The 72,089-nt window shown below is 42.3% G+C and overlaps 1 protein-coding gene across 1 annotated transcript; it reads left to right on the top strand.

Moving 5' to 3' along the window:
• Nucleotides 1-16,975: 16,975 nt before the first annotated feature.
• Nucleotides 16,976-70,372, top strand: erf (Ets2 repressor factor). Its single transcript, XM_083982143.1, has 5 exons — nt 16,976-17,859; nt 49,282-49,516; nt 61,738-61,850; nt 67,571-68,523; nt 69,608-70,372. Exons 1-5 carry the CDS (start codon nt 17,838-17,840, stop codon nt 70,313-70,315), a joined length of 2,031 nt encoding a protein of 676 aa, XP_083838269.1. The 5' UTR covers nt 16,976-17,837; the 3' UTR covers nt 70,316-70,372.
• Nucleotides 70,373-72,089: the final 1,717 nt, after the last annotated feature.

Genomic DNA, 72,089 nt, shown 5'->3' with positions numbered 1-72,089 from the left:
TTCTAACTTTAGCCTCTTGCTTTTTAACTTAACCCTTAGGCTGCGTTAAAGACAACTCAGAACTCAGGTTTTTCCGACCTTCTTCTTGAAAAAGGGCAATCGAACACCGCCTCAAGTCGGAGCTCCACAAAAAAATCTACCCCAACTTCTCAGAGAATCAGTTGTCTGATGTCCCACAACAATCTGCACCAGCGCAGAACCACAATCACTGTCAACGGTAAAACATCAAATGCATTTTAATGCCAAAATACATTAAAACATGTTGTAGAAGACAGTAAATTCATGTTGCTAATTCTCTTCGATTTTAAATGATCTGTTTCATTTTAAAAGTCGGAAATTGGAGTTTTCAACTTAATCCTGATATTATAGTTTCAGTAAAGCAAAGTTAGTTTTTAACTTGAGCCTGAAGTTACTAAGTTTTAGGCTAGCTAATAGTGTTAGCTTTCATTTAATTACCAAAATAAAATGTCTTATTTCATTGAATTTTAGCAAACACTTCTTGACATTCACACTATGTTTTGGAGCTAGCTACATCTTGTCCAAAGATTGTAAAGTGGATTACTAGTCTAATGTTTTCCCAAAATTTGCACAAACATGTTAAATTATTTTCATACTAATGTGCTCTTTTGCCCTCTAGTGGCTGGAAATGTATGTATTCGCCTTTAAAGAAGGAATGCGGCTCCTTTGAACAATGTAGTTGGTGAACCAGTTTTATTTTTTACTCGTGACACGTCCCCGAAGGCCGTGCATGTGACGTGACCAAGCTCGACAAGTTCAAACGTCCCAAGTCCCAAGTCATTCTGGGAAACGTAGTAGTAGTAGGACGTAAAGGGATAGCACAAACAAGCAGGCAGCATAACTGTCCTTTAACATAGACGCACGCAGAGTGTTTCTATATCGACGGCGTTGACGGAGCAGTCTGGGTATTCGGGGAGTGTGACATGGGAGGAAGCGGCGCGCGGCGGTGCCAATTGGAATAGGAAGAGGGAGTTCCTCCACAGACAGACAGAGCAGACTGTTAACACATACACACCGAGCTCTATATAGACCGACACCGTTCCACACATACCTTACACTGTCTGTCTGACTGACTGACTGACTGACTGACTGCAGGCAGGCCCAACCTCCACCTCCCTTCAACCCTCCCGCTTGACTTTCCCCCTTCTCCCTTCTCCCCCCTTCTTTCCATCTTGCCAACTCACACTTCTTTCCTTCACTCATTTATCCCTCTTGTCTTCGCCTCTCGGGTTTCCCTTACTCATGTTCTTCTCCTTCTTCCTCGCTCTCTCTCTCTTTCTTTCTCTCTCCATTACAGACTTGGCACAAGGCCGCAAATAGGTCAAATATAACTCTCACATTCCTCTCTGCAGTCACTCTTCCTCTCCAAGGACTGACTGCGGCCTCACACTATCTCCCTCCACATTAAAGGATTTACTGAATGTGATTCCTCCGTCTCTTTTGACTTATCCTAATTAAATGCTCACTTTTTTCTTTTTCTTTTTCTTTTTTACAGTAATCTATTTTTTATTTCCAACTTCCCACAACTTGCCCATGCAGCGCTTCTCTCTCTCTTTCCTGTAACAGTTCATTATGCAAAGCAACAGTCTGCAGTGTTTTTTTTTTCCCGTGTATTAATGATAAAACTATTGAGCGAGCACAATATAAAATTCAAGTGGCAATCACTTTGTAAGTTAGGACGAGGGTGCGTGGGACAGATTCATATGCACAAAGTGAGATGAGTGTACGCTGCTGATTTCGAGTGCGGTCGTATTTTTTCATGAAGGGCCCCGTTCACTCACGGTTAACACACACAAAAACACATTCTCTCACCTGTAAACCAGGTGCTTCACACTGCACCTGCGACAAGTGCTGTGATAAGACTGATGCACAAGTTCAAATACGACAAAGTGCGGTGACGATTTATAATAAAAACACACTATTAACCATTAGTTTAGCATTAGTGATACTAAAGGGATAGTTCAACATTTTGTCAAATTGGCCCATTGCCATAACCCCTATAGTCATAGCAGTAGGTTCGTTACCTTTAATTGTCGGTGCAAGCTGTTTTTAGAACGGCGGAGCAGAGCCACGAGCTGCTCAGAGCTACGCTACGGAGGCTCATTATGGGATTTCTTGGTTTCCCCCATCAAACTCATCAAATACACAATCCAACAACTCCACAACGCTCTGGTGGACAAGTTGTGAGCTGCACATTCACCACGCTATGAGATAATAACACAACGTTACCACACAGAGTTGTTTTAGAGGGAAATTCATGCAAAACAGCTGATGCACGTTGCCTTCAGGGACAGTTTTTCATCAAACAGTCTCTGCATTTCCCTCTAAAACAACTCTGTGTGGTAACGTTGTGTTATTATCTCATAGCGTGGTGAATGTGCAGGTCACAACTTGTCCACCAGAGCGTTGTGGAGTTGTTGGATTGTGTATTTGATGAGTTTGATGATGAGGGAAACCAAGAAATCCCATAATGAGCCTCCGTAGCGTAGCTCTGAGCAGCTCGCGGCTCTGCTATGACTATAGCGATTATGGCAATGGGGCCATTTGCCAAAATGTTGAACTATCCCTTTAAACCTGAATGTGTTTTATCGGTTCTGTAAACACCACAAACAGTATTTCATTCATTTCCTGTGTTTTGTTTTTTGTTACGGTGGCCCTGAGGGCTCAACACACATGCAAATAACATAAACAAATTCATAAAATATCAGGGGACACATAAAAAGTGATGAACACGGCTCGGAGGCATGTGTTAGGATTTCCTCACTTTTTTTTCTTTATTGTATAAGCAAGAAACACACATGTTGTTTTCTCCGTATTTGCAGCACATGTTGTGTTGTGTTTTTGTTTTTGCACGTGTTTCCCTGTGAGCTGCTGCATTGTGCTGCTGCCTCCATGATGCAGGGCAGATTATAAAACCACAGTGAAAAAACCACTAGAGGTCAGTGATCAGAGGAGTTTTCTGAGTCATTTAACCCTTTAACATCTTGACAATAACAAAAACAACTGCATGCATGTGACAAGTCGGAGAACAGTGTTACAGCTGTTATAGCTCATCTTCTTGCTCCAATAAAACTACAAACTTTACACGCCTTCATCCTTATAAAAACGTATGATCTACTACTCTAACACCTGTTCATCCTCAGATTGTTTGATTCTGACTCAGTTTTGACCTAAAAAATGTCAAATATCTTCAGTCAGACATGCAGAAACAATCAGCTCAGTATCAGACTGAATATTTACATTTTGCACCATGTGACAGTTGTTATTCATTATTCAGATTCCTCTGATCATATGCAGATAAAGTTTGAAGGGCGGGTTGGGGGAGGAAGGAAGAAGAGGGGGGCGTTCACTGCAAAAACTCAAAATCTTTCCAAGAATATTTGTCTTATTTCTTGTCAAAATGTCTCATTTCTAGTCAAAACTAATCTCTTTTCTCATAAAATAAGACTCATCACCTAAAAATAAACTTGTTTTTAGATCATTTTCACTTGTTTCAAACAAATTTTCACTTGAAATTAGTAGAAAAATCTGCCAGTGAAAGCAGGTTTTTTTTGTGCTTGTAATAAGTAAGAAAAACTCAAAAATCAGATTTTTCTACTTATTTCAAGTGAAAATCTGATTGAAAGAAGTAAAAAGTGTCTAAAAACAAGCTACTTTTTAATGTCTTATTTTTTAGTATAATGAGATTAGTTTTGACTAGAAATAAGACAAATATTCTTGGTAAGAATTAGAGTTTTTGCAGTGTTGTTGTCTTCCCTGAAATTCAAATGAGCCCAGAAATGTCCCCTGTCACCCCCCGTAGCCCGATGTCACCCCCCGTAGCCCGATAACAAGCCAATGGAAATAGCTCTGCCACCCTTCTTTCTTTCTTTCTTTCTTTCTTTCTTTCTTTCTTTCTTTCCTCTTTACGTTTGTTTTCCTATTCAGGAACCCGCTCTTCTCTCCTCCCCCTCAACCTTCCCCCTTTTAACCCCCCTCCCTCTATCCTTCACTCTCTCTTTCTCTCTTTCTCACTTCTCTCTTTCCTCCTCCTCCCCCTCCATTTCTTCCACGATGGCCTCATCCTCCCTTCTTTCCCTCCGTTTGTGTCCTCTTCTTCTTCTTTTTCTTCTCCTCCTTTCTTCTCCTCGGCACAGCAGCGCGTTAATCCCATTACACATGTGTGAATACCAGCTGGAGGAAAGAGAGAGAAGGACAGAAAATAGAGAAGGGGGGAGAAAGGGGCAAGGGGGGCAAAGAGAGGGAGAGAGAGGAGAGAGAGGGGGGGAGAGAGGGGAACAGAGAGTGTTTGTGTCCAAGTGTGAGTGACTACATACAACAACACGACTGTGTGTGTCTGCGCCTCATGTAAAACCCCCTATAATGTAATGTAGTGAGGATTACGGTAACATACTGTAATGCATCAGAGGAGGTGTCATGTAGGAGGTTTTCACTTTTCAGCTCAACGTCCTACAGGCCCCAGGCTAACTGCTCTTTATTATTAGATATAAACGCTTATAATAAAGTTAAGTTTTGACTGGAAATAGTGTTAAATAATCTCTTTAATCACCAGTTTTTGAAAAAGTCTGGAGAAATGTGTGTTTTTTTAAATGCACAAGACATGTTCAGCGGTTTCAGGCATCGATCAATCTGTATAAAGTAAATTTGGACCAAAAAGGCTGAAGCATAGCTTATTACGCCTACCCTATTACAACTCTGGTTAATTTAGATTTTTAAAATGTACAATTTGTTATTTATTAATAAAAGAAATAAGCAATCACAAAAGAGTGAAAAGACTCAGAGAGAAGCTGCTTGATTTGATTTCCCTTTCTTCTTCCTTTCCTTTCCCTTCCTTCCTCTTTTCCTTTCCCTTCTTCCTCCCCTACTTCCTTCCTCCTCAAAAAAAGAGGAAAAAAAGAGAAGAAAAAGACAATCAAACATACAGAAAACAGAACAAAAATAGCAGCAGCATTATAGCACGTGTCACCACTCATTACTCTAACTTATATAAATGAATCATCCTGTTTTTAAGTACTTTTTTTAAAATAAGAAGTTAAGTTTTGACTAGAAATAGTGTTAAATAATCTCTTTAATCACCAGTTTTTGAAAAAGTCTGGAGAAATGTGTTTTTTTTTTTAAATGCACAAGACATGTTCAGGGGTTTCAGGCATCGATCAATCTGTATCTGATGATTTATCAAACCTTAAAGCGGCTTAAATAGAAAATACTGTAATAAAAGAGAGGAACACGTTGGTCTGGTACAGTGCAGTTTATCTAGAGAATATCAGTCGGTCGACCTTCAAACCTTGAAAACCAAGCGCTCCTTTTTTCTCCTGTAGAAAACCTTTTAAAAAAAGAAGAGAAAAAAAAGCTGAATCGAAGAAAGAAAAATGAGTTCGTAACTCACCAAGGCCACAAGGAGAGAGAGAGAGAGAGAGAGAGAAAGAGAGAGAGAGAGAGAGAGAGAGAGAGAGAGAGAGAGAGAGAGAGAGAGAGAGAGAAAGAGACAACGTTATAAACAGAGTTAAATATAGAACGGGTCTATTGAAATACAGCAGAGTGTAAAGGTGCAAGAAGAATCAGACGTTCATCACGACACAGGTTCAACCTCAGGCTTTTAAAACAGAAAATAACTGATTATTTCATCTAGACGTGAGACTTTCAATCTAATATCTTTCTTTTTGGTCATGTTTTTATATTTTTGCAGCATATGAAGCAGAAAACTTACATCTAAAAACATAAGTAAAAGAAAAAGTTGTCTTTTCTATTTCTTTCATAAGGTTATTCTATTTAACTTGCATTGCTTTGGTATGGTTTGAATCTGTATGATCTTGGCATTGTTTTTACTTTGACATTTACAGATTTATTTGTTTATTTATTGAAGTGTAGGATTGAATGTATGTATATATTTATTGATTCTTAATTGTATTGCACAAGTAGTGTATTGTGTCTTGTGTTATACGTATGTCTGTGTCTACTGTATGATTGTACATTTGTGTTGTGTGACTGTATTAGTTGTTTTTGTTCTACTTTTTCCTTGATGGACTTGGAAGAATATAATAATAATAGTCAATTTTGACTGAATGTTTGGATTCCAGGAAGAATAGCTACGCTAATGTGCTGGTGCTAATGGTGGAGATCCAATAAATGAAATAAATCCCTTGTGCCCTCGACATTTGCTGTTGAAATGCATCCAACGAAAAGAATTTTGAAAGAAAAAAAAAGAAAAGGTAGTCTAAAATGAAAATACTTGAGTAAATGTACTTAGTTACTTTCCACTAGCCTCTCACTTTCTATCCTAACTGGGTCTGAACTCAGGTTTCTGGTCTGGTCTAGTCTGGTCTGGTCTGGTCTGGTCTGGAAAACTTGCATCTAAAAAACATAAGTAAAATAAAAAGTTTGTCTTTTCTATTTCTTTCATATGGTTATTCTATTTAAAGCAGAAGTAAGCGATCCGGTCGTTTTGGCTAATGCTGCGTTCCAGGCAGGCTTTTGAAACCGTAAATTACAGCTTCAAGTCACAACTTACGACTTTGTAGCGTTCCAGGCAACCCACTCGTGTTTCTCCGACCTGTTTTACCGGTGAAAGTCACTATAACGGCCACTCGTAACTTCTGACCCGTGAACTCGTACCAGATCGAACTGGTACGACTTCACAGGTCGGAAAAACAGGAGTTACGAGTTGCCCTGAACGCACCATAACTTCTTGTCAGCAGATGGAGTTAGCAGCCCCCGCCCTCGTCATGGATCTATTGGTCCTCGTCCCTACGTCACCACATTCAGGCGCATCCCTTGGCTGCACACACAGAGAGGACTGCCCCTTTATGCCGTTCTCTCTCCTCATTGGATAAAGGTTGTAGGATACAAGGAAAGTTTTCTCCTGGGCTCAGAGCAGAGCAGAGTGACTGACAGACCCGTGTTTCAGACCAAACACTCTATAGAAGTGATTGCTGTCGGAAGATACAACTATTTAAGACTTATAATAACACAAATATTCCGCTTAACTTGCATTGTTTTGGTATGATTTGAATCTGTATGATCTTGGCATTGTTTTTACTTTGACATTTACAGATTTATTTATTTTTTGAAGACATTCGCTGTTGAAATGCATCCATGAAAAAGAATTTTGAAAGAAAAAAAGAAAAGAAAAGGTTGTCTAAAATGAAAATACTTGAGTAAATGTACTTAGTTACTTTCCACTAGCCTCTCATTTTCTATCCTAACTGTGTCTGAACTCAGGTTTCTGTTCTAGTCTGGTCTGGTCTGGTCTGGTCTGGTCTGTCGGGGACTCGTGCAGGATGTCGAGCTAAATGTGCTGTGACCGTCTGAAACCTTTCGGACTGTATTTTCCGTGCTGTAGTAGCTGCTTGTTTTTGCCTCTGACATGTTTCCCGCTTGTCACCCCCCTCCCCCCCCCCCTCTTCTACTTTGTGTGTGTGTGTGTGTGTGTGTGTGTGTGTGTGTGTGTGTGTGTGTGTGTGTGTGTGTGTGTGTGTGTGTGTGTGTGTGTGTGTGTGTGTGTGTGTGTGTGTGTGTGTGTGTGTGTGTGCTCCAGGGCCCTCTGGTTGCTGGGATGTCGGTGAGCTGGTGGGGACGCGGGGCAGCGAGCGAGGCAGCGAGACAGTGCAGACAGGCCCAATGTGGCTCCTGAAGGGTTCAAGCGCCAAGAAAATAAACAAGCCTTTTGATCACAAAGGGCCCATTCACTCCTCTCTCACTCTCTCTCTGCCTCACTCTCTTTCTTTCATTCTTTTTTTCTTTCTTTCTTTCTTTCTCTCCCCCCCCCCCCCCCCCTCTCTCTAGGCTACTTATCCTTGGTAGTCCTCCTCTCCTCAGCTCTCCTCTCCTCTCCTGACCTCTACTTTTTTTTTTTAACCTCATTTGAAACCCTCTCCACGCGTGTTTCAACCTTCTTCTTTTTCTTTTTCTTTTTCTGCTGTTTTGACCAGAGGACAACGGACACACACACACAGACACACACACACACACACACACACACACACAGACACACATCATCTGACCAGCCAGAGGGCAGGCAGACAGACAGACAAGGGCCTCCTTATTCCACAGACATACGGTCATGGTGCAGCAGCAGCAGCAGCAGCAAAACATGGAAAATGTCCTCATCATCATCATCATCATCATCATCATCATCATCATCATCTCTCCTTCATCTCTGGTGCAAAACAGCAGCAGGGACAGAGTTTCCCCTGCAGCCTCTCAGACTCTGTCACGAGCTCACGAGCCGCCTCGTTTACACGCCATCACTGACTGAGTGTGTGTGTGTGTGTGAGTGTGTGTGTTTTCTTATGCGTATGTACAGATGGGCCGGTGTGAAACGGCCTCTCCCTCCCGTTACAGTGAGTGTGTGTGTGAGTGCTGCTCCCTCGCTTGCTGTCGGGTGTGGCTCCGTTTTACCATTTGCCCCCTCGGGCCTGTTTTCCATTTTCAAAAACACAGCAGATTTGCTGAGATAGAGATAGAGAACACTAGTACTTCCCTCTGAAAACACATGAACGGAGCTGAAGCTGAACAATAAAAATACTCATGTATCTCCACATTGTCATGAATTTACAGTGAAATTCAGTTTTTAATCCACAATACAAAGAGAAAGTTTGATATTCTCCACCACATAAGTTTCAAAATTGACCCAGTTGGGTTCAAAACAACAGAAACCACTCAACACACTGTAAATTAGAGTTATAGTTTGTGATATTTCATATATGCAAGCTAAAATATGAATATGTGCACTTATAATCTCCTTTAAAACTTACTTTCAACCAGTTTCCTTTGTTTTTGAGCACAATATTCAAGATTTATCCTCATTACAAAACACAGGGTATGAAATAGGACAAGAAAGAATTTAAACTAAGTCGAGCAGCAGCAAAATACAAGTAAATAAAACCAATAAAACATTATAAGTCTTCAAGAAAAACAAGTGCTTTTGTGTGTTGATAAGTAAATTAAAGTATAAATGTTATATTGTGACAGTTTTAATATAAAATTTCAACTTTTGTGTCTAAAAATTGATGAAAAAGTCTTACTTTGAGTAAAAGTACCCATCAGGATTATTAAAGAGAACTGAATTAAAGTGGACCCATTAATCCTGTGTTGTATTGATTCTGTATTGACCCACTGGATGAATCTGCCTGATTGATTAGTTGTGATTTGTCACCAAACTCTCTGATCAGAACTCGTCCTCATTCATTAACTCTGCACCTCTTCTGCTTCTTCTATTTCGTCATCATTTTCCAATCCCAGCTGATTGATTGCTCCTGTTTACTGATTAGCCTCATTAGCACCTCGGTAATGAACTGAGAGTGACTCTGCTGATCAATTAGTCCCAATCACTGCGCAATTCACACGTTTGGAGTCGTCGGGGCTCCTGCTGAGCCTTTGTCACCGCCGCTGCTTTCACATGCAGCCGAGACCACCAGACTGCATCTGCATCTGCATCTGCATCTGCATCTGCATCTGCATCCCCCAACCAGGACCAGGACCAGACCGAGACCTGTACTCTGAATGTTAAAAACTCAAGTTTCCTTATTCCAGTGACATTTTATCCCCCCAAAATCTGTTTTGTTGCTGTTTCCTGCAACATTTAAATCAATGAAACGTCATTTTTGTATTTTGAGTCGTTGTGAATGAGCAGGAAAAAGCAAAACAACACATTTGCATGTGACATTTGACAGACAGACATGTTTTCCTTGTCTTTTCCCGTCCTTTGGTATACGAAGAGTGACCCCATGCATTCAATTAGCATCACAATGAAGCTGTTTAAAGGCGGGAAAATCATTATAATTACCCAACAGCACCTGGGTTAATGTTACTGTAATGACTCCCAACCTCAGTAATTCACTACAGACCATCAGATCAGTTTCTAGCTGAACCTCTGCTGCTGCTGCTGCTGCTGCTGCTGCTGCTGCTGTCATCTCTGTTCATGCACCTGCAAGAAAACTACATCCAGCCACTTATACATGTTGTTAATTATAAAGATTAGGTGAAATTTTTGCTGTATTAATTAAAACAAATGTGATTTAGACATTTAATTACACAGATATACCCGTGAAAAGCCGATAATATCAAGTATATACTGCAATATTATATGACATGATACTGTATCCGCTCCATGAAGGTTGTATTGACATTTTAATCAATAATCCACATTGTGCAAATAACACTGTGTTCTTTATATTATATTAGACTTTTGTAATGCATCACCTTTCATATAGGATCCAAATATATCACAGATGAAGAGATAAAAGTGTATAAAGTATTCATCTGTCTCTAGTTTGACAGAAGGATAAAGAACATTTAGATTTTAGAAGCTCCGCTCTGTAAATGCAGCTTCAGTGGAAACACTTACACTTGTTCTTTGTATTTTTTTGATTCATTCAGCGGCATCTCCCCACCCACACAGGAACATGTCTGAACAAAATGAGTGAACTAGTAGAATTTGCATTATATACATATTATAATGCTTTTAAAGCTTTTCCAGTAAGAAGGTTTTTGAAACCGTGTGAATCAAATCTCTGTGTGTAAGATGTGTCTGTCTGCATGTGAGCATTTACATTACATCATTTCTCCACAGGTCGTCATGGTGATCAGGGGTCGTTCTCACCTCACTACACCCGGAGGTGTTCGTCCTGACCTGTCCTCAGCTCAGCAACACAAAACATCCCAAATGAACCCAAACACTGGAGTCTGAAGTGAAGTTTTGTGATGTTAACGATAAAGTCCACGTGTGCAGCTTTATTACTCACACCTGAACCTGTAACATGTGTAACATGTCAAAATGTTGAAAGAATATGAATTTTCTTTCTTTTTTTTAAATGAAAAACTCACTCTACTTCTCAAATGTGAATATTTAAAGTTATTTTAAAGGAATAGTTTGACATTTTAGGGGAAGAATGTGGATGTGGAGATCGCCAGAGACCACATGATGAGATATTATTGTGATTTAAACGAATATCCTGTTAATTGTAAAAAAATATATATATATAATGTGATATTTTGCCATTTATTACCTTTTTGGGAAAGGAAAAGAAAAATTTGCCACCATCTGTTGCAATTTTATATAATAAAGAGATCAAAACCTGCTGTTTATGTACTGATATTTCCCCACTTACACACGTTAGCTTAGCTTAGCACAAAGACTATAAACAAAGGGAAACAGCTAGCGTAGCTGTGTCTGAGAGAGAAGGTGAAGTGTAACAAAGAGAGGAAGCCAGGTGAAGACAGGATGGATGGATGGTGGGTGGGCGAAGAGTAAAGAACAACTTGAAGGAGAGGAAGTGGAGAGCTCTTAAAGGACCCAATGTGAATATTTAAAGTTTTTTTAAAGGAATAGTTTGACATTTTAGGGGAAGACAGCAGATCGCCAGAGACCACATGATGAGATATTATTGTGATTTTACTGTAATGACTATCCTGTTTATTGTAAAAACATATTGGGATATTTTGCCATTTATTACCTTTTTGGAAAAGGAAAAGTCAAATTTGCCACCATCTGTTGCAATTTTATATAATAAAGAGATCAAAACCTGCTGTTTATGTAGCCTACTGATATTTCCCCACTTACACGAGTTAGCTTAGCTTAGCACAAAGACTGGAAACAAAGGGAAACAGCTAGCGTAGCTGTGTCTGAGAGAGAAGGCGAAGTGTAACAAAGAGAGGAAGCCAGGTGAAGACAGGATGGATGGATGGATGGATGGATGGATGGATGGATGGTGGGTGGGCGAAGAGTAAAGAACAACTTGAAGGAGAGGAAGTGGAGAGCTCTTAAAGGACCCAATGTGAATATTTAAAGTTCTTTTAAAGGAATAGTTTGACATTTTAAAGGAAGACTGCAGATCGCCAGAGAACACATGATGAGATATTATTGTGATTTTAACGAATATCCTGTTTATTGTAAAAACATATTGTTATATTTTGCCATTTATTACCTTTCTGGAAAAGGAAAAGGAAAATTTGCCACCATCTGTTGCAATTTTATATAATAAAGAGATCAAAACCTGCTGTTTATGTACTGATATTTCCCCACTTACACACGTTAGCTTAGCTTAGCACAAAGACTGGAAACAAAGGGAAACTGCTAGCGTAGCTGTGTCTGAGAGAGAGGGTGAAGTGTAACAAAGAGAGGAAGCCAGGTGAAGACAGGATGGATGGATGGATGGATGGATGGATGGATGGATGGATGGATGGATGGGTGGGCGAAGAGTATAAAGAAGAACTTGAAGAAGGAGAGGAAGTGGAGAGCTCTTAAAGGAGGAGGAGGAGGGATGGAGGAGGAGGTGAGGTGTAGGCGAACAGATAGTGGGAGATGAAGTTACAGCGGTGAGGAGGATGAAGGACAGAGAAGAGGAGGAGGAGGAAGAGGAGGAGGAGGAGGAGGAGGAGGAGTGTAATGTAAGCAGAGCTCAGGTGTAAGTACCTGTTGGGAAAATGATCCAGTATGAGGAGAGAAAACGAGAGAACAGCAGAGAAACGATCCGTCTTCGTCTGAGGAAAACAGACAGACAGACTGTGGTTTTTAGGTCAAATGACTTGATATCACATAAACACACACACACACACACACACACACACACACACACAATACAGGTCAAATAAAAAAGTTCTAGCACTGATGACAATAAACGATTAATTGAGGTGTAAATTTACTGGAAATATAAAAATGTGTCATATAAGTCCGAGCAGTGATGATCAGTGTGATGTCATTTCCTGGTGAAGAAACGTGTTGAATCAAACTCACATGTTTCACCAGTAAATGACTCAGTTGTAAAGATTCGCTGACTGACATGTTCAAGATCAGTTTAAGAACAAATTCTGAATTCAAAGATGGAAACTAATAAATAACTTTAAAAACAAGATTGTTAATCAGTTTTTTTTTTTTTTAATTTTTTTTAAAATTAGGCTACTTCCTTCAGTGGCTCTAATGAAAACAGATGTGAAACTTAAAGTGGAAATCGATACACTAACACACATATCACTACACTGCAAAAACTAAAAAATCTTTCCAAGAATATTTGTCTTATTTCTTGTCAAAATGTCTCGTTTCTAGTCAAAACTGATCTCTTTTCATTTAAAATGAGACTTGTCACCTAAAAAATAACTTGTTTTTAGATCTTTTCACTTGTTTCAATAATTTTCACTTGAAATAAGTAGAAAAATCTGCCAGTGAAAGCAAGTTTTTTGTGCTTGTAATAAGAAAGAAAAACTTGCTCCACTATCAGATTTTTCTACTTATTTCAAGTGAAAATCTGCTTGAAAGAAGTAAAAAGTGTCTAAAAACAAACTGCTTTTTCATGTGATGAGTCTTATTTTAAGTATAATGAGATTGTTTTGACTAGAAATAAGACAAATATTCTTGGTAAGATTTTGAGTTTTTGCAGTGTATATCTTATTATGTGATTGTATTGATACACTGGTTTTGTGTTGTATTTGACCCTCAGACCAAAGATGATGATGATGATTCCTTGATTCCTCTGTTGTGAGTGCATGAAAATGAACTGTATTTTTTGTGTATGTAACAGTCAGAGTGTGTCATTTTTTCTAAAAAAAAAAAAAGAAAGAAAAAAAGGACTTTTTGAAAAAATAAATGACAATATATGACATTATCATATATATATATATCAATTATATAATCAGTCCTACTGTGAGGTATGTGTTGTTTCACCTGATTCCTGTCACCTTGCTCCGTGGTTAGCACCTTGCATGGCAGCTTCCACCATCAGTGTGTGTGAATGTGTGAATGCGATGTATGATGTAAAAGCGCTTTGGGTATCGTAAAGCGCTATATAAATACAGACCATTTACCAATTTACCATTTACAAAGCGTAGAACAGACCATCAACATCTCATGTATAGCTCATATGATGACACTGATGATGAAGAGGAGGAGGATGAAGAGGAGGAAGAGGAGGATGAGTAGAGGCTGGAGGTGATGAGATGTTTTCTGTGGCATTGTTGACGTTCCTTCCTGTGCCTCTGCAAGTGTGTGTGTGTCACAATGTGTGTGTGTGTGCATGATAGTGTGTGTGACAGTCAGTTGCATGAAATGCTTCACCCACTGACTGGCCTTCACTTCCCACACACACACACACACACACACACAGACACACACACACACTGCCTGCCACTCACAGTAAACGAGCAGAGGATGGATGGATGGATGGAGGAATCAGAGAGTGGGATGATGATGATGATTGGGAGGAAAGAGGGAGGAAGAAAAGACACACACACACACACACACACACACCTCTTCCCTCCACTTCATTTCCTTCCATCCGCTCTCCAGCTCTCCGTGCGCTCGTGCTCTCCAAGCTCCAGCTCTTGAGTAATTACTGCTCCTTTTCTTTCAGCTCCCTCTCTTCTCTCTCTTCTCTCTCTCTGCCTCCTCAGAGCTGATGTAAGTGCTGAAGGGCCCTTCATTAGAGAGGAAGACAGAAAGAAAGAAAGAAAGAAAGTGTGGGAGAAAGAGCGAGCTGTGCGTGTTTGTTTATGTGTGTGTGTGTGTGTGTGTGTGTGTCACAGTGAGCCCATAATGCTAATAAGCGCCTGATAGGCTACAGGCAGTGTCCTCTTATAATTATAGTCTATGTAAATTTCAGTGTCTCCATCCCAGCAGGACTAAACACCTGTTGATTGGCCTTTTCCCTTCCCCACTTCCCCGCCTCTACCTATGTCTATACCTACCGACCGACCAACCTTTTTTTTTTCTTTTTTTTTGCTTCTCAACAGCTTTATTTAAAAGGATTTGACATAAATACAAATAGTATAGTGCCAGGGGTGATGTTCATTATACAACAAGGTTAAACATATTACAAAAGTCTATGGTTTTAATAGCCTTTTCATTTGCTGATTAGCTTAAAGTAAAGTTCCATTTCTTTTTGAAAAACATAAAAGCAAGGGGTTTTCTTAGCAAATTTACTTTTAAGAATATGAAATTTTGCAAGAAATAAAAACAGATTTATTAAAAAAGTAACATTTTCCTTCTTTCTTAGGGTAATTAGACTATGGAAACCAAAAACAATATTTTCCCAAAAATAAATGAGAGAGTCAATAATAAATTTGCTAAGGTCTGCCCATAAAGTTTTTAGCAAAGCCAGAACAAATGAACAACTAACTGTTTCTGGATGTAAATTACAGGAAGAGCAGTTCATATGAATGTCCTTTTTACATTTTTACATAGGCTATAATGATTAGCTGGATAATATTTGTGTAGCCTATGATTTAGTAAGAAACCTCCAAAACTTGTTAGGAAGCATCCAAGTTTTTGTTTTCCAATCAATATGATCTGTGAAACGATTCCAATAAACAGTAATATATATCTTTTTGGAATAAGGCACTGTACTTTCTCATTATTATTATTCACCGACCGACCTGTATCCATGTATCTATCTCTTCTCCACACACCGGTGGCGGATGGCGGCTGCCTCCCTGGCTGTCGCAGTTTACAGGTAAACACACGGCGCCTCTCATCACCCGCGGCGGTAACGGGTCTCCAGGGCAACGCCGTGACGCGCCAAACCGGGAGCGCGCGATGGAGCGAGGCGACAAACTGGAGGCAGCGGCGGCGGCAGCTCCGGGCAGCGCGCGACGAGTCCTGAGCCAAGATCCTCTATTGAGACGATGAGCCACTCCACCTACTAAAAATAATACAACTATCTATCTATCTATCTATCTATCTATCTATCTATCTATCTATCTATCTATCTATCTATCTATCTATAATATGACATAAGTAAACAAATTTCATAGAATAGGCTAGTAGATTAGAATGATAATTCTGATAATGAGCTAACTTTATTTTAGGATATTTACGTTGTGATTAAACATTCTGATAAGATTGAATGTTTGTTTTTTTTGCTTGTTTGATTTTTTCAAGTATATTCTGGGGCTTTTTATACCTTAAATTGATAGAACAGGCCAGAAATGGGTAGACAGAGAGCTGGGGAATGACATGCAATAAAGGGCCACCGGTGGAATCAAATGTCATTGGTTTGTTGGAATCTGTAAATTACCCTAATCCCAACAAAAAATATTTTTTTATAATGATATAGGCTAATCTCAACAATAAGTCTTGTTAATTTAAATTAAAAAAAAGATACAAAGACATGATGATAGATAAATACAGGTCTTGCTCTTGGGTAACCAAACAATGGAAAGCATTGAGTGATATAATTATCACTACTTATGAAAAGATGTAGCTATGTATGTATGAAACTAGCTCTGAGCTAAATCCGGCACACTTACATGACACCACAGCGTTAAATTAAGTTCATTAATGTGCATTGTCTTCTGCAAATAAACAATAAATGAAATGAAGTATGTATGTTTGTATCTATGTAGGCTATGTGAATCATGCATAATATAGGCTACCTGCATGTAGGTGTGTGTAGGTGTAGCCTATATTATGATACATATGTTTGCACCTGCACGTGTATATACATACCTACGTGCAGGTGTAAACATATGTATCACATACTGTATGTATCATAATATAGGCATTATATGCTTCTTATTTTGATGGATATATAAGAAAAGGGGGGGCTATATATAAGCCTAGGCTTCCACCCCTATCCTTTGGTTGTGACCAGAGTTTATACTCTCTGAGTAACCAATAAATTGGATTCATTCATTCATTCATGCATCAAACTTTATGTTTCAGTAGCCTTCAGTCCTGAAATGCCCTCCCTTCATCCCCCTGTCGTGTCGTGTTTAGTGAGTGGAGTGGTGTCGTGAACTACAGTCTATCTACGGTCGTGAACAGCAGTGATCTTCCCAAACCATAGACGATCTTCGGGCAACAAGTGGGCGTTGAGTTCCTCTCTCTCTCCCTCCCTCCCCTCCGCAGGTCAGCGTGGGCGGCCCCGTGTGGCAGGAGGAGAGCGAAACACGACACCCCGACCGAGGGAGGGGAGGGGAGGGGAGGGAAGGGGAGGGAGAGAGAGAGAGAGAGAGAACACGAAGTGAGTGAGTGAGAGAGAGAGAGAGAGAGAGAGTGGAAAAAGAAAAAGTCTGTGCCGGAGAAAGAGAAGAGAAGAGAAGAGAAAGAAGAAGGAGAAGAGGGAGAGAGTTGTTGGCCGCGGTACTTTTGTTCCTTTCAGAAGCAGCAACACCAACACTGCTGCTTCTACCGCTGCTGCTGTTTTTACTGTCTGTTTTGTGTGAGGATGACGATGGTGGCGGTGATGATGATGGTGGTGTGGAGGAGGAATCGACCACGCTTCTTTGACATCGCTGCTGCTTCTGCAACAAGCGGGATGAACATTTGAAGAAGAGGAAGACTCACTAGTCGCATCGCATTCCGTCGCTACAGCCCCAAAAAACTTCCATCGACCTGCTGCTGCTGCTGCTGCTGCTGCGCCATTCAGACCAGACCAGACCAGACCAGGGCGACGACTGGCTGCTGGATAACTAACTACCCCCCACCTCCACCTCCTCTACCCTTCTCCTGCCCCACTCTCGGGGCAACTTTTCGCATCAAGAGCCCCAGTCCCTCCTCCTCCTCCTCCTCCTCTCTCCCCCGAGCGGAGCTGAGCTGAGCTGAGACACAAACTCTCCGCTGTTGGAGGAAAGGAAAAAAGTTTTTTAACGTCCTCTAAAAAAAAGTTAAAGGAGTGTTTTTTATCTACGTTTTCCTTTACTTTCTTTACCCCCCACCCCTTCCCCCCATCTCCTCCCCCTCCTCGTTAATAATAATCGGGGGCAGGTTCTTTCTTTCTTTCTTTCTAAGAAGAAGAAGGAGCAGAAGAAGCTAACGTGGCTAACGGCTAACCAACGTCTAAAGTTACCACCACTAACGGGGGGGAAAGTGACCGAAGACGGCAACAAAGATGAAAACCGCCGGGGACTCGGGTGAGTTTGTGGCCCGACCACACACTATTCTTATTATTTATTACTATTTAAACTGACTTGTCCGCCTTTTTTCCCTATTTTCTTTACTTTTCTGTCTCATTTTCTTGTTCTTTAACAAGAGAAAACAACAACAGCAGTAGCAGCAGCGGTTGTAGCTTTCGGTGGCTAACTGGTTAGCACGCTAGGTAGCTAGCTAACTAGCCAACAGCTAACAAACTCCAGGGAAAGTGTGAGTGTGTGTGAGAGAGAGACAAAATTATGGCGCTAGAGTGGATGGATTCAGCCTGTTGTTGTGGTTTTCTGTTGTTTTAAAGCAGCACAGAGGCTCGGTACCACTCGGAACCACTCGGTACCAGTCTGTTTTTGAAGTTGGAAAGTCTTTATTAGGAGTAGTAAACCACCTTGAGATGTGCTATCGTGTTTTTTCCAAGCGAGGATCCTACATATAACATAAGGCAGGGCTGCAGACTAACTTTTGTTATATAGTAGTTGCACCGTGGCCCCCTGAGTTAAACTTGTAGGAGCACAATTAAACAATTTTGGGGGGTAAATCGACTTGCAAAGCAATTATTCACATTTCCTTTTCATTGATCTGCCACCTGTAATGTCAGATTCTAGATTCTGAGTTTAACCAGTGTTAAAAACAAACCAAAAAAGTAAAAATTTACTGGTTGCACATGTGGAAGTACCATAGATGAAAAATTTCACTTGCTGACTCAAGTATTGGGGAAAGTTTGGAGCCCTGCAAGGATCATGAATGGGTCATTTATGTTTCTATCTATCTATCTATCTATCTATCTATCTATCTATCTATCTATCTATCTATCTATCTATCTATCTATCTATCTATCTATCTATGTGTGCAATAGTAGACTGCACAAACAAACAAAACACGTACAAACAGTAACTACAAAAGTAAATAGACAAGCCAATCACACAAAACAAGGTCATATAAAGTCCTATAAAGTAATAATGTTCATGCTAGGGTCAATAGATCAGCAGCAAACAAACAGAATTATAAGTACAGTGATTTCTGAGATAAGAAGAAGACAGAGTATTTTTAGATTAAATGAATTAAATGAAGATATGGATCAGATATTTGCAGGTGAACTGTTCCAGTCTGAGGCAGCTTTGCGCTGTGTTTGTAAACTTTTATAAACCCACTGATGTTTAACTTTTAAAACGCTGTCTGTCTGTGAGTGTTCAGTGATTTACAGTCAACTGTAGTAGTAGTTGGCTTTAATTTCCCGGATCAGTGAGTGGTAAAGGAGTCAGGAGGGTCGGTGCTCTGTTGCCCCTGACCCTGACTGCAGTGGCTTTGTCTTATAAAACCACCACCTCCTTTGTTTTAATGGGGAAAAAGGTTGTGGAAGTCAGTGACTGGAAGTGTCCTGTGTTTGTTAGCAGTGTGCTCAGAGTATATTATTAGCTGTGGCCCCCCACTAATCTGCAGAAAGAAAGAAAGAAAAAAACAAGGTGTGTGAGTTTTTTTAAGTCGAGATAACTATAAGGAATTTACATTATCTTGCAGGAAATGCACAGTTTGAAACTAGTAAAGAAAAGAAAGTTGATAAGAGCCGACATGACACGCCTGTGGATGATTAAGGATGAAATGAATGATGAGTAACTGCAATTGAATGTAAAGCATACCAGGCTCCTGACATATTTATTGTGGCTTCAGAAAAAAAAAAGAGCAAACGTTGGTGTTTTTTTTTTGTTTTTTTTTGCTGCATTTTAATTGGTCCAAGGTGAAAGTCTCAGCTAACACACATACTTTTCCATTTATCACTACAAAGCCCTGCAGTGAATGGTGGGAAAGTGAGTGAGTGTGTGCAAAATGCAATGATTGGATTGGGAACTTCACTCTTCGCTCTTGTATTTGATCAGTGGTGGTGATGTGATGGTGATACAGTGGTGGGTGGGTGGGTGGGTGAGGCAGTTAAACTCTCCTAGACAACAGGCTCATTAATTGTAGGTGTTGGAAAACACGTTAAACCCCCTCTACCCCCCTTTTTTTATTCACACATTTGCATTTAGTGAGTAAAGCGTGTTGCGTTTTGACTCTTGACACATCCATTGTTTTACTAGTGCTGTTAAAAGCTTCATTAATCTACTTTTTTATAGCTTTCATTCCTGATCTTTGCTTCTTTCTTCTTTCTTTTTTTTTTCAAATTCCGTACATTTTTCAATCCAATGATATATATATTTTAGATTATTGTGATCTTCCTCCTTACAACAGGTTATGGTTTCTCCTCCATTGTGCTTTAAAACCCAGTTTAGTCAGGAGTGTTGTGTGTGGTAATGTTGGGCAGGCAGAGATCCACTTCCCATAATGGATGTTTTTTAAGAGGGGAATGCCACACCACACCACAATACAACGTCATAATTAGAAATATGACTTCTAGATCTCTCTGCCGCCGCCTGAGATAACTGTTTTCCTTTTTCTTTTTCTTTTTTTTTTAAAAAAAGCACATAACAATTGTGAGAAACTTAAACCCCAGGCAAACTTTCCTCTTCTCTCCAAGTGTCTGTCGCCACATGGATGTGTAAATACAGCCTCTAATACTCTGGGGAAATAAAAAGTGCTGAAAAATGTTTGAATGGCCAGATTCGACTGTCTGCAAGTGTATTATTTTGTTTTCAGTTTGCTTAAGGGCAAGCTGAGGGAGATCCTATGATCCATGAAGTATCCCACCTCCTCTTTTTTTTTGATCTTGACCACAGAGCTCATCATGCAGAAAATACTCAGCAGGCAATTTTACATCCTTGATTTACACCCAATGCTTGGACGATGAATAATCTCTGTTTTACTCACTTAAACTTAAGTTCTCTTGAGGGAAAGCTGCTTTTCTTTGCAGTTTTTAAAGTGTTTTTAACCACATGCCACCCCTTTTCCCTTTTTTTTTTGCCAACATCGACAAGATTTTTTCTGCTGTTTGGGTTTAAAGGAATTCGCACTAAAAATGAAATGCGACTCTTATTAGTTCCCGTTTTTCAGCATTTTGTTTGCGTGTGATTCACACCAACTTCCCGCCGTTTCTAGGGACTAAAAGGAGATTTATTTTTCTTCCACTGGTGAGTCACAAGCTGTGAAACTTGTTCAGTGACATCAATTCAGTATGATGTAGTTTTTTTTTTCTTTTTTTTGCTGATGTTAAAAGATCGCATTGAGCAACTCTGATCTGCATCCGCATTACATTATGCACGCAGCTACACAGGCTCTTTTGTGTGCATTTCCCGTAGTGTTGGGGCCTTTTTTATTATATATATATATATATGTATATATGTGTGTGTGTGTGTGTGTGTGTGTATGTATATATGGGTCAACCTCCACTCTCTTCCTATCAGGAAGTCAGCAGTCTGGCCACACCAGCTCCAATTTTCCACTTGTGTTACTCCTTGTATCAACAACGCGCCACATGTAAGACGTCACAGCTGTAGACGGCCGGGGCCAGCAAACCAAACCAGCACGCTTTGTTGCACTCTGTATGTAAGTGTGTGTGTGTCTCAAAGTGTGTGTGTGTGTGTGTGGAGTGAAAGGAGCCATACATTAACAATTAGCTGGTGTTAAGTCTGGAGAGGGGCCGGGCTTCTGTTTACGACTGTGAATGTATTTATGCGTTTTTTGTGAGTGAGAGTGTGTGTGTGTTTGTGCAGAGATGCAGGCCCATGTGTGTGTGTTTGTGTGTGTGTGTGTGTGTGTGTGTGTGTGTGTGTGTGTGTGTGTGTGTGTTTGTGTGTGTGTGTGAGCCCATATGTCTGCCACCGCTCTGCTCTGCCCTACCTGACATTGATGTGGTCACAATAAAGTGAGTGTTTGACTTTTACCAGCCAGACCAAATTGCCCTTGAGGAAGACCATTTGGTTGCGGTGCTGCAGCTTGACTCAGCCTATTGTAATTACAGGAAGAGCAACTAGACGACGTCTTTATGCAGATTCAAATAGCTCTAATAACAACTGGGTTTTGACCAAAAAGCTAATGAACCAAACCAAAGGGACTCAAAACGAGGCTGTTTTAGTTTCCTTTGGGAAGGACTTTGTTGTGTTACTGTCTCAACCACTACGCTGAATTATGCTGCTGGCACCGGGCGGTAAGAGACGGCACAATTACACAACAAGTCGAGGCCAAGTTGTTTGTCTCAGGGAAAGTTTGAGGAGAGGTGCTGGTGGCTGACGTACAACCATGTGGTTTTTTTTTTTTTCTTCTTCTCCTTCTCCTTCTTCTCTTTAGATTTTTTTGTTTGCAGTTTTGCTGTGTGCATGTCACGAATGTTGAACCATGTGTATATCTATCTTTAAAAAAAAAAAAGAGAGAGAGGAGAGATGACGACAATTACAATCCAGTCTCTGCATGGTCTTATTTTTGGCAGGACCAGTCAGGCTGTAAACATGTGGGTTCAGGTCTCAGGTTCACCTTTTTTAACACATACTAAATCATGACAGAACCCATTTGGGAATGAAAATGCCATAACCGGAGAGAAAAAGAAAAAGAAAGGGAAAAAATCCCCTAATGTCAGTGTTCCTCACAGGATGCAACCCTTTCCCCTAGTTTCCCTTCCATTATGTGTGTGGCTTAGTCTTTTTTTTTTTTTTTTTACAACTATGACTGATCAGGTTTAAAACGTGCGAAAGGTCGACCTGATCACATTCCTGATTACTGCTGAGCCGAGTCTGGGCAAGCAGACCCTGGAAAAAACCGCTGCCGGGTGACGTCAGCATTTCTCTGGTGTGTTGTCAAAAGTGGCGGTCCAGGTCAAGCTCGTTGCTCGCAGCAGCAGCAGCGTTGCTATGATAGATGGATCATCTCTACGTACGTACACACGCATAGTGCTTTGCTTTTTTTTTTTTTAAATGGCGAGCCTCCTTTTCCTGGAAGTGTGTATGTGTGTATGTGCGGTGGCTTTTGGTGACCCCCCCAACGTGTTAAAGCTTTAAAAAGAGAATAGACGACAGGTTGCGCGAGCTGGGACATGCTGGCCAAACAAACAGCAGGAGGGCCGCACGCACAGGAAACACAGAGAGAGAGGGAGAGAGAGTGGGGGAGCGAGAGTGGGGGGGGGGTGATGATGGACCGCTGATAGACAGATAGCCAGATTTATTCAGTGTTCTTTAAAAAAAGAAGGAAAAAAATCTAGAGGATCCATTTGTTAAAGTGGTGTAATTATATCAAAAAGTTTAATTTAGTGCCTCTTCATCACCTGTGTGTGTGTGCGTGTGTGTGACTGTATTGTACGTAGGTCTCTCTGGTGCTTTCTGGTGAACCAGTCCACGTTCACACCTGTTTAAAGGGATACTTCACCCAAAATCGATAATTCACCAATCATCGAAGAGTTCATTTGCAAAAGCACTGTAACTCCGTTTAAAAAAAATTCTAGAATCTTTATTTTTTATTTCCATAATAAGGTCAAACCAAAGTTGAGTGACTTTGAGATGTAACAAAACAGACATATCTCCAAAAAATAAAGTTTTATTGAAAACAACACTATGCAAAGAATAATTACAAAGCCTCAGCTCATTTTTTTCAAAATGGCACTTATCTGCTTTTGCAAATGAACTCTTCACCGTCATGCCAAGGAAGGGTTTGGAGAACTTTCAGAGTTATCGAAACGCTTCAGGAGTTCCAGGGGGGGTCGGTCCGGCTGGCAACGGGTTTTCATACAATGCCGGTGGATAGAGTTCACTTTTGAATCGTCCAAAACACACACTATGAAACATCCAAATACCCGGAAATACCCCCTGGAACTCCTAAAGCATTTTGATAACTCTGAAAGTTCTCCGAACCCTTCCTTGACATGACGGTGAGTAGAAAATCGATTTTGGGTGAAGTATCCCTTTAAGTGGAAATACATTACTCTGCATTACTCTTTTTTTTTTTCTTCCTGTTTCTTATCCTACTTCAGTTTCCTAATTATTTGGTCTGGTGTTGGAGTGAACCCAGCCATGTCCATCTCTTCCCAGAGTTCAGAGATGAGAATTAGCTGCTTGACTTAATTAATAAGCCCCACAGGGAAATTCATACAACTTCTTCTTTTCTTGTTCTACTTTCTAGCTTTTTTTTTAATTTGGTAGATGCCCAAATCACCACCAAACATTTAGTTTCTTCAGCAGACCATGACCATGAAAACCGGCACTGGCACAGAGCCCTGTCGGTGTAAAAAAAAACCCCATCAGAGAGGTGATGATGTTGCTGTTGGGACTGAAACGTTCACACACAAACACACACATGGATAAAAGTGTGAGATTAAAGATGTTTTATTGAGAACCACTGGGGGGAAAAAGTTTTGAGCTTCTCCACAACACCTTCCCCTCAGATTTGGTGTCTTTACTCAGGATTTCCTGTCTGTTCTCTTGAATATTTTGGCTCCTGTGACACTATTGTTCACAAGTAGATAATATATAGTGCAGCCATAATCAATTAGCTATTGCGCATTTCCTTTTTTTTTTTTATTTCTTTACACCTCCTTTTGAAGTGCCTTGCCTACGGGCACTGTGGTGTTTGGTTGGTTGGTTGGTTGGTTGTTGTGCAGCAGCTCAGATATTAAAAGCAGAATCCACAGCTCTCTTGTACTGTGAAACCATCATGAATTATCAATTTGTAATGTTGCACCACGTAGTTATTTTTGACAAAGTGTGGTAATTGTTTTGGTTTTTTTTTTTTACACACACACACTGTATATCTTACCTGTGCTCATCCATCCACTCCTTCTGCAATTAGATCCACAATACAGTTCCCTGGACGACTCCCCCTTTTTTTTTTTAACAGTTAGCCGGTTACACTGTGCTTTAAAACTTCAGCTGAGGAGGAAAAAGCAATAACAACAACAAGCACAGAGAGTTTTTCTTTTTTTTTTCTTCCAGTGCAGAATAAATGAGCCGCTTGCACCTGTTAACTCTAATTGGGATAGATCCTGGGGCTGCGTGCGCCGCATGACGGCCGTCGGAGGCTACTGACGGAGAAGAGAAGCATTTAATGTTCTCCTCTGTGATGAATTTTACTGTGGTTGAATTGAACATCTGCATCTGCAAAAGTGCTGCAGCTCAGAAAGAAAGGAAGAAAAGAAACGAGAGGCCGACAGTTAAACCCCGACGTTTATTGGTGATATTTTTGATAGCCGAATCATATTTTACAGAGCCGCCGAGGCAAGGGTTAGGAAACGAGCTCCGCCGTTTCAGGTTTTCATAAGAAATAGGAACTTCCTCTTTTCTTATAATTAGAAATGAAACGATATAAAAGCTAAATATCATGATGACAGTGTGCCGAGAGTGTCATCTTAGTGTTTAGTGGAAAAAACAGGACAATGGGCTTTCATTAGCAGATTTTTACCCACATAAAAGGGAATTAAAAGGCTGAAAGAAATGCATGTTTTTCTTTTAATGCATACCATAGTGAGTATTAATGTGATTTTTTTTTTAGCGTGGGAACTCCAGTGCAAGAACAACGTCCTGTCTCTCCATGATGAATCCACTTTGAGAGCTCGGGCTTAGACAAAGTGCAGGTTTCGCCTCTTTATCTCCGTGCTGCTGTCACTTTTCTCTCATTTTTCTTTCTTTCTTTACTCCTAAAGAATGTGCTCATCATCATTATCATCATCATCATCGTCGTCGGTGACCTGCCTCTGCCTCTGTCTCTGTCTGCTTTAGTATCTGTAACTATTTATGACCCGGCGGTCGGTACATACTCCCAGCAGGGCTCATGAAAGGACACAGCAGGTCAAGTGAAACCAGCGACTCGCCTCACTGAGCAGATAATAACGCAGGTTTCTTCTGCAGCGGGGCAGATATCTGAGGTAACACCTGGCGACAGGGGGGAGAAGGGGCTTCCGGCTGTGGCGCTTCGGTAACACCTAAAGAGGAACTATGCAGGATTTGTACCTTAATGGAGCAGCTTCAGAGTAACAGTGCTGGTTAAATAAGGCTGTCTTTACACTGACTGCATGGTGCAAGTTGACCCATTCCCATTTTTTTCCTCTCAAGTGGCCCAGATCGGACCTGTAACATGAATAAATGGGACAAATACGCATGGAATCGGATGTTCTCGGATCAGATTCAGGCCCCCGTTATATCAGATATCAGATATCCACCAATACAGCTGTAGTCTAAACCGACAGATCGGATCTTTCCTGGCAATGCATGTCATACGTCATCATCAATGATAATATTAACCTCGCTTCGTCTCGTAACGCTCCGTTATTATCTCATAGCGTGGTGAATGTGCAGGTCACAACTTGTCCACCAGAGCGTTTTGGAGTTGTTGGATTGTGTATTTGAAGAATTAGCAAGAAATCCCATAATGAGCCTCCGTAGCGTAGCTCTGAGCAGCTCACGGCTCTGCTCCGCCGCTTGCACCGACAATTAAAGGCAACAAACCTACTGCTATGACTATAGGGATTATGGCACTGGACCAATTTGCCAAAATGTTGAACTATCCCTTAAACTTACTCCTGCATTAACTTGCAGCTCATATCCAACATCCCATTTTGCATTTTTTTTTTTGCCCTTGCCTTTGCGTTTGCGTGTCTTTGTGAGTCAAACCCAAGGCTGAGAGATACAGAAGGTGCAGCGGTGGGTCTGTGCTTTGTCCTCTGGCTGTTTTGACTGGAGTCATTCTCACTTGTTATGGCTGTAACATCTGTGGTTGGTGGAGAATCAGACGGACAGAGGTGGAGGTGCACAGGTTTTGGTTTTTTAGCAAATGGTTTACGGCTTTATGGCAGCAGAATGGAGGTGTAGAGCTGCTGACACATGTGGGTCTGACTTTCTAACTTTCTACAGACCGACTTGAGTGAGTATATAAAAGAAGGAACACGGGTACAGACTAGGTGTGGCCCTGTACAACACTGCCCACACTGCCACTGCAGCCACTGCCAGGGGAGCTCAAGCAGTTACAACCACGCTGCTGCTGCTGCTGCTGCTGCTGTCAGACGGAAATATCCACCCAAAGGCCGAGTGTTTTTAGGGGAGCCTGTGCTGCGCTGTGCTGTAGGAGCTTTTGGGGGGGGAGGAGTGGTTCGGTTCGGTTCGGTTAGGTGGCAACATCGATGTTATTATAATGTCTTTTTACAATGAAATGGGAACTTTGACACACGCTGAAATCGACTGTGGCGTTCGCTGGCAGCAGCAGCAGCAGAGCAGCAGCAGCGTCGGTGGTGGCGGTGGCGGCGGTGGCGGCCCCAGTGGAAAGTCTTCAGCTCGGCTAATTTAGAAACCATTTGTAAAATGATGCAAAATAAATTGGGTGCATTTTGTCGGACGCTGCCAACAGGTTTACACAGAGAGAGTTTGGTTTTGTGGTTGTTTGGATGATCCAACCCAGACTTTTTTTTCCCCCCACCCCTCTGCCCCTCTGCCCCTCCGTACACTTGTTTTTGCTCCTTCTTTTTTACTTTACACCTGCACATTTTCTTGCTTGATTTAGACATGCAAGATGCCCATCCTTAGAAACGGCCAAGCAAAACCTTTTCAAATTCATAATCTCGTAAAAACGTCGGGACCGTTGCTTCGTTTCAAAATACAGATTTCCATAAACCACCCACAGTTGGATACGTTACCACCTAAACTTCCATAAACAGTCCCAGGCCCAGGCTGTTTGAATACACAGCTTGTAAAAAAGAAAACCCAGATAGACATCCAGGGTGAAAGCAGGTTGGTATGTCTCCCTGTTCTTCTGTGTGACACGTCCAGGCTCATGTAGTTAAAGACTTGACTTGTGGCCACCCCCCCACCCCCCCCCCCCCTGTAAGTCTAAGTATATTTAAATGCACATACTTTCTGCACTTTTTTTTCTCGATTCCCAAAAATGTCATGTCGACAAATCTGAGGGTAAATGACTCGGGGAGTTATTTTGGAGTTCCTGCATGTGCACAACAAACAGGCTCAAGTATCAATGTGGCAGCGAAGCACAGAGCAGCGCAGTGTCCAAAGCAATTACATCCAAAAAACTAAACGCACATCTGGTCTCCTCTCAGAGCTTGGTGCTGCTTTTAATACGAAAGAAAAAAACCCAGTTTCCTCCAGATGATGATGAAGATGATGGATTTTTTTTCTTTTATTGATTTCTAGGCGCACATCTAGGATCATCTTTTAGTTACCTTGAACGCACCCTTTTCTAGTCACGACAAGAGGCAGCAGCACCTCACCTGTGTGTGAGTGTGTGTGTGTGTGTTGAAAGAGCGGCAGGTTTATACAGGAACTGACAGTTCGTTGACACCATTAGATATGGATGTATTCAGAGACGGGGCATCTCGTTTTTAGCCATCTTAGAGCCCCCCCCCCCCACCTCTAGTATGTGTTATATAATAATAATAAATTATAATATAACTGTTTGTGCAAAAAAAAAAAGGGAATTTCACACAGTCTGTAGTTTTAACGTTGTTTGAAGAAGCCGATGGCCTTCCAGCAACGAGATGCTTTTGCTCCATTCATTTCTTACAGTGCGCCGGCTACAGTTTAAACACCTTGAATGAAAATAAGATAATATAAAGTGTAAACTATGTGATGTTTTTGATTAAACAAAGTCTTGTCTTAGGAGTTGAGTTCATAAAACCTGTCGGGAGAGAGAGATAGAAAGATGCAGAGCACACAGAGTCTGTTGTTGTTGCTGCTTCGGTCGTGGGTCTATGGGGAACTCCGTTGGTTCTCATGGCTGCCGCATCCTGCACGTCCTGGGACTATCTGTTTGTGACTCTGAGTGTGTGTGAGTGTGTGTGTGTTTGAAACCCAAAAATATAGAAAGTTTATACGTTAAAGGGTAATTCTCCAACTTTTTACATTCCTCTCTCTCCCTCTCTGTACAGTGAAACCTTTTACTGCCTATAACAAATATGTACACTTTCACATTTATTCTTTATCTCGGTCTCTTACACACATACAGAGCACACCTGAGAGTCTGCAGCTCTTATCTCACCTGCTGTGGGTAGAGGAGGAGCAGTTTTTATAGGGTCAATACGACTAGACTACATTTTCAGTTTTCTATTCAATCAGGGAGTAGCCGTTGGTGTTAATGTCTCCGCTTTACCTCTTCATGCAGAGGCCATTTTTGGCAATTTCCGCCTGTTTTTGTATCACTGCAATTAAAGCTTAATAGCCACAGAAGTACTAATCCCACAACTATGGTTTATGGCTTAAATGAAAGACAACCTTTGTCCCTTTACATCTATATGTATAAAATATTGAATTGAGTCATTCCATAAAAAAATGGGCTTCTGGAATTGCTATTTTTTTTTGAAAAAAAAAAAAACGAGTTTGAAATTTTTGGTGAAAAGGTGATATATCAAAATCCTAATTATAAAACAGGTTGAATTTTACATATATGGTTCACACACTCCCTGTCCACATGTGTACCAAATTTTAGGTTGATATGTAAAACTACTGAGGCACTATAGAGTTTTTCCAAACAGTGTCCCTTGGCGATGTACAGTGTGCAAAACCTGTCCAAAATTGTCCAATTTGGCTAAAATGCACACTGCAAGATTTTAGTGAGATTTTTTTTTTTTCCAACAGATAACCTATTGGGGCCAATCACACACTTGATGGGTTTTAGGAACACCAGTTACATAAGTAAAATGCCATTTGAAAATTTTATTTCTGGGGATGAATATTTAGTGTCCAAAACCCATCCAAACATGAATTTACCTATTTTCGCCTGTATTATATTGTTATTTTCCTTTAAAACTCCAGAAGTAAACATCCCACAACCATCAGTGATGGCTTAAATTAACAAGGACATTTGAAATAGTTCATTTTGTCTTTTATTATTATTTTTAATTAAACTTGGGGCAGTAAAAACACACTTTTTGTGTCGACTTGTATTGCTTACATGTTGACACTAGGGGGAGAGGGAACCACATGAACCAGCTGGGTGCAGGCTTAAGCTTTGCCCAATCAGGGATCATTATATATCAGGTCACACCTTAGAGTCTCTGCTATTGGACCAAAAAGTTTTCACCCCCGTGACTTTGATTGACAGGCGACGAGAGATGCGCAAAGCGGGTGCGCAGTCTGCCGGAGAATGCGAGTAGTATTAGAACTGCGGAGTTACGTAAAACGCCGTGGAATATCTGGTCACGATGGATAAAATCAATCAATGGATTATTTTCGAGCACATGTTCAGCTTTTAAAAAAGGGTAAGCTTGTAATTTTATTCAGTGTTTTAGTGGGTCTATTATTGATTATTGTCCGTCTTTTTCGGCACTCGAAAATGACTTCCGGGTTTGTTTTTGTTGAGTGAGCAGGCTTGTTTAAACCTTTGATGGGGTAAAAACTGCATTTTTGTGCTTTGCTTTTGTTTATATGACAGAAAACGATTTTTTGGTGGTGAAAGAAGAGGTGTACAGATGGTACATATATGTTTTAATCACCTTCGTTGTTGACGTGACGTCACTTGCGGGCTGCCGTAGTCTGATATTGTTTGAGACATTTTCAGTGACTGTGAAAAAACCGTAGCACCTAGAAACTTCTTTTTTTTTCTACCTGTTGCTGAAAGTGTCCTTAAAAGGTCTGTGGTGGAGTTTTAATTACAGCATGCCTACTTTTCGTTATATTAAGGACGCCGTTCGTGTGTTATTGATTTGGGACGCCGGCGTCCCAACCACTAGGGGGCCTGCGTGAACAGGTTAACCCCGGTGTCCAGACGTCAACGCAACCCTCAGACTAACAACTTGGCAAAAGAGAAACATTTTAAAATGATCATACTGTTGTTGAGTTGCACTAGTATCAGCTCCTCCTCATTTTAGTCTATAATCCACTATATTAATCCATCTCTTCATAGTAAAGATAGGGGAAAAAAATGATTTAGTTCATTTATTTGCTTCATTCATTGAAAAAAATAAATAAAAACTGTTTAATACAAAAGATAATGCAACTCCTGAATGAATGGGGATAGAAAAAAGCCAATTTATGTAGTCTATCCCTTTTTTTTCAAGAAATCCTTTTACAAATTTGATAATGTATGAAACAAAACAAGAGGAGAAGGTGTAAAAAAGAATAAAATAATGGCAGCAGACTAGCCATCATCCTAGTAAAGTCCTATGGATCGAAACATGTGGCCATTTTTTATAAATGTGTAGCCTATATACCTATTCACATGTATACATATGCAGACTAGGGCTGCAACTCTCAAACCACAAGATGACGTCCTTAAATGTCTTGTTTTGTCCACAAACTAAAGAGATACTCAGTTTATTGTCATAACGGAACAAAGAAACCAGAAATATTCACATTTAAGAAGCTGAAATTTGAGAATTTGGACTTTTTTTTTCTTAAAAAAACTACCCAAACCGATTATTCGATTATTAAAATAGTTGGCGATTAATTTAGTATTTGGCTATTGTGCGAGTAATCGATTAATTGTTGCAGCTCTAATGCAGACATACATTATATTATTGATCTTGTGCACTAGTGCTACGTAACGTTATGTTTGCACCAAAGGTTTTTAGCTCTGATTTACATGTGCTTTGTCAAGTGATTGAATTTTTCAATCAATCATGGTCTTTTGTTTTGTTTTAAATCTTTTCTCACTTTAAGTCTAAGCCGTTTGTAGCCGATGCAGAGTGTGAGTGAGTGTGAGTCTGTCCCTGTCCTTGCCTTGTTAGCCGCTTCAAAGGTGAGGGGCCATAAATCACATTAGTGATAAGAGGAAGGCCGCGTCTGATCAGGTCAGCATCATAAAAAGTTCAGCTCGGTGTCTCTTTCCCCGTCTGTCGTCCCCCGTCCTCGTCTGTCCTCCATGACCCCACATCGAGCCCAGCCAACACGCAAACATCACAACTCTTTCTTTTAGTTTTTGTGTGGTTGGCGACTTGATGAATCGTCTAATTGAAACAAATGATCCGACTGAGATAATTTGCCAACAACCGCGGCGGCGGCCAACAACACCGTCGAATATCACTGTGATGATTTAAGCTGCATGGTGGGACTTCACTTTATTAGATTCAAAGATCTGTCCCCGTCCATTTGTTAACTCGTAAGAAGTGGATTTGTGACGTGCGTGTGTGTGTGTGTTTTGTCGGTTTGTTTGAAAAGCTCCATGGCCGACCGACCACGACAGTGACGAATGAGTCGTGTGTGTGTCTTGTTTTTATTGAAACGTTAAAGTCGGTCAGACGCTCACTCATCTCGCCCCCTCATCTCCCTAAAGCTCCTCGCCCGGACCCCCCAACATGCCATGGAAACGAGTGATGTCTGCCTTGCATTAACACACACACACACACACACACACACACACACATAGAAAGAAGGAGAGAGAGAGAGAGAAAGAGACACACACTCTTTTAATTTTCTCGCTGCAGCTAGCGGGAGCATGGCTTGCTCGTTTGGGGCTGCCATCTCCCTGTGGTGACGCCGTCGTGCCTCTGTCTTTAATGTTTTTACACGGGGAAGCGAGCCACTCAGTCTAGAGACGCCGAGCTCCAGCTTTAATGCAATAGACGGCTGAATTAAGACTGCGGTGGCTCTCGCCAATGAGGAAAGGCTGACTAACGCACCCAGACACAATCACACATGTTTTAAAAAACCAGAAAAAGAAAGTCCCCTCTTAGCTGTTTCACATTTTTTAGGGATTTCACAGACACACTCCTCCAGAGCAGATCGATGATATTATTATGAGCTTCAGGGCAGCTCAGGATCAATAATCAAGCTGGAGTATAAAAGAAAATGTAAAATAAAACAAGTTAAGTCTCCCTGATGGTCTTTAAGTCCAATCAATAACAACTCCTCCCTTTTGAAGGAGGTCGTCAATCAGGTTTGGAGTTAAACTTAAAACATCACACCAGCTGATTAATGGGTCAATCATCTTGATGATTATTGTCGTTATGATGATTGAATCTTGTTATTGTCTTGATTAGGCCCCGCCCCCCTATAATAAAATAAAATAAAAAAAGGCATGTTTTCCCCAACCAATAGAAAATAATTCAATTTTCAACCTCAATAGTTATTTGATTATCAAAAAATGGCGGATAAGTTTCCAGATGATTTGCTTCTCCGACCGACTGGCTGAACTGACTAATCCTCATTTAATACAATTTCTGTGTATATTTAAAAGTTTAGTGTTTCCACCAGGAGTTGCTGTGTTTTTTTTTTTTATTATAGCAACAGAAAACCCAAGTTTTTCCAACCAGCAGATCATCTTTTAAAAAGAAAGAGAGGGGGAATGTGTAATCGTATCGGGTTTGATCGGTTGGTGCAGTTACCTCGTTACCTCATCTTGTAATTTAGCTCCTGCTAATTCTGTCAAACCCTCGCGTACAAGACACCTATTGTACGTCTGTCACATCTCTAATAAGGTTTTCCTCTTATTTTACTCATCAGCATCAAAGCTTTAAGGAGAACGAGGGTGTCACATGATGTGTAGGATGTTTGTTTTTTTTGGCTTTAGTGGGGACACTAAAGGTGAATAGGGTAAAAATTTAAACTAATAGATATCACCATGAAACTTCCCAAGCTTATCATTTACATTAAGACAATTATTTTTTGTATTACAAGTTTTGTCAAATGTGATGTTTAAATATGTAAATGAGGCAATATGTAATGGAATATGCGCTAATTTGCATATATTTCCAGAACAGAAATCTGAACAATGGATGAAGCCACTTTCAAAAGTCTTGTTTTATTTTGTTGACATATTAGAGTCAGAGGTTTTTACAGAGGGGATTTTCAATATCTCTTTTTATCACTCTGTAAATGAGAAAATACTGTCACCAGCCCTAAAAAAAATCAAATTTCGCCCTATTTTTAGGGATAAAATGTTGTATAAATCAGACTGTGATGATATATCATTTTGAGAAAACGGCCTTTAAAGACTTGTACTGTAAAATTCCATAGATGGTTAATGTAAATCGTACTTTTATGATTGGTTTCAGATACAGAGAGAACTTTACAATGATACCTGACATGACATGGGTCAGACAACAGGCACAGCTCAGTATGTCACAGTAGCTGTTAACTTTTGGTGAATTTAGGAGAAATCTACTGCGAAAGAGACAAAATGAAGTAAAATACACCACCTTAATGTGGATTTTCTACCATTTCTTTCCACTATTCAGAAAGAATACATGCTAAGGAAGAAAAATAGCCCAAAAAAGCATGAAAAAACAGTGCTTTTTGCCTGTAGTGTCTCGCCTTAAGTTTGACATGCATGCAGTCCTGGCCGTCGGTCGCAGCCGAGAGCGTTTTGAAACTCAATCCAGTGGAAAAACGAGACACGACGTTGAGATAATGCTCGGGGAATCCAGGTGCTAATCAGTGCACAAATATGCACATTCCTGCCTTGATATTTGCTCTCGACAACCCAGTCGTCATAAAAAAGAAAGAAAAGAGGAGGAAAAAAAAGAAAAACAAACTTCCTTTATGACTTTTTTATTTATTTTTATGACGACACAAGAAACAGTTTTCGAGACGTAATCATCAACAGTGGTGGAGTCTCGGTGTCTGGTGTGGAAAAGATGCTGAGGAGGAAAGCAAAGCAAGCGGCATTATGGGAAGGAAGGAACGAGGGAGCGAGGAGGGGGGAGGAGGTGGAGGAGGAGAGAGGGGGAGATGAAATTTGATTGGCAGGGAGTACGAGAATGAGTCACTCATCCAGCTCCTTGGATATTATGGAGCTCCGCGGCCTATTCTGGGCTGTGGCGACACGTGTATGTATGTGGTTGTGGTTCACATGGCTCAGTCCAACAGCTGAAGTCACCAAATTTTCATCGTTAGCCTTAGCCACCCTGTGTGTGTGTCTGTCTCTGTGTGTGTGTGTGTGTGTGTGTGTTTATGTGCGTCTGTCTACGGTCGTGTGGACAAACTTTTGGTCGCGCGGACGTTTTAAACGTTTCAGACTTGGTTTTTAGGATTAAGGTTAGAATTAAAGCTGAGGTTTTAGCTCCGCTGCTGCTGCTTCATGTCAGCCAGGGAGGGAGTGTGTGTGTCCTCACAGCTATAGAAAGACCCATGTGAGTGTGTGTGTAAGTGTGTGTTGGAGGAAAATGAAAGTAGTCTGGAGACCAAACCACAACACAGAAACCAGATTTAAACGCAGATATTTATCTTCTCTCCCTCTCTCTTGCTCTGAAGTCTTCTCCTGTACAACGCTGCCACCACCACCGCCACCGCTCTGCAGCTCCACTGTGGCCTTTTCCTTTTCTTTTTTTTGCAGTTCATGGTTAGATGCAGTGGAATAAACCCCTTCGTTTGCACCGCAGCCTACTTGTTCTCAAGTTTTACAATTTCAAAAGGGTTTCTTTTTGCAAAGTTTCGAGTTTTGAGTTAATAAACTGTACACCTTGCCTTGTGGAAGACAGTGAAGTAATCAGGGCTTGACTTTGCTGAAATGTGAAATGTGATGTAGCACGAATCACAAACGTAGAATTGAAGTGAAAGTGAATAGATCGGCTTCATAGATCAATCCTGTTATTATCTGATACCCGATCTAAGTTGAGTCAATTGAGTCTATTGAGTCAATTTATCCCGTCCACATGAAGAAGCTCTTTTTTTTTTTTTGGACCTTTTGGAAAAAAACGAGTCTGTATCTTAAAGGGATACTTCACCCAAGATCAATAATTCACCAGTTTTCTTCCCACCGTCATGCCAAGGAAGGGTTTGGAGAACTCTGAGTCACCAAAACTCTTTAGGAGTTCCAGGGGATTTTCATATAATGGCGGCGGATAGAGTTCACTTTCGAATGGTCCAAAACACACACTATGAAACATCCAGATACCTCCATACTGCTCGTCTGTACTGACCCAAGTGTCCTGAAGCCAAGACATGGAAAAGTTGTTCAGAAAGAATTAATGTGATCTCTGTTTTTATCCTTGTTGTAGCAGCAGCTCCCAGTGGCTGCACGAGATTTGCTGCGAGATGTTCGAAACGTTCGTTGTTGTAAACCATTGGATGTTTGACTACAACAAGACTAAAAACAGAGATCACATTCAATTTTTTCTGAGACAACTTTTCCATGTGGCGGCTTCAAGACACTTGGGTCAGTAGTGAGGAGCAGTATGGAGGTATCTGGATGTTTCATAGTGTGTGTTTTGGACCATTCAACAGTGAACTCTATCCACCGCCATTATATGAAAATCCCCTGGAACTCCTAAAGCGTTTTGATGACTCAGAAAGTTCTCCAAACCCTTCCTTGGCATGACGGTGAGAAGAAAATTGGTGAATTATCTATTTTGGGTGAAGTATCCCTTTAATCCTACAGCTGTTTCCAGGTGTGATTGATTCATTGATGATTTCTGATCGATGGTGCTTCCTTCAGCTGAACTGGTGTCAGTCTGATGTTGATCTTAACTCTGGTCGACTTCTCTCCGCGGGTGTCAGTCGGCCTTATTTCCTGCAGACGTTGTATCATCATAAACACGCACTATACCTGTGTGTGTGTTTTTGTGCACACACACACTCGCATGTGCACAGCTGTGTGTGTGTGAGTTGCTGTGTAACAGATAAACCACATCTGTTCTGCCTCAGTGCACCTCTGCATGGAGACGGTAGAGTTACATATCTCTCTACCTCTTTCTCTCTCCCTCTTTCTCCATCTTTATATCTTGTTCCATCTTTCTCTCTCACTATCATTCACACAAATGCACATTTTTCTTTCAGCCAAACCCTTTTACCACTCTGGAGTAAAAGGAAGTGAGCTTGAGATCTCCCGTGAGGCAGACAGAGGCAGACAGAGACAGACAGGCAGGTAGTGAGCAGCCTGGATGTTTTACAGGGTTGTCATTTTCTGGGAGGGAAACGTGTTCAGACCAGTTTGAAAGCGTGTGAGTCCAGAGCTGCTGCGGCTGCTCCGCCCGCGGCTGCAGCTCAGCTCAGGTGCTGCAGGTTTTAGGAGAGGAGGAGAAGAAGTTTGTGCTTCAGGGTCACGATCATGGTTCCCACACAGATCTTTCAATTCCCGGTTTTATTTCTATTTATAGCCACATCGAGACAAAAACTGACAAAAGTTTTTTTTCCGCTTTTGTGTTTCCCAACCTCAGATTTTTTTTGGTTTGGTTTCTTAAAGCAGAAGTAAGCAGAATGTTTGTGTTAATATAAGTCTTAAATAGTTGTATCTTCTGACAGCAATCACTTCTATAGAGTGTTTGGTCTGAAACACGGGTCTGTCAGTCACTCTGCTCTGCTCTGAGCCGAGGAGAAAACTTTCCTTGTATCCTACAAAATTTATCCAATGAGGAGAGGGAACGGCATAAAGGGGCAGTCCTCTCTGTGTGTGCAGCCAAGGGATGCGCCTGAATGTGGTGACGTAGGGACGAGGGCGGGGACTGCCAGATCGCTTACTTCTGCTTTAACAATTTATTATTTTATTTTTTATTTCTCATCAACACAAGAGTGACGACCTTTTCCTGATTATTCTCATGGATGCAAACAGCGCGCCGAAAAGCGAAACTCGCTTTTTTCATGACCAATTAGGTGACTTGTGTGAATCGTTCAGATCCGAAGAGTTTTTGTTTTGAGGGGAGGGGGGGGGGGGGGGGGTCTCAGCGTCTCAGCTGGGGTCAGTAAAATGTTTTTCTAACAGGCTGACAGTGACAATCACGTGAAACTGAGGCGAACTCATTCATGGTCTCTGATTACACTGGTAACAGCCGACCTCCAATGTTGACGCGCGACGTGCGCGCTCGTTACCCAAAGCGGCGCGTATCCGCGTGCAGTCGGTGCGACGGCGCCGCTGTTTTTCCCCCCGTGCACGTCCGTTGCTGTGTAAGGCAGGTGTCTCCCACGGAGCTCTGCCCCGTTTCAGAGGTGAAGGAAGCTCTAGTGGAAAGACGTCGCCTCCGCGATGTAGAATGTGTTCAATTAAAGTGAAACTAACACATTATATAGGCCTATGTCCATTACACACTGAATCAAACATCCCATGTCTTTTATTTATTCAGTTTATTTTAATAGTAATAATTATGACTAACATTCAGTGAAGACCTAAAATTCAGTATCTCCAAAATTGAAACATTGCAAAGGAATTTATTAAGCATTTTTAATATAGAAATGTTGGCCTTCTGAAAACTATGTCCATCTATATGCACTCAATACTTGGTTGGGGTTGAACTACTGGAAATTGACTTTTCCATGATATTGTAATGTAATTATTTGTTAATGGTGAGCACCCCCCCCCCCCCCCCCCCAGTTCCCAGTTCCTCTCTTTTTTTGGTCCTGACCCGTTTGCATCCCTGATTCTCCTCTGCTCATTCAGCTTCTGTTTCAGTAGCAGCTTCTTAAACCCAGAGGTGCATCCATTTAAAAAAAAGACCACAGCTGTGTGACCCACATAATAACTGACTCCTGAATGCACACACACACAGTCACACACACTCTCTCACACACTTGACACACTCGCAGACACACTCACGCCAGCCCGTCTTGGTTTAATCACAGCCTCCCTTGGCTGCCTTCAAGGTGCTGCTGCTGCTGCTGCTGCTGCGGAGAAGATCTCCAGGACGCGACAGGTTTCTGTCTGGCGGCCGCCGCTGTGTGACAGATTAGAGCGTCTTAGCTCGTCTCGATGCTTTACCGACTTTAGAGGCTTCGCTTTTTAGCGGTCCAGGGGCTTTAATGCTTCTAATGCTGTGGCAAACAGTCAAAAACCCTCCACTTCTTCTGCAGCGTCTCTTCTCTTAACCCCTCGCTGCACGCATCACCATCCAAGCGCATCATCATTTTTCACACCACCAGTACTTCTTTTACTTTTTCTTTTGTCTCTTCTGTTTCCTGAAAGTCTCAGTTCCTCTGTTGAAAACGCTCATTCACGCCCTCACTTATCTCTCATTTCCCTTTTTTTTTTTAATTCTCTCTGATTTCTTTCTTTCTCTTTCCATTAAGTTTAGCTGCTGCATCACACTGGAAACAACCCGACCGTGCTACTTCTGTTTTTTCAGGAAAAATGCAGTGACGAGTGACGTAGCTTTTACTTTGTGCAACCAAAGAACCCTTAAATCTGACTGAGTATATTATGAATATTCATGGTTGTTTTTTATTATATACATTCAAGTCCACATCTTGGAGCCTCAATATCAATATCAAGCCTTTTCTTTTCCTTTAGCTGCAGATCTTTCGTCCTTGGTTGGGAAACGATCATGCAAACACACACGTGAGCACACAGACACACATCCACCAGGTTTTAAATATATTCCCAGAATTATTTTTTCTTCTTATTCCGTCTTTGTCTTTGTTTATATCTCCTCCCTTTTCCTCCCTGACACTGACCCTGACCCTGTCTCTCCCGTCCTTCCTCTCCTCTCCTCTCCTCTCCTGCTCCGTCTGCTCGGCCTTATGCAATGCGAGGCATCATGTGAGGACGGAGGTGAAGTTTATGTGCAGCACCTGTGGACGACGGGCCATCGCTGCTTTCACTTTGATCTCCGCTCCTCGGTTTGTGTTTCTTTCTCTTCCTTTTTTCTTTTTCCTCCTCATCCTCCACCTTTTTACACCTGACTTCCTCCTCTTCCCCCTCCTTCATCTGCTCCTCCTCCTGACTCCTCCCTGGCTCCTCGAACTCTGAGCTCCATCCTTTAAAGGGTAATTATGAGATCAGCTCTAATGAGGAGCAGAGGGTTTTTTAAACAGTAGTTTGAGGCTCAGGAGTTAGATTACCTGTTGCTATGTGATCCCACTATTGTCAGACAGACGAGTACTTAAAAAAAACCAATCGTGACAAAGAGAAATTTTAAGTTTTGCATTTAAATAGTTTTTTGTTTGTGTTTGACTTTCTGCACACGTCAGCTCCGTTTACGCCCAAACAGAGATTCCCCCATTTCCTAATCTGTTTCTCCATTTATTTCCTGCCTTTCTGTGTTGTCCCGATCCTATCGCTGATAATACACACAAAAAAAAAAGTGCAGTGCGGCCTCTTACCTCTGTGTGCATTGCCTTTTTCTTTTGTTTTGTGTGGTGCCCCCTGGATCATTATTATTACCCTGCATGCAGACAGACACAGACCGACCTTTCCAAAGCGGCTAAATATAGACCCGGGAAAAGAATAGGAGGAAGGGAGGGAAAAATAAACGGGGGGATAGATGGAACAGCGTGTTAAAGAAACTTTACTGGGGGGAGAGAGAGTGTGCAGAAAGAAAGAGAAAGAAAGAGAGAGAGGGAGGAGGAGGAGGAGGGTTGTGTTTAGTCTCAGCGGCTGCAGGCCTCCTGGACAATAACCCCAACGATGGCTATCGGTTATTACCAGCACTCGTCCAGCGGCGGTGACGTCAGAGTCGCTGATTGCCGCTGCATAGATCCTGTGTTTCTCTTGGAAGCGAGCGTGCAGGTGGCTCTGGGACTCCACTCAGGCTTTAATAGTAAATGAGTTTTTTCTTTTCTTTTTTTTCTTCTTAACCCTGTACTCGTCTATATATAGAAGCCAGCGAGGCCTGAAATTGTTCGTTTCACCTCTGACTAACAATCAGAAAGAAATTCTTCCTGTCTGGAGTGGAGCTTGCCAGATAGTGCGAAGGGGAAGGGGAAGGGAAGAAGAGAAGGCCTTTGAGTTCATTTGTCTACACACACACACACACACACATACACGCTCGCTCTTCAGGTTTCTCACTAACATGCAGACCGTGTGTGTGTGTGTGAGAGACCCAGAGGCTGATAATAATGAAGCAGTTGCATGCAATGCTGCGTTTAACTGATAACAGGGTTCCTACGCAAATATGGAAAAGTATGGAATTTGATTTTATGCAATTCCAGGTCTGGAAAAGTAAGGAGAACTGAAACTGTTGTATGGAAATATATTCATCTTAAGTCTTTTCTGGGTTAATTATCTTGTATGCGCTAGCTACAATCAATTATTTAGTGACATAATGGCATACAAATTCAGAATAATGAAAATTTATGTACATGATACACATCTAATTTCTCAAATGTCACAATTTATTTGAATTTTTTTACCGACAAGTCTGAAAAAAGTATTGGATTTTGGATATTTCAAATGTGTAACTAGGGTGATAAAGGACGCCATTTAAAATGATCTGTTAAAAACCCTTTGACCAAAGGTTAGGCGAGCGAGTGAGCGACCTGGTTCTGATTGGTCGAGGTTGGTTGGATGCAGGAGAGGGAAAAAAAGAAAAAAGTCAAGCTCCACAGGAAGTGGCGACACTCGGTCACACAGAGCCGTTGTTTACACAGCTGGTCGCACCGGTATGAGATAATAATGTACCCGAGCGCCTCAGGTTCAGGTTCACCTGACGGGACGAAGATTTAGTGATAAATGAGACTCTAACACACACAGAGGCTTCACTTTAACATGGAGTAAAATGTTTTAGAGGTTAGTTCAACCCAGTGATGAGGAGGTAACAAGTCACGCCTCCTGCTTCCTTCACATATATTCATGTGTTGGTGACTTGTGTCATAGTTTGGTGGATTAACTTAACCAAAACCATCATAGAGAGGAATTATGCAAGATTTTGACCTTTAGTTAAACAGCTTCAGAGTAATTGTGACGGTTAAATAACTAGTTCCAGGGAGAATGAGGAGGCGAACGTAACGCGCCCCGTAACCCGTGATCTCTTGTTGATGACAGATAAGACTACACAGATATACACATGGTAACATGGTAGATGATAAATAACCTTATCCACCGCTCCATGGGTTGATTTCTCACCGGCTTCGTTGTTGGAAACAAATGCACATGGAGAGGAGGGTTAGAGACACAGAGGAGGAGACAACAGACCTGGAGAGTTCAGGGTTAAAACATGAAACGCAAATGTCCGACCAGTTAGTTTGTAGATTTCTTACTTATTTTGGCAAACTCTAGTATTTTATTACATGTGTGCAAAAGAGTGAGAGTCACAAGTTTGTTTTTGATTCAGCTTTTTCACCAGGATCTTAATCGATCGTGGTGAAAAAGCTTCTTCACTTTTTGACCAGTTTGGCTCAAACTACCACAAAACCACTTTTCATTTCATTGTTGAAAGAGCCATGATTTCGGATTTTGGATGCATGAAAGATAAGTTAAATAGTTTCATAAATTTTTTAATTTTATAGTTGACAGATAAGATGATAAATAACGTTATCCACCGCTCCATGGATTGATTTCTCACCGGCTTCGTTGAAAACAAAATGCACATGGAGGAGAGGAGGGTTAGAGACACAGAGGAGGACTTGGAGAGTTCAGCTTTAAAATTAAAAAAAAAGAAAAAGAAGAAGTTTACAGCTGTTTCATTAGAGACAGATGATTTGCCTCCATTAGGACCTGTGATGTCGATCCAGGAGGTTTCCTAAGGTCTTTTTTGCAAGAACTTCACTGACTTCAACTGATATCTGAAGGTTAATGCAAAAAATAAGGAGTAAAAAAAAAACTTCTTTTTTTTTTTAAGGAAACCCCTTCTCCTCTTCTCCTCTGGACCTTTTACTCCCTTTTGTCACTTTCTCTCTCTGTCTCTTCCTCCCACTCTTCTGTTCCAGTGTCTGTTTTTACTCGCAGCACATTAATCACCAGCTGTAGCAGACGCACACCTCCAACTGGACCCTCAGTCTGTCAGAACGACAACAACACACACCGACACGACACGACTCACTCACAACACACACACAATCAGCTGATCGGTGCCGTTGGACTCTCTGTTCCCGACGGCTGTGTTTGTTTCCACCAAGGTGATGATTCATGATTCATTTCAGAGAGAAAGAGAAAGAGAGAAAGACCCTGGGTTGTGAATGAACGGGTGAATCGTCTCTGCTCAGAAACGTTGTCAATGTGCAGCAGTGTTGTTGTAGTTGTTATTATTATTATTTTAAGCTTGAATCGACTCGTGTTGAAGTGAAACTGTGTTTTTTCCGGGATGGGACGGACACACACACACACAGTCGCTCCGGTTAGACACATCACACACACCCTCACTTTTTTTTAAACATTTTTTTATTTCAGGTGGTTGGATCTGAGCCCAAACTTCTCTAAACTTCTTTTTGGCGAAAGTTTCTGTAATTGAATCATATTTTTGTCTTGTTTGTCGTGACTCGGCCTTTTATTTTTAGAGCTCAAAAGCTTTTGTTGCTAGGAGACTGTGCGTCTTAAACAGAGAGAGAGAAGGAAAGAGAGAGAAGCTGGAGCGATGGATGGAGGATGAAGAAGGAGAGAAAGAAAAGAAAAGCAAGACATGGATGGCACAGTGGTGTTGAGGGGGAGAAAAGGAGGAATCTGTGAAAGCCGAACGACAAAATGAACGAGATATGAGTCAGCAGGGACATCTGCAAACACACACACATGCACACACAGACACACACACACACACACAGACACACACACACACACATGGCGGTGGGCATGGTTGCTATTTCTGTATTTCTTTGTCTGTGTGCTCTCTCTCTCTTTCTGTGTGTGTGTGTGTGTGTGTGTTCACCCACGCATGAACCCACTTACCTCTCCCCACTAACCTGTGTGTTGTGTGTCTGTGTACTTCCTGTGTGTGTGTGTGATATTAGCTCGCCCACTTTGATTTATATTATAACACACTCCTTCTGTGCATGTGTGTGCAAAAAAAACGGCATGTACTGTACGCACAACATACATACAACACAGATGAGTGTTTTTCTGCAGCGTGCACCCCACACACACACACGCAGACACACACAGACACACACACCCCCATTTACACAGCTGTGCGTCGCCGTGTCACAACGCCTAACCTGTCTCCAGCGACAACAGCCTTATTGTCGTGTGCATGAATCATATGTTCGTTCCCTCCATTAGTAATTTGCGTTCAAATGGCCATTATCAACTGTCACAGCCAGCCTGTGTGTCTGTGTCTGTGTGTGTGTGTGTGTCTGTGTTTGTGTGTCTGTGTGTGTGTGTGTGTGTGTGTGTGTGTGAGTGTTGGCTGGATCTCCAAGCACCATAGGAGATCAGATAGCAGCATGTGGTTTATTAGTCACCAGGAGCAAGTCTTGTTTTTTTGGGAGGAGGGGGGGGGTGGTGGGATATTTTCTTCCTTCTCTTCTTAATATGGCATTTTGTAAGATGTTTTCATGTTTTGTTTTGGGTTTTTTTTAGCGTGTGCAAGCTGCCGCCTTCAGAAAAAAAAAAAAACACATGCAGTGAGAGGGCTAGTAGCCTGAGAAAGAGACGCCATATTTGCAAATTTGGCGATTAAAGCCCCAGTGTGTAACTTATTTGGCTTTTTATTAGCAAAAATCAAACATTGCTTTAATAAATCCGTATTTCACTGAAGTGGAATCACACCTGCATACAAATGAAAGCTTTCTGGTTCCTTAGAATGAGTTGTTACAAGTCGTTACAAATACATAAGTGGGCGACGCACCGAACCGAGGCGGCCATGTTGCATCGCCATTTTTTTTTTACGTTGAGTTGGGCAGCGTGACCGTAGGTAACCACGGAAACTGAGCGGCGCTGTGGGCTCGGCCTGTTAAAACTGTCACCACTGTGTAGTGTGAGGAAGGACGGAGGCACTGGTGTTGCATTCAGGTGCAGTCAGGCAGACGGCCGTCGGCAAACCAAGCGGATGTCATTTTACTCGTAAAACGTGGGTCAGGTAAACAATACGACATCACCATGACAACATATTGTCACGCCTGTATTGTTTTGCCTCGTGCTGGCGGACCACTTGTTTATCCTGTTACATGCAGCGTCTGTTGTCCGTCTGACCTCTGCCCGATTTCATGTGAATGCAACATCAAGAATACGTTCCCATATGCAACCGCACCGCTAGATGGGGGGAATTCCTACAGATTATACCTTTAAGCATCACATAATTTTGTATTTTTGTATTTTAAAAGTTCAGTTTTTCATCTGTTTCTGATCTTAAACATACAGATGCTCATCACATCGATGCACCTGTTTGTACTGCCTCACGTACCTTCACATATGAGTGAAGATGCTTTCATGAATAGTCTTTATGTAAGGGATAATGTATAGTTCGGAGGTTGTTATGGAGAAATAAACCCCGACAGGTTGTATGGAACCCCGACGCGAAGCGGAGGGGTTTCATACAACATGAAGGGGTTTATTTCTCCATAACAACCGACCAACTGTACATTATCCCGCTTATTACACGGTTTACGAGTGAAATAATTAATTTGAAACATAATGTTGATCAAAATACGACTTTCATCGATTTAAAATTGCATTTAGCGAATCTGCAAGACGTACCGGTCACTTCCGCTGTTTTGCCGAGCCTCCTCCCGTTCGTGCATTTGAAGCCTTTGATAATCAATCAGTGGATCGATGGATTACCATACACGTGTTAAGATGTGTGTATTGTGTGTAGTCGTATCTGTCATAAACAAGAGATTAACTTTACTGTTTACGGGGTGCGTTTGTGTCGCGGAGCCGCGGTGCCAGCTGCACCGAGAGGAGAGGAGAGCTGTGACACCGGGTCAGAGGCTCTGATCAGCAGGTTTGGTTTCCAGCAGCGGTGTGGAAGGAGCCTCCACTCTCCTTGTAACAGGTTACCAGTCATTTATCTAACATCACTATTAGTCCGAAGCTGTTTAATGACGGTAAAAATGAAACACAAGGTAAATATCCTGCATAGTTTCTCTCTTCTGTGCTGCGCTGATCAGAGCGGCGTCCCTAGCAACGGTCTGTTATACATGACGACGGTCCGTTATACAGAAATAACAGACCGCAGAACGCAGCGCTGGACCAATCAGAGAGCAGCATTCAATAGAGCCGTGTAATAATTATGGATTAATAACTTCATACAAAGTTGAGCCGACAGACACTGACAGAAGAAACCTAAACCAGACCATGATTAGCATCTTGGAGAACTTGCCGTAGTTCTTCTGTACATGTGATCCCAGACTGACTCCATCTTGTTGAGATCAGGACATCTGTTGTTCTTCTTGTCAATTAAAATAGTTATTTTTGACACTGGCTGTAACTTCTGGGGTCGTTGTCGTGCTGCAGAATAAATGTGTCGACTGATCAGATGCCTCTCGTCTTGGATCGTGTTGCATTTGTGGATGAAATCTAAACATCTGAAGAGCCTAAAAACTTTTTTGCACAGTACTCTATGTGCATAAATCAATAAATAGCCAACAATAGAAACCCAAATGCAATGTAATTTCACAATGCATTAGGAATGACAGAAACTACAATTACTCTGTCAAACTTCACAGCAGCAGCAGCGACTATGTTGCAACAACGTCGTACATTTTAAAGTTGAAATAAATAGCAGGGTTTGTTAAAATAAAAATAAATGCATGTCTTTTTTTCCTTTTTGTTTTGGTCTAGTAAGTATTTCCAGACCTCTCTCTACCTGGCCACCAGCTGAGATGAACTACTACAGCCAAGAAACACAAGCATGAGTAGTGAAACGCTGCTCATGTTACATCATCCACAACCCTGACACATGTAAATAGATTTAGATTTCAGTTTTTTCCTCATGCACTAAACAGAAAATCCACTTTTTTTGTCAGTGCTCGGTCGGTCACTCGCTTGTGTGGAAAGTTAAACGCTGCGTTCTTTCTTGAATATCTGTGGCTTCTTCTCATTGGTCTTAAGTTTCCAAATTGCCGTTTGTTGTGGTCACACTTGCCCCACTTTTTTGGTCAGTTATGCATTTCTCCCACCACCAGTCCTACTACTTCTCCTGCTGCTACTACATCTCCTACTGTTGCCAGCAGCAGGACGACTGTGCATTAATGACATTTGCAGACACAGCTGCACACCTAATGATGGACTTTGGTTTCACCGTGTTCGACGTGGTTACTTTTTCCATGACTCACTTTGACTCCATTTACACCTGCTATTAAAATGCGATCTGTATCTGGATAAGAGGAAACACATGCCTTTTTTTATTTTTTTTTATTTTTTTAAAGGCAGGTTGTATAAAAGGCACACAACTTGTTTTTGTTTTGATCGAACATTATGAGGGGCATGTGTGTGATAGATATCAGCAGAGTCAGCAGGTCCTTTCTCTGTCTTTTTCCTTTTTTTTTATTTTTTTTTTATTTGGGAAAGAAAGAACCACCCATGTGGGCAGGAATGTCGTGACTCACAGAGGAGTTAGTTAGTTTGTGGTCCGTCCACTCGGCTTCACAAAAGACTCGGAGCACGATCGGCTTTCAGCAGTTTGTTGTTTCTCCTTCTCTAACCCATCCACCGAGAACTGAAAGGAAAGACCAGTTAGAAAGAAAGAAAGAAAAGAAAAGAAAATCCCTCTCACATTGTTGAAAAGTAAACATCAGACTGTATAATTTTTTGCATAACCTCACACCTGCCATTGTTTTGTTTGCTTTTAGAAATGACTTTAATCCCAATAAGCACATAGAGGAGAAGACAATGACGGCGCATTTTACTGTGTAAATGGAAAAAAAAAGTCATAATTGATTTAATCACCATCTGGGCACAATATCCACACACACACACACACACACAGTTTACTTTACTGGAATTTAGTTGCCAGGTGTGTCCTCCTTTCCTTTCTTCCCAGCTCTTTCTTTTCTTTCTTTCTCTACCTCCTTTGTCTTATCGGTCTTTCATCTTCCTTTCTGTGTTCGCTCCTTTTATTCTTTATGTGTCTATGTGTGTGTGTGGTTCTTCTGTGCCGTTTCCTATCAGGGCAAAGGAAATACTGAAGAAATAAACAGACTATTGATTGCATGTGTGTGTGTGTGTGTAATGTATATTTGCAGTGCGGTGCGTTGTGTGTTGTGCGCTTCAGGATTATTATGTAAGATTGTGTCGTGCAGCGTAATGGAACTCGTCGGCCTTGAACGTATCATTGTTAACAGTTCACTGCCACCGCTATATAGATATGACACAGGGCTTTATGGAGTGTGGGAAAATGATTGTAACCTTGGTATTTAGGAGTAGGAGTGTGTGTGTGTGTGTGTGTGTGTGTGTGTGTCTGTCTGTCTTTTTTTACAGTTACATAAACACACACACACACACACATACAAAATTCAGCATTGTTATATTGTGCCCATATGTTTCCCATCCTCAGCTTTCTCAGCCTGATTGCCAAGACACATCTGGTCCTAATGAGGTGTGTGTGTGTCAGTGTGTGTGTACGTGTGTCAGTGTGTGTGTGTGTATGTGTGTCAGTGTGTGTGTGTGTGTGTGTGTGTGTGTGTGTGTGTGTCCCCATGCCTTTGCTATTCAGCCTTTCAGCCTGGCCTTGTGTTGAAGTGGTGTTGAGTCTTTTACTGCCACCCACTGCTTTACAACACAAAGCCTATACTTTTAACTGTTGGATAATAGTGTGTATGTGTGTGCGTGTATGTGTGTGTGTGTGTGAATAAGTACACGCTCTCTCTCTCTCTCGTTCTCCGATGGCGGTGGTTATAAAACCGTAGCTTATATTTTGTCTGCTCGTATCTCAAGGCCCGGGTTAATCTGTTGTAACAGCGCTGATTCTCCAGCTTTGATGCCGATAGCAGCGAAGGTTTTGATATGACTGCGGTCGGTGGGAAAACAGATTTAAGTTCATCATCATCGTCACCAGCAGCAGCAGCAGCAGCAGTTTTCCTGGAACCAGTAGATCCACTTTGCAGGCCCAGATCCAGATGTGTTTTTGGATGTTGATGAACATATTTCATCCAGAGTTTCACCCTCCACTCGGTTCTGTTTCCGTGGCTCCCAGCGACTCAACTACTGTTGTTTCCTCTCCACACATGTTCATCTCTAGCACCGAATCCAGTACTTTTTATTGGTACCGACCGAATTTCCCACCAAAGTACCAAGTATCGATTCACGTGAAGTCAAACGGTTCCACATTTTGGTACCTGAATGCAACTTCGTGTCACGTACAACTCTTCTTTGTTTTCTTTTGACTCTGGTCTTGGCCAGTTTATGGTGAAATGTTGTTTTTAGTTCCAGATTAACGGCACTAACGGATAAAACGGTGCAGCATCAGTTTCTGAAGGTCTGGAGAAGCTCTTTGATTTCACCCATCGTGAGACGCCTCTTGTGTGACACCTTGGTGATGAGAAACCTTTTCATAGGCATCAGTTTGGACTAAAGCAGCTGATATTTCTTTGAACTGATGGGATGACTTTCTAAACCAACTGACCGACTGCAGTTGCTTTCTTGTCTTTCCTTCTTTACCTTTTTGCTCCTCCTCCTTTTCTTCATGTCATTTCAATTTATTGCACTTTATTTATGGACATAAATGTTTGGATTACTTTGTATTTGTGCTTTACTTGGGTTGTTGCCGACATCTGGTGAAAAATTTCATGTCAGTAGCTCGATTAGAAATATATTTTCTGAGAAAAATGTTGAATTTCTTTTTAGACAAGATGATATTCTCAATCTATAGAAAACATAAAACATTCTTAAAGGCTGAGGAGATGTGATGTTGTTGAGAAATACATATTCAAAATTCATTTTTACAGACAAAATAACTTTAATTACCAGACATACACACAAAAAGTACCGAAAACGGGTCCTGTTGGTTCCTGGGAACCGGTGCCCGGATACAAGTATCGGTACCGCATCAGTTCAAATATGAATCGTAGCCATCCCTAATCTCTCTCTCTCCCTCTCTCCTCCTGCAGGGTTTGCCTTCCCCGAGTGGGCCTACAAGCCCGAGTCGAGCCCGGGCTCCAGGCAGATCCAGCTGTGGCACTTCATCCTGGAGCTGCTGAGGAAGGAGGAGTACCACGACGTCATCGCCTGGCAGGGCGACTACGGAGAGTTCGTCATCAAGGACCCGGACGAGGTGGCCCGGCTGTGGGGGGCCAGGAAGTGTAAACCACAGATGAACTACGACAAGCTCAGCCGAGCTCTGAGGTGAGGAGGAGGAGGAGGAGGAGGAGGAGGAGGAGGAGGAGGAGGAGGAGGAAGCAGGCAGGTTGTTAAAGGGATAGTTCAACATTTTTGGCAAATTGGCCCATTGCCATAATCCCTATAGTCATAGCAGTAGGTTCGTTACCTTTAATTGTCGGTGCAAGCTATTTTTAGAACGGTGGAGCAGAGCCGTGAGCTGCTCAGAGCTACGCTACGGAGGCTCATTATGGGATTTCTTGGTTTCACCTCATCAAACTCATCAAATACAAAATCCCAAAACTCAAACGCTTTCGTGGACAAGTTGTGAGCTGCACATTCACCACACTATGAGATAATAACACAACGTTACCACACAGAGTTGTTTTAGAGGGAAATACAGAGACTGCTTGCTGAAAAACTGTCCCTGAAGGCAACGCACATCAGTGGTTTTGCATGAATTTCCCTCTACAACAACTCTGTGTGGTAACGTTGTGTTATTATCTCATAGCGTGGTGAATGTGCAGCTCACAACTTGTCCACCAGAGCGTTTTGGAGTTGTTGGATTGTGTATTTGATGAGTTTGATGAGGGAAACCAAGAAATCCCTTTAGCCTCTGTAGCGTAGCTCTGAGCAGCTCACGGCTCTGCTCCTCCGTTCTAAAAATAGCTTGCACCGACAATTAAAGGTAACAAACCTACTGCTATGACTATAGCGATTATGGCAATGGGCCAATTTGCCAAAATATTGAACTATCCCTTTAAGGGTGACGAACACCTCCACGGAGAAAAGCCCGTATTATATGTTTCATATTCATGAGAGCGTACGGGTCAGAGCGACATCAGTCTGTGCAGCATGTGTGTCAACAAACAGAAGCAACAGGCAACACAAACACAACTATTTCACTATCAACCTGCTCCTTACCAAACAGCTAGAAAAGGCTGCGACCCAGTTTGGAGGCTTATTTCACTCAGGATTTTTTTAAATCATACCTTAAAGTCAGAGTTTGTAGGTTGGTTCGATGCAAAAACATTCAAACTGGGCCCCTTTAAGCACTTTAAAGCATCCACAGTCGACCAAAGAGCTGCACGGAAAGTCAAATAAAAGATATAACAGCTCAAAAAGGCATACAATTAAATTAATTAAAAGACATACAACTGGCTCAGGGAAACGTCCCGACTACAGTACTCATAGATGATGATGATGATGATGCAGGATTTCTGTTGCGTAAGTCGATATTTAGTTTTTTAAGAAAAATCCTACAGACTCTACTACTGCACATGGACCGTCCTTGTCCACAGCTGCAAGAAAAAGTGAACTTCAAACACTGTTTTCCCTTTTTTTTGGACTTGAAGAAGTTCCTTTCACTATAATATTTGTTTTCTAGTCGTTATGTTACATGTGTGGAGCTGCAGCATCTGCATCCATGTGTGTGTGTCCTGCAGTACGACCATGGATCTTCACCTCAGCTCTGTGTGAAGACTTTAGTCATTAGTCTCTCCCCTGTGTTTACCAGTCGGTAATAAAATGCTCCAAAATATATATAGATATCATATAAGTCCTGACTCTACTGTGCTGCCTCCTGATTTAAACCCACGACAGAAGCAGAGCCACAAAATCCAGGTTGGATAAACACTTGATATAATATATTAACACCAACGACAAACACTGTGGGTTTTCTTCGCCCTCTGCTCGGTCTCACAGGTATTATCTGTGCTTATCTGTAAGGCAGCGCTGCCATCCCAGCTTCACATCCAGGTCATGTGTTTGTTCCCTCCTTTTTTCTTTTTTTTTTTATACGTCTCAACATCATCAGAGGACTCTGATCGTGGCAAAGAGCCCAGATGGGTTCGATCTTAAAGGGATAGTTCAACATTCTGGCAAATTGGCCCATTGCCATAACCCCTATAGCCATAGCAGTAGGTTTGTTGCCTTTAATTGTAGGTGTAACCTATTTTTAGAACGGCGGAGCAGAGCAGCAGGCTGCTCAGGGCTATGCTATGGAGGCTAAAGGAATTTCTTGGTTTCCCTCATCAAACTCATCAAATACAAAATCCCAAAACTCCAAAACGCTTTCGTGGACAAGTTGTGACCTGCACAATCATCACACTATGAGATAATAACACAACGTTACGAAACGGAGCCGTTTTCAAGGTAAATACAGGGTAAATACAGAGTCTGCTTGCTGAAAAACTGTCCCTGAAGGCAACGCGCATCAGTGGTTTTGCATGAATTTCCCTCTAAAACAACTCTGTGTGGTAACATTCTGTTATTATCTCATAGCGTGGTGAATGTGCAGGTCACAACTTGTCCACCAGAGCGTTGTGGAGTTGTTGGATTGTGTATTTGATGAGTTTGATGAGGGGAAACCAAGAAATCCCATAATGAGCCTCCGTAGCGTAGCTCTGAGCAGCTCACGGCTCTGCTCCACCGTTCTAAAAATAGCTTGCACTGTCAATTAAAGGTAACGAACCTACTGCTATGACTATAGGGATTATGGTGATGGGCCAATTTGCCAAAATGTTGAACTATCACTTTAAGTTTCAGGAACTAGAATCCTGTTTGTGTTGAACTGCAGGTGAACGACAACGACACGACACAAAACAGTTCGTTCCGATTGATATCACAGACGCCTGGTGGAAGCAAATACCTGGAGTTCCTAATTGTAATTAACCGCGTTTCTGCTGCTGACATCATCTCACGTTTTAGACTCCGCCCACCGCTGCTGCTGCTGCTGATGTTGTGTGGTTGTTGTGTTGTGGTTGTGTGTGTGTGTGTGTGTGTGTGTAGCGCTGCCTGGGCTGCGTGCAGAGACTTCCAGCACGACGGGCGGATTTAGAAACGCACACCTCCACCCTCCGCGGAGCACATGTGGGATGCTGCGAGGGTTTTATTTAGCTGCCAGTCTGTTCTCTCATCAGCATGTACACACACACACACATCTACACACACACACACACACACACACACACACACACACATCTACACATACACAAACACAAGTACGCGCATGCACACACAAGAACGCACATGCACACACAGCTAGTCATCGGTGTCGCCTCCTGTGTTGTAGGTTGGTGTGGGTTATAGTTTGCCATGGCGATGAGATGACGACTCGCGCTGCTTCATCACCACCACACACATACACACACACACGCACACCCACATGCACACACACATGCATGGCACGCACACACACACACAGACACACATATACTTAACACCTTGGTATATGTCAGCCCTCCTCCAGCCCATCTGTGTCTTGTTTTGTTGCCTAAACCGATTTTTGTTTTCAACACTCGGACTGGAATAAAACTGAACACTTTGAACATTTATGCACATTGACGCATTGATTTTGCAGTATTGATTATTTATTTGTCAGTTTAACTCAGTCGAATATGCATCAGCAGCAGTTATAGTGCAACATGGATGTGTTTTAAAGGGATAGTTCAACATTTTTGGCAAATTGGCCGATTGCCATAATAATCCCTATAGTCATAGCAGTAGGTTCTTTACCTTTAATTGTCGGTGCAAGCTATTTTTAGAACGGCGGAGCAGAGCCGCGAGCTCCTCAGAGCTACGCTAATGGGGTTTCTTGGTTTCCCTCATCAAACTCATCAAATACACAATCCAACAACTCCACAACGCTCTGGTGGACAAGTTGTGACCTGCACATTCACCACACTATGAGATAATAACACAACGTTACCACACAGAGTTGTTTTAGAGGGAAAATTCATGCAAAACCACTGATGCACGTTGCCTTCAGGGACAGTTTTTCATCAACAGTCTCTGTATTTCCCTCTAAAACAACTCTGTGTGGTAACGTTGTGTTATTATCTCATAGCATGGTGAATGTGCAGGTCACAACTTGTCCACCAGAGCGTTGTGGAGTTGTTGGATTGTGTATTTGATGAGTTTGATGAGGGAAACCAAGAAACCCCATTCGCCTCCTCCCATTAGTGTAGCTCTGAGCAGCTCACGGCTCTGCTCCGCCGTTCTAAAAACAGCTTGCACCGACAATTAAAGGTAATGACCCTACTGCTATGACTATAGGGATTATATGGCAATGGGCCAATTTGACAAAATGTTGAACTATCCCTTTAAAAACCAGACTATGTTTGCTAAGATGCTGAGACAGAAGCCTTTTTTTTTTTAGCATCCAAACTTTATTGTCAACATCTCTTTACTGTGGTTTTGTTTTTATTTTATTTTTTCCTCTGAAGCTTTTATTGCAGCGAGGGGCCGTTAACTAAGGATGAAGTCTCTGTGGAGGAAACTTGTGTCTCCGTTAGATGTGAAGTCTTTTGATTGATGCTTCTTCTCGGCGTCTTTGAAGTGAGGGAGTGAGCGTGTGTGTGTGTGTGTGTGTCGTCGGTGCACATGTGTGCTCATTCATGCATATAAAGTACGTGTGCGTGTGTGTGTGTGTGTGTGTTCAGTACACAGAGGTTTGAGTCTGTACAGTCAAAGTCCTTTCTAGTTTATTTGAAGAAAGTTCAAATGTTCTTCAAAGAGCCGAGGGCCACGAGGAAGCCTAGGCCCGGTGTGTGTGTGTGAGACTGTCCCATATTGACTCACTTGCTGTTTGAACATGTGTGTATGTGTGTGTGTTTTCGTTTCACATGTATGTGCGTGGCCTTTTCCTTCCACACGCCTGTGAACATCATGTCCCTTCAGTTTTACCTGCATCTACAGATGACGCCCACTCACTATGTATCCTGGATTATCTGTGTGTGTGTCTGTGTGTGTGTGTGTGTGTGCATGCGTGTGTGTGTTTCATGCCTGATTGATTATACTTATTAATTTCTACCTCCACTAACTTCTCGAGTCCTGAACCTCAGAGGGAAATAATTTCCTTTTCCTTTTTTCCTTTTTTTTTTTTTACAGCAGCTCTCAGACCTTCGGTTAATTTCACTGCTCATGAAGGTTTTAGATGTAATAAAGTGAAAAAAAGAAAAGCTTTGGTAGAAGAAAAAGCCAAGCACCTCTTACAGGGTAGGAGTTAAAGGGATAGTTCAACATTTTGGCAAATTGGCCCATTGCCATATATATCCCTATAGTCATAGCAGTAGGTTCGTTACCTTTAATTGTCGGTGCAAGCTGTTTTTAGAACGGCGGAGCAGAACCGTGAGCTGCTCAGAGCTACGCTACGGAGGCTCATTATGGGATTTCTTGGGTTTCCCTCATCAAACTCATCAAATACACAATCCAACAACTCCACAACGCTCTGGTGGACAAGTTGTGACCTGCACATTCACCACGCTATGAGATAATAACACAACGTTACCACACAGAGTTGTTTTAGAGGGAAATTCATGCAAAACCAGCTGATGTGTGTTGCCTTCAGGGACAGTTTTTCATCAAGCAGTCTCTGCATTTCCCTCTAAAACAACTCTGTCATGTTTGATCTCGGCCTCACGCCTGTAAAGTTTCACGACCGTGTCTCGCTCAGTTTTGTGATGCTGCATCGGTGATGAACCGTCCACAGAAAGATGCATCAACAGCTGCTTTAAAAACCTCAGAAACCACACACACTGTGTCTGTGATGATGACACACACACACAACTTGTTAGCAACATCTAACCTAACTGTGACTGCTAATAATAGATGTAACTGATCAATTAATCGCTGTAACTTAAAATATTAAAGAGGAGGGCCAGGTGTGACCTCACAAAACATAAATTTTCACTATAACTCAAGAATTCATGCACAAATTATGACAAAATTAAACAAATATATCAAGCAGGATTGAGTAAAGTGATGCTGTTTTATATCTAAAGGGTCAAAGTTTCACCTCAGGTTACCGAGCTCGTTAACAGGTTATAAAACTGTTATCTTTGGTTTCAAATACCACAGGTCACAGGGTTTGACTTCTTATTTTGTTTTTCTTTGAGTCGCGTTTTTTTGTTTCACACTGTTCTTTGTTTTTATTACTTATTATTGAAGAATATACAAAAGATAAATACACGCCATCATATACACAGTTTTCTCCTTTTTCACTCCCTCCCCACATAGCGTAGTTGTGCAAACAGACACAAATGCACTCGGTGGTAACAATTATTGCATCTTTATTGATCATTCTTATCTGCTAAAGCACCTTGTAACCATGTAAAGAAAGGTCGGTGCTTTATAAATAAAGTTAATTACTGTTATAATTATTGTATGAATGTTCTGTCCATTCATTATTGGAAGAAATCGTGACTGTTACTTCCTGTGCAACTGAGAAAACAGATAATTGTAGTGATTTCCTGCACATGCTCTGCCCGTGTTGTACGTGCTGCACACCTGCACGCCTCCTCCTGTGTGTGTGTGTGTGTGTGTGTGTGTGTGTGTGTGTGTGTGTGTGTGTGTGTGTGTGTGTTGGTGTGTGTGCTTGTACTGCATGTGATGGTGTGGGTGTGTGTAGTAGAAGAGCTCCTTCACTCATTGAGTCATTTAGGGGTTGGATCATCATCTCCTCCTGGTTCACACACACACTCTTTTCTCTTGCATTGTTCTCCATTGTACCAAACCCCAGTGACTCACACACACACACACACACACACACACACAGTTCACATTCAGCTTTGTCACTGTGACTAACGTTTTAGATCCGTCATTTATAAAAACCTTTTAACCGCCACTACCGCTCCGACTGACCTTTAGGGATTTTAATATTTACACTCGGACTTCTTTGTTTTGTGGTCACTGTTTTATATTTTCCTGCATCATTTTGAAACGGGAACCGCCACACAAACGTAACGCGCTAACCCGTAACCCCTAATCTCTTGTTTATGACAGATAAGACTACACAGATATACACATGATGGTAACATGGTAGATGATAAATAACGTTATCCACCGCTCTAAGGATTGATTTCTCACCGGCTTCGTTGAAAATAAAAATGCACATGGAGGAGAGGAGGGTGAGAGACACAGACCTGGATCATTCCCATCTTTGAAGCTAAAGGTTAAATATTATTTAGCTAATGTGACCCGATCCATCAAAATGAGTCACAGTGACCCACATTTCAAAGTTGAGATTTTGGTATCAATGGAAAGATTATAAAATAAAATAGCAGTTAAAGTTTTTGCCAGTGACTCTGGCATCTGTTCCTGTACCACGTGATTACACGCACAGTATACGGTCCCTGCTTGTCATAGAGGCACCATTCAATGACCGTCGGAAAGTGGAGAGTCCCGCGATTCAGATGCAGTTTACAGCTCGTCTCTATCATGAACGGTTCAGGAGATATTTCATGTTTTGCACCGAAGTAACACTCATTTTCAGAGGGTTTAAGTTGCAGGTCAACTTTAATCATCATTTTCGTGCCTTTTCTCAATTATCTGGACTGTGAAACTTTGGGAGATTGTTTTTGAATGTCATTGCTTTGAAATTAGGGTAAATTATTATTATTTTTTTCTATGGGTTTTCCACGTTATCAGCTGATTATCTAAAAATAGAACGTTGCGACATCCGACTCATTTTAATAGAACGGGTCACAAATAGTTGCTAGAATTAGTTCTATTAACAGAAAGTAGATTTTAATGCAGGATTATTGAGTTAGTTTAACCGTTAATCAGCTCACAGTGATGCAACGCTGCTGCATTTACTGTAGAAGTTTCGCCTGCACCCTGTCATACATGCAGCTCATAATAGCTCTTATAATTCTAAGAGTATAAATCCTGTGTAAGAGATCAACAGATCGATGGACAGCCAGGGCTGCTGGTTTTTCCTGGAGAGCCGGGTACAAACAAACTCCTTTTTATTCAACAGAATCAGTGTTTTTCTGCAGAGATTCATCGGCCGAGCTCCTCTGTGCTCGTCTCTACTGGGAACGAGGAGGATGATGGTGATGATGATGAATAACGTATTGCATTTCCCAGAATGAAGTGGCTGCTCACACATTGAATGAGAGACACTGATGTAGAAGTGTGTTTTTGTGTGTGTGTGTGAGGAAATATGAATGTGGTTCGAGGTCCTGAGGCGATCGGTGAGTCACCAGGAGCCATTTTATCATCTTTTCAGATAGATGAGCTGTCAGCGGCCGTTCTCTGGCTGTTCAGCCCCCTCCACATCTCTGTGTGCTGACGGTGACTAATGCACTCGTACTAATGGAGCCGTCTGGGTACGGCTCAAACTCAGAGCGGCTGCCTCACTTCCTTAAGTAATCACAGCCCAGTGTGTGTGTGTGTGTGTGTGTGCGTGTGCGTGTGCGTGTGTGTGTGTGTGTGTGGATCGGATCGAACTGTGTGTTGAACGTTGTGCAGTGCACGGCGTGTTAAAGGACGATTCCAGGCGAATTCAACTCATTTTAGGTCTAAAAGAAGGAATCTGAAGATGTTCAGTTTAATGTCTCCTGTTTTGCGGTAGTTGTGTCTGTCCCTGCATCACCACGGCAGCGATGAATGGGAGTGGATGTAAGTTCCGCTGTTTAGGCTGTTTACATCCCTCAAAGCCACAGACAGCGTCAGATGGAGACTCAAACATGCACCGAGAAGTTTATTTACTTCAAGCAAGCCGACATGTTTGTAAAACTAGATCTAATTCAAAGTCTCCCAGAGTCTCGCGCGAGACCTAGTTGCCGTGCGCGGTGTGTTCAGGTGCAGTGGGAGCTCCCGTTTGTGTCATAAACACAGGAATATCAACTCTTGACTTGCTTTAAAGGTACCATCCCGGGCGGCTCATTTTGTGGCAAAAATATAAAAATCTGAGTATATCGGTTAAGTATTAGACAGTAATTGATGCTATTAGTGGTTTGACATATCAATGGCGAAATTTGATCATCTGTGTAAGGAGTAGGGACTAAAATTTGGCCGACCAATCAAATTAGTCTCAGACAACTTTGGTTGGATGGCCCGTCTGTCAGTCAACGTGCACGCTGTTCTGCGCATGGCTCTAGTATGCAAGCACTTTGATTGTAGCTACACTTTTTCACAGTACATCACAGCCAGCCAGCCAGCAGCTAGAAAGCTAGGAATTCGTCATGGCACAGCTAAAGGACCAGCCGGATATCCAACCTCCAACTGCACCTCCTAGTCAACCACCACCCAAAAACCTAACACTTTTATTGAAAGTATGAAAGACCGTCAGAAGTTACTTGGCTCGTTTTCTCCCTTGGGATTGCTGAGGTCGCCCGGCAGATCAGCTCAGTGGAATGGCTGCTGCTGCTGCTGTGACAGTTGCCATGGTCCCTGTACTGGGGGCTCACACAGACTCTGCACTTCTCCCAAACAACGGAGCAAATTTCCTAACAAAGGTTATAAACTGACCACAGACTCTGGATTAAACTGTGATGTGTTAACAGTGCTAAAGCCAGAATTAAAACAGCTTTTAGCAGCTTTATTGGCTGTCGGTTGCCACAATGCTAATTTCTGTTAGCCCGTCTAAGAGGGTTTGCATTATTAGCATTAAGCTAGCGGGCTTTATGCTTAGTTGTAATACTGTCTGTGTGTGTTTTTAACGTTGTTTAAAACTATGTACATCTTTGATGCTTAAATATATATATTGCCGCTTAATACTCCTCTTTTATTTTATGTATGCTGCTATTTTTTATGCAGCTTTACAGTCGGTTGTCTCTGGCTAATTTCTGTTAGCCCGTCTATGAGGTTTTGCATTATACGTTAGCATTAAGCTAGCGGGCTTTATGCTTAGTTGTGATACTGGCTGTGTGTGTTTTGAACGTTGTTTAAAACTATGTGGGTTTGATTGAACATCTTTGAAGCTATATATTACCGCTTAATACTCCTCTTTTATTTTATGTATGCTGCTATTTTTTATGCAGCTTTACTGTCGGTTGCCGCGGGCTAATTTCTGTTAGCCCGTCTATGAGGTTTTGCATTATACGTTAGCATTAAGCTAACGGGCTTTGTGCTTAGTTGTGATACTGGCTGTGTGTGTTTTGAACGTTGTTTAAAACTATGTGGGTTTGATCGAACATCTTTGATGCTTAAATATAGCCTATATATTCCCACTTAATATATTGCTTTATCCTCTTTTTATTTTATGTAGGTATTTTTACTGTAGGGCAGGCTAATCTTGACAAATAAAACCTTGAAGCAAAAAGATTTTGCCTTTTGTTTGAGAACTGACATGTATGTACAATAATTCAGTAACAGTTGTAAATGTACCTTTGTACAATTTATTTTTTAATATTTTACCGTTCAAAAGCAATTAGTGCTGTCTGTCTCATAGAAGAACATGACAGCGGCAGCCTGCTGTAGCCTCTCTGCTTGTGGTGCAATACATACAACAGTCTCCGGCTGCAATGAACACACGCTGGAGCCGAGCAATGGGGGCGTGGTTTTTGTGATTCCTGATTGGACGGAGGGGCGGGTGTGCCATTCGAAAAATAAATCGTTAGTCCAGTAAATGCAGCCGCCCGGGATGGTACCTTTAAGTGTACATTTTTTTTCCACAGACAGCGTCAGATGGCGACTCAAACATGCGCCGAGAAGTTGTTTTTACTTGAAGCAAGTAAAGAGTTGATATTCCTGTGTTTATGACACAAACGGGAGCTCCAACTGCACCTGAACACACCGAGCGTCAACTTGGGTCTCACGCAAGACTCCGGGAGACTTTGAATTAGATTTAGTTTTACAAACATGTCGGCTTGCTTGAAGTAAATAAACTTCTGGGTGCATGTTTGAGTCTCCATCTGACGCTGTCTGTGGCTTTGAGGGATGTAAACAGCCTAAACAGCAGAACTTACATCCACTCCCATTCATCGCTGCCGTGGCGACGCGGGGACAGACACAACTACTGCAGAACAGGAGCGATTAAACTGAAAATCTTCAGATTCCTTCTTTTAGACCTAAAATGATAGGAACATACAGCCCCGAGTTGAATTTGCCTGGAATTGTCCTTTAAGTTGTGTGCTGCAGACTAGAGATGCACAGAGCCTGAGCTGCGCTGTTGATTCTGGAGTTTCACTTTGCAGAACGCTCATAAAAGGTTCAGCATCACTTAATGATTGTTTATTTATTCATTTATAAACAAGTTATGGTGATGCAGAAACACTAACGACGGTCCCTCCAGAAAAATAGGATTTTATTTTCAATTATTTGTGGGGAATTTTTGCTGAAATTGCACAAAATGCTGATTTCCCACTAAGCTACTACGACTTTCTAATGACTTTGTATGATAAACAATCATATGATATCACAGAGAGTAGTGGGAATATTCAAGTTCTCATCGTGTTTTATTTAAAAAGTTAATAAACATGGCTTCAACTCACAAAACATTCAGGTTCAGGTTACTTTATTGGACCCGTAGGTGGATTGGTTTTGCAGTCAGATGATGACGACATCCTTTTAATAACATCTACACAAAACATAATGAAATGAAATTCCAGAGTCAAAGTTCTGTAGCTTTACAAAATAAAGAATAAGATAAGAAATTTAAGAAAAGAGAATAATAATAATGAAACATTTCATTTCATAGAGGCCTTTCTAGCGCTCAAGGACACTGTACACTGAACACGCTACAACTTCTGTATGGAATAAAACACAAATTCCCAGTTTCGTTTATCTTCTCGTGCGAGGCGATGATGTCTCACGTCGTGCAGTTACATCACTTCATAACGTTCCCAAGGCAACAGGTCTGGAAAACGGCTGCTCCCTCCTTGTGTGAAGAAAACATGCAACGTTTTTCAACTTAATGCAAAGATTCACAACCAAAATGCACTGATTATGAAACGTTGCGAGCCTCGAAAATTTTTGCACATTGAAAATTTGCCGCGTGTTCAACTTATAATATATAATATGTTGGCTACGGCTAATTGATCATTGAATTATTCGCTGCATAGTCGTGTATTTCTGGAGGGACTGTAATGAGCTACAACCAGAAACAAGCCTTTTATTCGCTCATTGATAAATATCCATGTGTTTTACACTCCTCCTGTCAAACTAAACAGCGCTGCTGAAGCCATATTAAAGGATGAATGTGGTCGTTTTATTATGATAATTTGACGTGTTGGTAACTTAACAAATATGTGATGAAGCAGCAGGTATATAGATGATGGAGAAAATGGAGGAATAACTCCAGTCCACACCCACACTTTTTATTCTAGGGGAAAAAAGGAAAAATCAACTGGAAAAATATTGTGATTGAGAATAAGTGTATTACTATTTTACCCACTGGTTTCACACTTTTTAAATGTTCAGCCAAGAACAGCCAGAGCTTCACCACATGTTGCCACCGATGTGCTGGGAATCTGAATAAAGAAATAACACTTTTTTTCTTTGCCTTTACCTTCTTTTTCCAGATATTACTACAACAAGAGGATTCTCCACAAAACCAAAGGGAAGAGATTCACCTACAAGTTCAACTTCAACAAACTGGTGCTGGTCAACTACCCGTTCATCGACATGGGCACTGGTACGGAGACACAAACACACACACACACACACACATCTTTCTTTTCCTCCAGCGCCATGGCAACATGACAACCACCTCAAACATCCTCATCACTAGTAGCGCTGCCTTTTAATTATTTAATCGACTATTTTATTTTATCAATCGCAGCACTTTGTTGACTCTGTGACGTGGTCGATGAAAGACTGTCTCTAAGCAAACGGCTTCTTCTTCGTCTTCGTCTTTATGAGAGAATTAATTAAAGGAAAAAGATATTAAAAAAGAAGAAGCTGCGGCTGCTAATGAACAAGACAACACGATGAAATTAAAAAATAATAAAAATGATCACAAAAATGTATTACACCAGTTAAAACAATAAGACTCATAATGAAGGGATTTGTGCTCGTCCTCCCGACGTCACAGGCCGAAGATTTTAATTGATCAGGCTGGTTTATCGATAATAATCCACTTTTCCAGGCTTAAAAATAGATGTAAATAATATTTAATTAGTTTTATTGCATGTTGAGGTGGTTTGATAGAACTCACAGACAAGTCCATTGATAATTCAACAATTTATTTTCGTACAGATTTCTCAAAAGGACTTAAATATTAGTATTATTCACACAGAGCTGTGATAGTTTATAAAAACACTTAACCAGGAGTTATACAATTTCTAAAAGCAGAAACGGTCGTCGTAGGAGTCAGAGAAGGTCTGACGTGTTTATTTTATTTCTCTCTCTGCCTCAATGACGTCTCTTTGTCTCGTGGTTATTTCGGATGAAAAGAAAAAAGAGTTGCACTCGACAGCGAGGACCTGCTCAAGGAGCGTTTTGTCTGCACATCGGCCTTCAGGTGTCTGCTGGGTTTTGATTCAAGGAGCTCAAGTGTGTGTGTGTGTGTGTCTGGTGTGTGAAAATTCAGCCAAAACGAAACAAAAAAGAATTTAAATCAGACAAAATAACTTGAGGTTTAGATGCCGCTACGCTTCAGTTATGCAGCAGCTGATAATGTGGTGTTATCAGTGTTAACACCAACCAGACATAACATGATGACAGATGATAGATCCTCATAAAACCAGAATACCACTAGTTGTCGATACCGACACCAGTGAAAAACCACAAATCACGATACTCATTCAATACCATGATAACAATTTTTAAAAAAAAACAACAGAATCAATCAATTTAGGTGCTAAATTCACTATTGACATCAAAGTTTCTTGTGTTTAAGCTCCACTGTGCTTCAACAGCTTCTCAAACTGCACTGAGTTTAAGGTGCAGGCAGCAACATGAAGTTAAAGGACAATTCCAGGCAAATTCAACCTGAGACTAATAGTTTCCTTTTGGGTCTAAAAGAATTAATCTGAAGATTGTCTTTTTAAAGGGATAGTTCAACATTTTTGGCAAATTGGCCCATTGCCACATAATCCCTATAGTCTAAGCTGTAGGATCGTTACCTTTTAGTTGTCGGTGCAAGCTATTTTTTAGAACGGCGGAGCAGAGCGGCGAGCTGCTCAGAGCTACGCTACGGAGGCTCATTATGGGATTTCTTGGTTTCCCTCATCAAATACACAATCCAACAACTCCACTACGCTCTGGTGGACAAGTTGTGACCTGCACATTCACCACGCTATGAGATAATAACACAACGTTACCACACAGAGTTGTTTTAGAGGGAAATTCATGCAAAACCGCTGATGTGCGTGCCCGTCAGGGGCAGTTTTTCATCAACAGTCTCTGAATTTACCTCTAAAACAACTCTGTGTGGTAACGTTGTGTTATTATCTCATAGCGTGGTGAATGTGCAGGTCACAACTTGTCCACGAGAGCGTTTTTTTGAAGTTGTTGGATTGTGTATTTGATGAGGAATGGGCCAATTTGCCAAAATGTTGAACCCTTATCCCTTTAGTGTCTCTTGTTCTGCAGTAGTTCTGTCTGTTTACTCGGACGAAAACAAACGTTACGTTCGTATATTACTTCCCATGTCAGTCCCGACAGGAATCGACACGGCGCCACTAAAGGGCAGAGTTGTATATCCGGTACTCGGGTGTTTTTTGCGTGTTGGCACCGACCTTTACGCTTCCCGCTTCTAACACGTCAACTTTGAGGACAAAATGTTCACTTGCTGCCTGATGATGATGAAGAGTTATTCACTTCACCTGTCAGTGCTCGTCATGTGAGGCCTGATCGCTGCACGTTATCCTGATTTATCTGAGAGAGACTCAAACTAAATGAATCAGTGTTTTTTTACAGGAAGTTGCAGCGTCTGATTGCTCCAGATTGTGTGTGTGTTTGTGGTGTCTGTGCGTGTGTGTGTGTGTGTGTGTGTGTGTGTGTGTGTGGGGGGGGGGGGGGGGGGGGGGGGGGTGTTACTGACGGCAAATGTCTGTCGTCACCCTGAATCACGTCCTCTTCCTGCAGACATCAGTTCTTGGACGAGCATGTGTCAGTGTCCGTTCTGTCGTTTAGTCATGAAACAAGTTTAAAGTTCAAGTTTTTTTTTTGTACACAGATCCCCATTAGTGAGGACTTTATTCCTGGGGTTCGTTTAAAGACAAACAACTTTAAATCACAAGACAATGTCCAACTATTTAGTCAAACTACACAAATATACACTATCAACAACAATCCCTTATAATTAGTACAAAAAATAGGATAAAAAAGCTGATTAAAAGCAGGTAAGAAGTTGCTCAAAATATGATTTACTATAAATACCAATAAGATAAAGATGGAGTCTGTTCCAATATGATATAGCGCTATATAATACTGTATTTTAAAGGGATAGTTCAACATTTTGGCAAATTGGCCCATTGCCATAATGCCTATAGTCATAGCAGTAGGTTTGTTACCTTTAATTGTCGGTGCAAGCAATCAAACTCATCAAATACACAATCCAACAACTCCACAACGCTCTGGTGGACAAGTTGTGAGCTGCACATTCACCACGCTATGAGATAATAACACAACGTTACCACACAGAGTTGTTTTAGAGGGAAATTCATGCAAAACAGCTGATGTGCGTTACCTTCAGGGACAGTTTTTCATCATCAGTCTCTGCATTTCCCTCTAAAACAACTCTGTGTGGTAACGTTGTGTTATTATCTCATAGCGTGGTGAATGTGCAGCTCACAACTTGTCCACCAGAGCATTATTGTGGAGTTGTTGGATTGTGTGTTTGATGAGTTTGATGAGGGAAACCAATAAACCCCATTCGCCTCCTCCCATTAGCGTAGCTCTGAGCAGCTCACGGCTCTGCTCCGCCGTTCTAAAAATAGCTTGCACCGACAATTAAAGGTAACGTACCTACTGCTATGACTATAGGGATTATGGCAATGGGCCAATTACTTGCCAAAATAAATGTTGAACTATCCCTTTTAAGGTGAAGACTTGAGTCAGAACTTATTGGGAAAGTTCGTCAAAAAAAAATCATCTGTATCGTAGAACGTGGGTGGTGTGTGTGCATGAATCCTGCTGCCCTGTGTGTGTGTCCGTGCATGTGCGTGTCCGTGCGTGCGTGTGTGTGTGTGTGTGTGTGTGTGCCACGTCCCAGTTCAGTTTACCCCCCCTCCTCCCCCCTCCCCCCTCTGAAGTCTTCTCTGGTTCTGTTCTGGTCGCGGCCACCCAGTGTAAACACGGCCCATATGGAGCGTTGGAGCCCAGTGACATAAGTGCAGCACGAAGCTTTAATTATAGCCTGTGTGTGATGTGGCCCACACACTGACATGTTGTGATATGATGGTTTCATGTGATGGTTTTACACACATGCACACACACACACACAGACACACACACACACACACACACACACACACACACACACACACACTTACATGCCCACGTCAATCTGGATTGATGCACTCGTGAATAATACACACTAGATAAACACACACATGCAGTTTTTCTCCCTCTTCTCTGACACACATGGTTGTGAGATGTGTGTGTTTTATAAAGAGAGACCCACACACATGCACACACACATACACACACGCACACACACACACTCGTCAGCACTGGAAAAAACAGAGGAACCCAACCCATGTTTGTGATGGCAGTCAGAGCCACTTTTCCAATATTTAATTCTGGCACGTGCACGGATGCCAAGAATTTATTGCAGTGCCACAGTCTCCCTGGCAGGAGGGAGGAGGAGGGGGGACGGGGAGGGGGAGAGGGGAGAAGGGGGGAGGAGGGGCAGAAAGACAGAGAGAGAGAGAGAGTGGGGAACTTGTGGCTTTGTGTAACCCACTGTTTTCTTTCTGTGACCCTCGGGGTAAAACAGTTTGTTATGGGAGTCATGTGACCCGCCCCCCCCCCCCCCCACCCTCCCTCTCTCTTTCTCTCTGCAGCTTCGTCCACATTTACAAATAAATAACTAAACAAACACAACTTCCTCTCTCTCTCTCTTTAACCCTGCAGGTAGTTTTATTTTTTATTTCTTATAATGTTTCAGAGACGATGTCCATGTTTGCTAGTTTCTCTGCCACGTCCACACACACACTTCAAACACTGAAGAAAGATGTCATGAAAATGTTATTTCTGACTGAGCACACAAAACAAATCTATTGAATTGGAATAAAAAGAAAACAAGTATGAGCCTTGAGAGAAGCTGCAGGAGGAGAGGAAGGAAGGAAGGAGGTTGTATTGCATTCAAAACGTTGTATTGAAATCAAATACAATATCCAATAAATGTCATGAATATCGACAAATCGATCTCATACGGGCTTATTATGTGATAAAATGCTGATGGAAACAGTTCTTTGAGGTTTTACGTCAGTTCCTCCACGTATTTCCAGCTTTTTCAAAGATACGGTGGGAGTAAACCATGTATTTGCCATGTGTTGTTGGTAGATGCGATCTCTTTTCACAAAACTAATGTTGCAAATTATACAAAGATAAAAACTCTCTAACCTGATGTGTAATTAAAAATATTCATGTTTACATTAAATTGACCAAAAAGCAGCTACATTAATGCACATTTATTTAACATGACCCAGAAGTAAACAGTGCAATTGCGTCCATTAAAAGATCAATCTAAGGATTTTATGAATCTATATCGGATCCTTAACTCATTGAGTGCCGCGCTCCTTTCCAAAGTTTTAGTCAAGTGTACCGGCAATTTAGACCATTTTTGACGATTTATGTAGAGCCATAGTGTATTCTATATTATTGCCACAACACATACTGTAGCTCATTTGAAAGGTGAAACTTTATGCTGCAGATGGCCACAAACCGTTTGTTTCTACGTGCCTCCGTTCCTGAGAAAAGTCAAGCTAAACATGGCTGGGTTTCACCAAAATCCCTCCTTTTTTTCTAGAAAAGGAGATAGAGCGTCTTTTATGAAAGGTGCTCTGTTTGTGTCTGTCGCTCTTCTCACACTCACATTTCTGTCATGAGTTTTTGATCGTCATCTATTTCAGTTCTGCTCGTCGTAGAGTCCCCAAATTTACACATAAGGTGTGTTAAAGTGTCTAGTTTCATAATTGAAAAAAAAAGCAAAAAACGAGAAATCTCGTTTTTGGCACTCAACGCATGGGAACGAAAAACGAGAAATGATGTGGTTGGCACTCAATGAGTTAAAATGAAGATCGATATGAATCAGAAAATAGATTTTTTAAAACACAGTTCTGGTGGATAATATTATTCATATTAAATCAATTATTATTTATTGTGGATAAAGACAAAGCACATTAACTTTCATTGTTACTCTTGTTTTAACTTGATTTCTTTCTTTCTTTCTCCTCCTCTCAGGTCGCGGCGTCCCTCAGAGCGCCCCCCCGGTCCCGTCCGGAGGCACCCACTTCCGCTTCCCCCCCACCACGCCGTCTGACGTGCTGTCGTCCAGCGAGGAGCTGCGCAGCCCGGGGATGTTCAGCAGCGTGGCGCGCCGCATGGCCCGCGGCTCCGTCAGCGACTGCAGCGACGGCACCTCCACCAACTCGGAGCTGGAGGAGGCGGTCGGCGCCGAGGAGCGCGGCGGCGGCGGCGTTGGCGGCGGAATCGGGCCGGACCGGGCGTTCCGCGGCCTGCTGCCCCCCCGCCTCCCCCACGACTCTCTGTTCAGGATGTACGGCGGCGGCGGCGGCGTTGGTCTCCCTCGACCTGCGCCACGCGTCCACGCCGACCCTCTGTCCCCGTTCCCCGTGTCGCCGCTGCCCGGGCCCGGCGGCGGCGGACAGCTGCTCTCCCCGGCGCTGTCCATGACCCCCACCCCCCACCTGCCCTACACCCCCTCCCCCTCCCTGTCCTCCCCGCTGCTCGGCTCCCACTTCTCCTTCAACCCGGAGGACATGAAGCACTACCTGCAGGCGCACACGCAGTCCGTGTACAACTACCACCTCAGCCCCCGCGCCTTCCTCCACTACCCCGCCAACATCGTCATCCCGCAGCCGCACCGCCCGCCCCCCGCCCTCGAGAAGACCCACCACGCCCACCACCACCTCCTGCACGCTCCGGCGCCGCTGCAGCAGCTCTCACATTCGCTCGGCGGCGGCGGCGTGGGGGGGGGAAGGAGGGAGGAGGAGGACGGGCCGACGCCACAGCTGCATCAACACCCGTCACCGTTCAAGTTCAAGCTGCAGCCGCCGCCGCTCGGACGCAAACAGCAGAGAGAGTCTGGAAGCTCATTGGCTGCTGCTGCTTCCTCTTCCTCTTCCTCCTTCACAGCCAACTCTGTCCTGGCTGCAGCGCCGCCCAAGATCAAGGTGAGACAAGGAGCACAGTAGCACCTAACTTTAAAGGGATAGTAGTTTTTTTTTGAACACTTTATTTATAAAGTTTTTAAGTTTAAACCACATATAGAACAACAGAGACAATATACAATAAAACAAAAGGAGCAGGACAAAACAAAACAAAACAAACTGCCAGCCCACAAAGATATAAACATGTAAAAGTTACAGTTATGGATGTCAGCTCACACACTGAATCAAAAAAGATTATAAAGTCCAGGAGAGAGTCCAGAAGGTCAAAGAGCCAGGTCAGGATTGTTCAACATTTAGTCAGATCCTCCTCTCACCATAATAATCGCTATAGTCATAGCAGTAGGTTCGTTACCTTTAATTATCGGTGCATGTTGTTTTGAGATCAGCGGGGCAGAGACGTGAGCTGCTCAGTGAACACAATGGAGGTGAACGGTACAGGTCACCTGTCCCTCATCAAACTCATCAAATACACAATCCAACAACTCCACAACGCTCTGGTGGACAAGTTGTGAGCTGCACATTCACCACGCTAAGAGACAATCATGTAACGTTACAACACATGAAGCAAATACTCTGAACTACTTTGCGCTTTTGAAATCCCTCCGCCCAGCAGCCGTGTCTGGAAAGTAGTTCCGGCTGCATTTGCCTCTAAAACAACTCTGTCTGGTAACGTTGTGTTATTATCTCATAGCGTGGTGAATGTGCAGGTCACAACTTGTCCACCAGAGCGTTGTGGAGTTGTTGGATTGTGTATTTGATGAGTTTGATGAGGGAAATCAAGAAATCCCATAATGAGCCTCCGTAGTGTAGCTCTGAGCAGCTCACGGCTCTGCTCCGCCGTTCTAAAAACAGCTTGCACCGACAATTAAAGGTAACGAACCTACTGCTATGACTATAGGGATTATGGTGAGAGGAGGATCTGAAATCATTTGCTATAGAAAACAATTAATGACTTGAATATTTCAATTGTTTCTCCTGGAGGATTAATAATTGGTCATGTTTTACATTTTGACTTGTGAAATTGATTAATGCTTAATAATGGTGATAATCATTAATACTGTTATTATTTCCGATGGTCTCTGTGCAGGTGGAGCCGATCTCCGACATCGAGTCAGAGGAGGAGGTCGAGGTCACCGACATCAGCGAGGAAGACGAGCTCAACCACAACGACGTCTTCACCCCGACGGCTCGTCACCACCAGCACCTCCAGCTGCTGCACCAGCTGCACAACAACCATCACCATGCCAACGGGAACGCCACCGCTGGTCCCACTGCTCCACACGATGACGATCCCGACGACGACGAGGAAGTCTTCAAGACTCCCGCCACTCCTCCGGTCGGCCTGAGCTTCCCGCTGCTCGGCCCGATGAAGAGCGAGCCGGGCACGTTGCCGGTGGCCGTGGCGACGCCGGTGGCCATGGCGACGGTGGCTTCAGCTCCCATCAGCCCCGGGGGAACGCGCTGCATCCCGCTCAAACTCCGCTTCAAACGCCGCTGGAGCGAAGACCAGAAGATGGAGGCGGACGGAGAGAGAGACGAGGCCGAGGACAAGAAAGTGAGAGCTGATGGAGAGGAAACGGCGGCAGCAGCGGCGGCCATGGCAACGGCGGTGACAACAGCGGCAACGGTGGCGGTGGAGACGAAGACGGAGGAGGAGAACGGAGGAAAAGGAGGAGGAGGAGGAGGAGGAGGAATTCTGGGATTGATGCTGCCGCCGCCTCCCACCCAGCGCAGAGCGAGCTCCGAGCTGCAGAGAGCGACGGCCCAGCTGTCCCTGGAGAACACCGGCTGCTGAGCCACACACACACACACACACACACACACACACACACACACACACACACACACACACACACACACACAGATATCCACCTTTTTCCCCCAACGTCAAAATAAAAACGTAAGCCGGTTTCGCTCTTCCGGTGGAATTTTTATGTTTATGTTTGGTTTCGGTAGTCGCTGTAAATGCATGGATTTTTTTTCAATGAAAATCAGTAAAACGCATGGCCTATAAATCTAGCTGCACCCTAGCGGCAGCAAATCTCTTTGCTCCGTAGGTGGGTCTAGAAACGAGCCATAGGAACTTTTTGAGTCTCGAACACCGTTTGTGTTCACCAATCACAGCGCTCTATCTGTTTAGAGAGTCGTTGGGCGGCTTAACGCGATGGCGACATACTTGCGACGGTGAAAAACATGACAAGAAGATAGATGGCTTTGGCAAAGGAATCGTTTTAATTGGCGTTGGCGTCACCTTTGAAAGAATCAAACTCGTCATTTTCTTTAAAAGTTGAGCAAGAAACTGCACTGAAGTCGTTCATTTAGAAGAAGGATGTATTTGGTGTTTTGCCGACGGGATGTGGGAAAAGTTTAATCCTGCGTCATCCTGCTCTTTGCTCTGATTGGTTGGTTTTGGCGCTACCCTATTGGTGCAGAGGCAGTTTGAAAGACAGCCTTCATCCCGCCCCCTGGATTGAACCGTGTTAAAAGCCAGCGTTAATAGATCCATGATGCGTTTAGCTACCGCAACTATGACAATGACTGAAAACCATGGAAATGTAAAGGTACAATTCCACCGGAAATGCAAAACCGGCTTTTATAATTTTGACTATATATGACGTTCGGAAACTTGTGGATACACACACACACACACATATATACAGGGGATAATGATGATGAAGAGGAGGAGGGAACTAGTTTTTTGTGCAATAATTGACGGAGCGGCGGTCGGGCCTTTCTCTCTGACCTCACGGCCCCGAAGCCGAAGCCTCCGGAGATTAAACAACAACACACACAAACTTATTCTTCTTCTTCTTCCTGCTCCGTCTGCATCTGCACACCGCCGCCGCCGCTAAGCATCATGGTCCGTGTGACATCACAAACACGTAGACGAGCAGCAGCTTCACCGACAACACTAAAGAGGAGAGAGAAAAACTAACAGAACTCAGTCTGTGAGCGTTCAGACTTCCTCCTCCTCCTCCTCTACTCCTCCTGCTTCTTCTCTTAGGAATTATTGCACACTGCCTTCTACACACACACACACACACACACACACACACACACACACAGACACACACACCTACACACACAGTGCCAGTTTAAAGCAGTGCACCTGCCACCTGGATGTTACTAAAAACCCCCTTATTGAACAGCCCTGATAGAGATTACAGAAGTGCCTCTGTCTGACGCAACGCCACGCCCCTCGTTTACAAGGTGGGAGGGGCCGTGTGCAAACAAACAAACACACAAACAGACACACACACAAACAGACAGACACAAACTGAAGAGGAGTTCTCTGATGGGATGGATCGGGAAGCAGCTCCATCCTCTGTTCTCTCACTACAGTGTATAAAGACTAAAAATAAAGAAAAGAAAAGCAGGATGGACTCGGACATCAGGGACAAAGACGTTTGAACCGCCAGCGAACGGGACGGATAAACGGACGGACGAAGTTCCACTGTACAGAAAAAAAACAAAAAAACAAAAACCTACGAGAGGTAAACGAAGCGTCACAGACAAAGTTTCTGTTTCTGTTTCTTCTGTTTTTTGTGTTTCCTGTTCGACTCGGCACA

Source organism: Trachurus trachurus (assembly GCF_905171665.1).
Source record: "Trachurus trachurus genome assembly, chromosome: 11".
Classification (NCBI taxonomy): domain Eukaryota; kingdom Metazoa; phylum Chordata; class Actinopteri; order Carangiformes; family Carangidae; genus Trachurus; species Trachurus trachurus.
Note: the sequence above shows the minus strand (reverse complement) of the source record. Positions and strands in the feature narration are given on the sequence as shown.

What these genes read in the sequence shown, in the direction of transcription:
- erf (XM_083982143.1), top strand. Translation starts at nt 17,838, where the DNA reads ATGAAAACCGCCGGGGACTCGG. An exon ending in GAAAACCGCCGGGGACTCGG is followed by an intron (nt 17,860 to 49,281) that starts GTGAGTTTGTGG and finishes CTCCTCCTGCAG; the next exon opens with GGTTTGCCTTCCCCGAGTGG. An exon ending in CAGCGCCGCCCAAGATCAAG is followed by an intron (nt 68,524 to 69,607) that starts GTGAGACAAGGA and finishes GTCTCTGTGCAG; the next exon opens with GTGGAGCCGATCTCCGACAT.